At 38.9% G+C, this 59,508-nt stretch overlaps 2 protein-coding genes across 3 annotated transcripts; both read left to right on the top strand.

Moving 5' to 3' along the window:
- The first annotated feature begins 3,282 nt into the window (after window positions 1–3,282).
- LOC127424869 (A disintegrin and metalloproteinase with thrombospondin motifs 8-like) lies at window positions 3,283–20,069 on the top strand. The gene is made up of 9 exons (XM_051670371.1): window positions 3,283–4,304; window positions 8,724–8,963; window positions 10,770–10,902; window positions 11,480–11,647; window positions 13,668–13,966; window positions 15,002–15,188; window positions 15,355–15,527; window positions 16,078–16,253; window positions 17,546–20,069. The coding sequence occupies exons 1-9, from the start codon at window positions 3,585–3,587 to the stop codon at window positions 18,279–18,281; spliced, it is 2,832 nt and encodes a 943-aa protein (XP_051526331.1). The 5' UTR covers window positions 3,283–3,584; the 3' UTR covers window positions 18,282–20,069.
- A 1,759-nt stretch (window positions 20,070–21,828) lies between these two features.
- Window positions 21,829–42,353, top strand: LOC127424884 (zinc finger and BTB domain-containing protein 44-like). 2 transcript variants are annotated; one of them, XM_051670409.1, is made up of 6 exons: window positions 21,829–22,130; window positions 25,326–26,437; window positions 28,526–28,610; window positions 30,119–30,270; window positions 37,199–37,499; window positions 39,269–42,353. In XM_051670409.1, the coding sequence occupies exons 2-6, from the start codon at window positions 25,357–25,359 to the stop codon at window positions 39,594–39,596; spliced, it is 1,947 nt and encodes a 648-aa protein (XP_051526369.1). In that variant the 5' UTR covers window positions 21,829–22,130; window positions 25,326–25,356; the 3' UTR covers window positions 39,597–42,353. The 2 variants fall into 2 exon arrangements, with proteins under 2 accessions (XP_051526369.1, XP_051526378.1); XM_051670418.1 differs by having other exon boundaries at window positions 37,199–37,282; window positions 39,269–39,445.
- Window positions 42,354–59,508: the final 17,155 nt, after the last annotated feature.

Raw genomic sequence — 59,508 nt, 5'->3', positions numbered from 1 at the left:
CAATCAAATTGATTTTGTTTTAAGGATTTTTAGATATTTTTACAGGAAAACAATACAAAAATTATTATCAAGAATACGATTTTGCCCTAATATCAAAGATCTTTCTAGAAAAAAAGAAATTATGATCCAACATTAATTGTTTTGATAAAAGATCGTGGCTGGTAACATGTGCATGTAAAATGGCTAGAAATAGCATTTTAGCTTAGCGTAAAGCTGACAATTTACACAAGGTTTATTTCTATTTATTCTGCTCCAAATTTACTTCAAACGTACTTATCTGTCTGCTCGTATGAATGTAACACATCATAAGAAAGTGTTTCACCGCTGTTCAAATGCACTTTGGATCACATCAAATCAAATCAAATCACTTTTATTGTCACACAACCATATACACAAGTGCAATAGTGGGTGAAAGTCTTGGGTGCAGTTCCAAGTAACATAGCAGTCATGACAGTGATGATTTATATGTATAAATGTTTTCCATCTGAAAGGACTAAATATTAAATGAAACAAATGACAATAAAATGCAAAGTAATCTCTTCAGTAATCAAAATACTTTTTGAATGTAACTGTATTCTAATTACCAATGATTTAAATTGTAACTGTAGTGGAATACAGTTACTTATATTTTGTATTTTAAATTCATAATCCCATTACATGTATTCTGTTACTCCCCAACCCTAATTATTAGTTAGTAGAACAAAAAAAAAAAGAGGGCAACAGTGGCTTTAGCTCTCATGAATGAAATGTATATATAGTGCATTCAGAAAATATTCAGACCCCTTCATTTTTTTCAAAAAATAAAAAATTATTTTGCAGCCTTATGCTAAAATGCTATAAATTATTCTTATTTTTTCACATCAATCAGACACTTAACTCAGTACTTAGTTGAAGTGACTTTGGCAGCGATTACAGCCTTAAGGCTTTTTGTGTATGATGTGACAAGTTTTGCACACCTGGATTTGGGGATTTTCTGCAATTCTTCTCTGCAGATCCTCTCAAGCTCTGTCAGGTTGGATGGGGACCGTTGGTGAACAGCCATTTTCAGGTCTCGAGATGTTCGATTGGGTTCAAGTCAGGGCTCTGGCTGGGCCACTCAAGGACATTCACAGAGTTGTCCCTTAGCCACTCTTGCGTTGTTTTGGCTGTGTGCTTATGGGTCATTGTCCTATTGGAAGGTGAACCTTCGACCCAGTCTGAGGTCCTGAGTGCTCTAGACCAGGTTTTCATTAAGGATATCTCTGTATTTTGCTGCATTCAGCTTTCCTTCAACCCTGACCAGTCTCCTAGTCCTTGCTGCTAAAACAGCATGATGCTACCACCACAATGCTTCACCACTGGGATGGTATTGCGCAGGTGATGAGCGGTGCCTGGTGTCCTCCAGACATGCCACTTGGAATTGAGGCCAAACAGTTCAATCTTCGTTTCTTCAGACCAGAGAATCTTGTTTCTCACAGTCTGAGAGTCCTTTAGGTGCTTTTATTTTTTTTATTTTATTTTTTTTGCAAATTCCAAGCGGGCTTTCATGTGTCTTGCATTGAGGAGAGGCTTCCGTCTGGACACTCTGCCAAAAAGCCAAGATCGGTGGAGTGTTACAGTGATGGTTGTCCTTCTGCAAGTTTCTCCCATCTCCACACAATATTCTCTGGAGCTCAACCAGAGTGACCATCGGGTTCTTGGTCACCTCTCTTACCAAGGCACTTCTCCCCTGATTGCTCAGTTTGGCTTGGCGGCCAGCTCTAGGAAGAGTCCTGGTTGTTCCAAACTTCTTCCATTTGAGAATTATGGAGACCACTGTGCTCTTGGGAACCTTCAATGCAGCAAAAATTGTAGCCTTCCCCAGATCTGTGCCTCGACACAATCCTGTCTCTGAGCTCTACAGGCAGTTCCTTTGACCTCATAGCTTGGGTTTTGCTCTGATATGCATTTTTAGCCATGAGACCTTATATAGACAGGTGTGTGCCTTCCCAAATCATGTCCAATCAATTGAATTAGCCACGAGTGGACTCCAATCAATGTGTAGAAACATCTCAAAGATGATCCAGAGAAATGGGATGCACCTGAACTAAATTTCAAGTGTCATAGCAAAGGGTCTGAATACATATGTCAGTGTGATATTTCAGTTTTTCTTTTTAATAAATTAGCAATGTTATCAAAAATCTGTTTTTTGCTCTGTCATTTTGGGGTATGGAGTGTAGATTGATGTGAATTAAAAATAAAAAAATTTTTTAAGCATTTTAGCATAAGGCTGCAACATAACAAAATGTGAAAAAAATGAAGGGGTCTGAATACACTGTATATAGGCTACGTCAATATACTGAATGTGTTTCTGTCAAGGCTGCTAAAAACAAAAACGGTCCAATAAGTGTCTTTGGTCAGTGCACAGTTATGCACAGATCTAAGAGCGACATCTTGTGGTGAAAAGACAACTTAATTATTAATTTCTGATTTATTTAAAAAACACTCTTTCCGTGGTACACAAACAAATTAGTATAGTGTTGGACATATTTTGTCTTGTTGTTTTTTTTTTGTTTTTGTTTTTTTTTTTACTTTAGAATCCCATACAATGTCTTGTGAAATGGTTGTCTGGTCAGACAAGCCAATGGTTACAGATTAATAAGCCTACTTCAAATGTTACAATGCTGCTTTTCAGCGGTGGTTTTGAGGTAGACTTGAAATCACTCAAATGTTGCACTAGGCCAAGATAATTAATGATCTCTCTGCACCCTGCTGCTTCACTCTGTGTGTTGCACGTAACTTCGAATGTATCCCTCCGGTTAATTTTGTAATTATGTGTTTTTCTGTTTTGTCTTTAGGGGTTTAGAAGCTTGTAGTGTGTAGGCTTTATTGCGTGTGTGTGGAATTTGAAAATCAATGTCACATACAGCCATTTATTCGTAGGTACAACCGCGTTTCTCTCGAGTTCTTTTTTACTATTATTATTTATTTATTTATTTATTTGTTTGTCGATTTTGCACACTCTCTAACATCTACATGGTTGACGCTTAACACATACTTTGAGTGGCCTGCAGCACTCCAGCCGACTATTATAATAATAGCTGTAAGCAAGACCCACTGTAGTGGAAAGGGGGCGTACCGGTAGCCCCGTTGGATCAAACCGATTTTTTTTTTTTTTTTTTTTTTTTTGCTTTGGCGCACGAGCTGGAGGAGGAGAGAAAGAATATCACAAATAAACCGTGTATGCTCATGAAGCCCAAGACTGTATAAATACCAGCGGCACGAGCATTCATCGCTTATACAGTGTGAGCTGGATGGGTATTTTCTCATAGCACTAAGTTTATTCTATTAATTCTCATGACTGTGATAAAAGCCGTTTAATTGTATTTTTTTTACTGTCAGCAGATAAAGATTTGCGTTCGCAATTTTTTCCATTTATTTCCGTTGGAGTATGTTCATTTGTATCTTTGTTGTTTTTTAGTAGAAGTGCGTTCGGTCGCTGAATAAAGTTTTTCAGTTTTCTTATTTTAGAACATATAGGCTAGTGTTGGATTTTTTCCGAATTCAAGAGAAATCTGAATATATCTCGATTCGAATTCCAATACTTGTAATTGCAAACCGTAAAAATGGTATCCATAATTGGTTGTCATACATTTGTCTTAGTGAATCTCCTTATGTCTCAGATTGCTCTGAGCGAGCTAAACGAGGAAGAGGAGACTGTGCCAGTAAACCTTACACTTAGAAGAGGTGTTTTTTGGAGGAGTGGGGAGAGACAGCGTTTTAAGATCAACGCATTTGGTCAAATTTTCCTGCTTGACCTGACACCGGATAGCAGGTTTGTGGCTCCAGTATTAAACGTGCAACGCATTAAAGCACAGAATCTCCCCGCAGTTCTGCACGGCTCCAGGAGCGAAGGTGCTCTCAGGGATGACACTAAGTACGAGGACAGCGGTGCGGATCTCAGAGGCTGTTTCTACACAGGAACAGTCAACTCTGAAAAGGAATCGGTAGTTGCTGTCAGTTTATGTCATGGCATTCAGGGTACTTTCATAACGAAAAGAGACGAGTACTTTATTCGTCCCAAAGCAAGTGGCAAGACCGCTGGGCACTTTCTGCAGGTGCACGTCGTTAAAAGGCGATTTTTTCCCAACAGTCAGACAGCGTCAAAAATGCTCTTTGATCAAGTGAAAGTTGACCAATTGGGGACAAAGAGCAACCTGAACTCTAGTGAAGACTTAGACGGCAAACTGAGACGTACAAAAAGATTCGTGTCAACCGCGAGATACATCGAGACACTGGTGGTTGCTGACGCTTCAATGGCACGATTCTATGGAGACGAGATAAAGGTGGGTCATGAAGTTGCAAATGGCTTTTAGTTATTTTATTTTGTATGAATAACCAAGGCATGCGTAACAATGAATACACCTTAAATTAACCATTAATTGTATACCTCAGGACTTTAGTGACCCAGGACCTCATTCCACCCCTTTACCTCATCCATTTTTTTAGGAGTTATGCCTACACCTCCTCAATCTTTCTCTTATAAATAGTGTAACACACAAAAATTGCAAAAATTGCAAAAATAAAATAAAATAAAATAAAATAAAATGTTTAGGGTAATTAAAGACCCTAGGTATGAAATAATGTGTGTGTGTGTGTGTGTGTGTGTGTGTGTGTGTGTGTGTGTGTGTGGGGGGGGGGGGGGGGGTATTTCATATCTATTTAAGTTTACTATTACAGGATATCTATTTCTTCATTTATTACAAGATAAATGAGTACTATATTCATACAAATATCACGTCAGTTTTCTGTGCAACAATGGTGATTTATTAGTATCCCATATTAATGTACACATACTTAATATACATGCTTATTAAGGGTGGCGTTGTTGTTTCAGTGATTGACTTGATTTACATTTGACATTGCTATTTGATGCAGAAACAACATGGAAGTAAACTATAGCAAGTACAACACATGAACAGTATGATATGACTATTGTCATTTGGGTGTCCTACTGAAATTGTGCATCTATTTAGACTCAATAAGTACCTGAGAAAATACTTGTGTTTAGCTTGTGTGTAGTTTATGTGTAGCTCAGTGTGTTTTTGACAGCCAGCTGCATCTCAGGAAATTTAATTCTGAAAGTATTGAATCCTGTTCTAGATTTGTTCTGATTTGTTGCATTTTATCTTTGATATATAAAAAAATAAAACTTCAAAATATGTCAAAAAGGTATTTTATTAAAAAAAATATCTAAATGCCTTGAAAATATTTGGAACATATTACACTATGTGGGCATTTTGTAGATCCATTTGTGATAGATATAAGTGTCGGGTCTCTAAAGACCCGAATATGTAAGAGTGTTTGATGAAATTCCCATGCATTCCCAAGGGTTAAGGAATGTAAATATAAAAAATAGAATGTAAAATTCAGTCAAGCCACTACTTGATTATTCATATATTGAAGACGTTTCACCACTCAAAGGATTCAACAGATCACAAACAAATGTGTTCAGGAAATGGACATTGGCTTTTGAATCAGTTGTAGCTGACATCAGTTTTAATGGTACCTTATTTGATGATTTAGATTAAAGGAATAGTTCACCCAAAAATGCAAATTCTCTCATCAAATTCCCTCATGCCATCCTGGATGTGTATGACTTTCTTTCTTCAGCAGACCACAAATTTTGGTCCATACAATGCAAGTGAATGGATGCCAACATTTTGAAGCTCCAAAAATCACATAGGTCAGCATAAATGTAATCCATATGACTTTTGGTGATTCACATTCTTCATGCATACACCCCCTACTGGGCAGGGAAAAGAATGTCTAGCAAAAAAGGACTTAAGTACTCTAAATACAGGTGCATCTCAATAAATTAGAATGTTGTGGAAAAGTTCATTTATTTCAGTAATTCAACTCAAATTGTGAAACTCGTGTATTAAATAAATTCAATGCACACAGACTGAAGTAGTTTAAGTCTTTGGTTCTTTTAATTGTGATGATTTTAGCTCACATTTAACAAAAACCCACCAATTCACTATCTCAAAAAATTAGAATATGGTGACATGCCAATCAGCTAATCAACTCAAAACACCTGCAAAGGTTTCCTGAGCCTTCAAAATGGTCTCTCAGTTTGGTTCACTAGGCTACACAATCATGGGGAAGACTGCTGATCTGACAGTTGTCCAGATGACAATCATTGACACCCTTCACAAGGAGGGTAAGCCACAAACATTCATTGCCAAAGAAGCTGGCTGTTCACAGAGTGCTGTATCCAAGCATGTTAACAGAAAGTTGAGTGGAAGGAAAAAGTGTGGAAATAAAAGATGCACAACCAACCAAGAGAACCGCAGCCTTATGATTGTCAAGCAAAATCGATTCAAGAATTTGGGTGAACTTCACAAGGAATGGACTGAGGCTGGGGTCAAGGCATCAAGAGCCACCACACACAGACATGTCAAGGAATTTGGCTGCAGTTGTCGTGTTCCTCTTGTTAAGCCACTCCTGAACCACAGACAACGTCAAAGGCGTCTTACCTGGGCTAAGGAGAAGAAGAACTGGACTGTTGCCCAGTGTTCCAAAGTCCTCTTTTCAGATGAGAGCAAGTTTTGTATTTCATTTGTAAACCAAGGTCCTAGAGTCTGGAGGAAGGGTGGAGAAGCTCATAGCCCAAGTTGCTTGAAGTCCAGTGTTAAGTTTCCACAGTCTGTGATGATTTGGGGTGCAATGTCATCTGCTGGTGTTGGTCCATTGTGTTTTTTGAAAACCAAAGTCACTGCACCCATTTACCAAGAAATTTTGGAGCACTTCAGGCTTCCTTCTGCTGACCAGCTTTTTAAAGATGCTGATTTCATTTTCCAGCAGGATTTGGCACCTGCCCACACTGCCAAAAGCACCAAAAGTTGGTTAAATGACCATGGTGTTGGTGTGCTTGACTGGCCAGTAAACTCACCAGACCTGAACCCCATAGAGAATCTATGGGGTATTGTCAAGAGGAAAATGAGAAACAAGAGACCAAAAAATGCAGATGAGCTGAAGGCCACTGTCAAAGAAACCTGGGCTTCCATACCACCTCCGCAGTGCCACAAACTGATCACCTCCATGCCACGCCAAATTGAGGCAGTAATTAAAGCAAAAGGAGCCCCTACCAAGTATAGAGTACATATACAGTAAATGAACATACTTTCCAGAAGGCCAACAATTCACTAAAAATGTTTTTTTTATTGGTCTTATGATGTATTCTAATTTTTTGAGATAGTGAATTGGTGGGTTTTTGTTAAATGTGAGCCAGAATCATCACAATTAAAAGAACCAAAGACTTAAACTACTTCAGTCTGTGTGCATTGAATTTATTTAATACACGAGTTTCACAATTTGAGTTGAATTACTGAAATAAATGAACTTTTCCACGACATTCTAATTTATTGAGATGCACCTGTATATCTGTTTCTCACCCACACTTACCCACACTTATGATATCACTTCTGAAGATATGGATTTAACCACAGGAATCATATGGATTACTTTTATGCTGCCTTTTTGTGCTTTTTTGGAGCATCAACATTTTGGCCCACTCACTTGCATTGTGAGAACCTACAGAGCTGATATATTTGAATACAATTTTTAATTTGTGTTCTACAGAAGAAAGAAAGCCATACACTTCTGGGATGGCATGAGGGGGAGTAAATAATGAGAGAACTTTCATTTTTGGGTGAACTATTCCTTTAAATAGTTACATATTCAGTGGACTGTGTAGTCTCTCAGCGAGTCGTCCAGGTAACCTCGCATTTCTGCACGTGTCCGGCTTGCACGAGGAAACACCAACGTGCCATCAACATATAAAACTGAACATCATCCAGTCTACCAACGGTCTTTTTAAGCTATAACATTCTAGTCGATAAAGCTTACTGCAGTGTGACTCTATATTTACAAAGTATCCACCGAAAGTACTTAAGAACAGTGAGCCGTCTTCGAATCTGGACCAGTTTTGCTATATTTTTAGCTATTCAACAATCAAACAAACAAACAAAATGACAATGTTGCCCTAAAGGTATATGCTTAAGTAAACAGAGGGCTTGGGGAGTTGTACCACAGACCACACATGACTGCTTCTAGACTCAAAACAACTGTTTTGCCAAAGCTATATATGTAAGACATTATCAAGTATTTCATGACATTTAGGGACTGTGAGTGTCAGTTCACATTTCCATTACAGTCATTTCTTATTCTCATCTACAATTGCAGCTGTATTCACAAGTCCATTTAAGTACCTATTATAGGAAAGGTAATTTTGCATTGATAACTATATTGAAGGTTAGCTCACTATGGTCAGTTGGTGGTTTAAGATATAAACAGAAGCATAAGTCAGGCAAACCACTAAAACTTGTGGTTTGACTTTGACAGTGTTGGTTATACAGACTGTAACAAAATATGAAAACTTGTCTGTGAATCAATATGTGCATGTGTGGGAGAAAAAAAGAAGAGAGGGAGCAAGAGAACCATCTGGAAAAGAAGGCCAGCAATTGTTTTGACCCATTTAATTGATAGAAAAAAGAACCCATGTTTAAAAATGGAGGTCCCACAAGCCTACAGCCACTACCACTCCAAATTTCATAATTAGCATTAAGTCTTTTGTATTTTTAAAGCTTTAATTTTACAGTTCTTTGAGATTTTGGGGGGGGGGACTTCACGTCATGTATTTACAGACTTTATAACTTTTGTTTCATTGCTGGCTTCCTATTTGATCTCTATTCTTTCTGCAGCACTACTTACTGACTGTGATGTCCATAGCAGCACAGATCTATGCGCACCCTAGCCTGAAAAATGCTGTTAGTCTGGTGGTAGTGAAGATGTTGGTTCTGGAGGATGAGGAGATGGGGCCTGAGCTTTCTAGCAATGGCGGTGTTGCCCTGCGAAACTTCTGCATGTGGCAACAACGTTTCAACCCAGGCAGCCAGAGGCATCCAGAACACTATGACACTGCCATCTTGTTCACTAGAGAGGTGAGAAACACAAATAGACATCCTTCTATCAGAATTAAGTAGTCAAACTTTTAATGGCAAAATCAAAATAAAAGGAGGAAGCTTCCCCTTGAGATATTAGCACTTTAACAGTCCAAAGCCCAGACATCAATTCAGAACACAACAATTGGGATTCTCAATATACATGTTTGTTTTAGTAGCTAAGCGGTGAGTTAAAAAGGCAAAGTAGACAAAACCGTAATGTGGTAATCAATAAGATAACAGACACTGCAAACCTAGCCAAGCGGCGATGGCAAATGCTAACCAAGATGCAGTCAACTATTTGTCAAACTCAGAAACACTCAATGAAATCCGAGGTATGAGAAAAAAAATGAAATTTGGGGAATTGGAGAAATCAATTAAGCAAGTAAATGAAGGGATAAACGGACTGAAAAAACAGATGGACGAATCTGAAGAGAGGATCGATATTACTGAGGTCCGAAGAAAATAAATGGAGATTGTGACAAGGTCTCTGACTTTCTTCTCAAGGAGGAAGCGAGGGCCGGGTAAATGTTTAACACAAGTCTTTATTTTCACACACTTTTCAGTGTAACATAAACAGGTTTGCTTTTCAGCTCAATAAATGCACACACACACACAAGAACTCGGCTGTGTGCGTCTCTCTCTCTCTCCTCCGGTAGCCTGGACTGCGCTTTTATCCCCCTCCATCTCTCAATGCAATACAGAACAGCTGTTAGATGTGATTTCCCACAGGTGTCAATCCTTACCGCTCTTCTTCTCCCAGCCTCGCTCTCCACAGACGTCGCTTGGCCATGCCCACATCACCATAGAGATGTTCTAAAAAGATGCTTCTTTCGGCACGTAAGCTCTTCTCATTACCTACAAGTTACCTACAATGGTAACAATCAAACCGATGTTGGGTCAGGATTAGTTTCAGGCTTATTAAATTTATAACAGAATTGGACTTTTAATACAAGATTTGCTTGTAAAATTAGAAATACGTAGGCCATTTAATTCATTTTTCCATTGGGAAAGAAGGCAACTCCAACTCCTCAACATTTCCAGTCCACATCAGAAAACAACAGCACATTTATCACGTTGTACAGACATAATTACCTTCAGCATTTAATTAACTCACTTGGCTACCACTTCTCCAAAACAAGAAATAATTTAATTCTGTCAGTGACAGGGTCATGATCACAATGTTCAACAGGGAAACCCTTACTGTCCAATCTTGGAGACAGCAAGCATGATATTGTTGCTCTTCCAAAACCAGAGGGTTAACACCAGTTAAAGTAGATGTAGGAGAAACAAAACTTTAGCTGGACTTCCCTCTGAGAGCAGTTCAATGGAATGGTGGTATCAGCTCTGCTGGGGCTAGATGGAGAAACAGGTGGTTTTGTTTAGTGGAGGTCTGTGTGTCTCTGGTTGTCTCACACGGCTTACACTGAGGTGTCTTCCCCAGTCAAGGTGATCTCAGCCTGGACAGAGTAGTGCTGGACAGACCCTTGGTCTGGTTTTCTGTGTGGTCCAGCTATCTCACAGTTAATTTTTCCCTCTTGTTTTTTTCTAATATGCAGTCTGCCATGTATTTGCTTCATTTTATGATGGAAACACTGACAAATATGTTTTGCTGGCAAGAGCCTGCTTGGGGAAAAAGTTCTGTCTGGAACTAATGGAGCGTTGTCTGGATATCAGTGTCTCAAATGTGTCCTCCTCTCCTCTCCTCTTTGAATTTTCTATTTCATTTTCCCATCTAATCCTGTCTCACATCTCTCTCTCTCTCTCTCTCTCTCTCTCTCTCTCTCTCTCTCTCTTTGACCTCAGGATATTTGTGGATACCACGATTGTGACACTCTGGGTGTAGCTGATATTGGCACTATGTGTGACCCCAAAAGAAGCTGCTCCGTTATCGAGGACAACGGCCTTCAGGCAGCTTTCACTGTGTCACATGAACTCGGTATGTTCAGACACACACATATCCTTACATATGGCACACACACAAACACGTACATATGACCAGACGCTGTGTCTGTTGTTGGACATCTCACCCTTACTAAATGTCTGGACGGGAGCATGTGCTCCAGACTGAGTCATCAATTAATGTAGACCAGCTGTTTTCAGCAGCCAAAATACACTGAGAGCTTTGCGTTGCTATGTCACCTTGATTTAAAAATTTTCCCAGTCATACTGTACTCTCGGGACTAAGCCATAGATATCATATAGAATGTGCACACACAAATACAGTATGTGTTCAAAATATAGATAAATTGTGTTTTATAGGACAGTTATGGTCTGTCGATTGAATAAGCACAAAGGGCAGTTGCAGTAGTAGTACTGCAGGATTTTGAATATTTGAATACCTGAATATTTGTTACTAATATAAGTACACAGTAAGACGCAGTGATAAACATCAATAAAAGATATATAAAGACCACAGTCATACACTGTACAGATACTATACCTATCTGTTTTTCTCTACTTCTACTTTTTCTTTCTCACTTTGCATCTCCCTCTTTGTTTCTTTCTTTTTTTAGGCCATGTACTCAGCATGCCACATGATGACTCTAAAAACTGTGAAAAATGGTTCGGCCATCTCAATGGACAACATATGATGGCTCCTTTCTTTGTCCACCTCAACAAAACTCTTCCCTGGTCCCCATGCAGTGCTCTGTACATCACAGAGTTCTTCGACAATGGCCACGGTATGGTCCCTCTCTGTTTGTCAGAATACTGCGTTACTCATTTAACTTCTTCAAAATATTTCATGTCAGTGAAAAATAACTCAAAAAACAAACACTAAAAAAGTAGCAGTACCATCTCATGCATTTGTTTTCCCTTGTCTTTCTGTTTTTTTTATTTATATTTACAGCTGTTTTTTTTTTTTTTTTTGGCCAACATAAGGTTTTCAGTTTTTGTTTGGTTTTGGCTTTAGATCAGAATGCTGCATATTTCCCAGAGACCCAGACAAAAACAAAAACCAAAAAATTCAGTCAAGTTTTTGAGACATTTGGCCTGCATTGTCAATCTGTCACTTTGAAGTTAATGGAAACATGTCACAGAGAATCTACTGTATAATTTTGAACTTTTGAGTGTGGTGAAAAACCTCTAATGTGGATGCCTGTGTTTTATGATTTTACTTTTTTCTTTTCTCGATTTTTTTAAACACCTCCTCTATCTTAACTTACTCTCTAACCACTAATAATGGGCTCATTGGACCGCACTGTGTAATTTTGCTGAGCGTGTTAAAACTAACAGTCTTTGCAGAGTAAGCTCTCACTCACTTTATCTGTATGTACAGTATGTATGTATATTTTTCTATCTATGAAGCTGTGGTTTGCCTACCAAATCAGGGTTGTCTTCGTCATGTGGAAGACATCCCAAAGGGGACTTTCTGAAAGAATTGACTCCACTACCAAGGTGGTTGCATTAAGGTTTTTAGGGGGGGTACCTAAAGCCTAATTTGGTTCAAAGAACATAGAACAATTCACACAAAAGATGAGTTCAGATAAGAAAAAGTGACAGCTTAAGAAATATGGTAGACATCTTTTCTTTAATTGTTGATTTATCTCCATTGATATCTTAGTCTATGCTCTCTTATTCCCGCTCTTTCACTGACTCATCTTCAGTGACTCACACATTCCAGGTTTAACAACTGTTTTCCCTCACAGAGACTCTATGTGTAGCCAAGCACATGCTGTCTTTACCATTTGCACTGTTGCCACAGGTAGACTAAGAACCGATTCGGCTTCTAGACTGTTATTTTCCATTGTTGTTAGGACTGTATCCGTTTTAAAAAAAGTCTTTCATTACTGATGTTTAAAGTTTGTAAACAGAAACAGGGTTTTATTACACTGTATTGAAACCCTTCCAAATTCATAATACTTCCGAAATTAAGTATGATGTGTTTTCAACACATACTGTATGCCTAATTAGATTTCACAGTATCAATCTTATAAGAACACAAAGGGAGTTGAAAAGTCTGCATAGTTGTTTCAAGGTGTTATATTGTCTCCATATCCTTTCTGATCCATATGGATAAAACTATGTTTAGGAAGGACTCAGAGTAGACATTCCTTACAGTAAAATGATACTTTTTTTGCTCCCAATTAAATTTTTTGGACTAGAGTGAGCTAACTAAAGCTCTGCAATAATATATTACATAATGGAAATCTCCAGATGGGAGATGATTATGTCTTACGCACTTTAGGATGTGAGAACGCACAGTGAGATCTCTCTGCAATGAAAATAGTCCCCTCAAGCAAGTGTGCACACCTGGTTTAGACTGAGTGAATATAAGTGATTGTTTTAGCTGAAGTAAACATTGAAAGGCTCTGTCAATAGCAACTGGCTGAAAGAGAATATTAATGCAACTTCATAAGCATCATTATAGGAGCAGGAATGAATTCTGAAGCAATCAGTTGAAACATACATTACAGCTAAATAACACATACAAATGAATGAGTGTTGACAATTATCTGCTGTTCAATATGTTATTGCAAAATTTGAGTGTACGATGAGCTATATCCTCAGGGAACCTGACCCCCCATCTCCCTACCCTCTGAGCCATCTTGCTGTTTATCTAACCATCAGTTTAAAAAAAAAACCTGACAAAAAGTATTAGCAAAAAACATGAAATAGATTTAATGATGATATAATAAACAATCACAATTGCACTTGTCCTAAACAATCTATCTGCATGTGCACTCCTCTTCCACTCCTTAGGTGATTGCTTGCTGGATCCACCTGAGAATACCCTCCCTTTACCTGCAGAGCTCCCCGGCCACACATATGGACTAGACCGTCAGTGCCAGCAGGCTTTTGGGGAGGAGTACACCCACTGCCCCAACGCCCCTGAAGATCAAGCCTGTGCACAGCTGTGGTGTCGAGAGGAAGGAAAGATACAGTGCACCACTCGGAATGGAAGCCTGCCCTGGGCTGACGGCACTCCCTGCGGGGAGGACAGGAGATGTCGTGAGGGTTTATGCATGTCAAGTGCACTGGAGGAGGCGGTCAAGGAGAAGGTATGCATGGAGAGCATGATGTGTGTATTTGTGTCATCCTGTTTTATCACATTTTACCTGTCAGGACGTATACAGTACATCTAAAGTGAGAAAAAAATGACTGGAAACGCCCATGCACAGATTTATGGGTACCATAATTATAAAAAAGAATAACTGCCATTTTAGGTGAGCCTTGCTTATGGCCCCTTGTGTATCATCCTACCCTTCCTTTAAACATTGTAAACACATACTGTCTTAATTATCTATTCTGTCTCTCTCAGCTCATTCAAAATTTTAACATATTTTTATTATAGTCTTAGGTCAAGATGACACATTCTTTTCACCATACAGTTTACATGTTTGAAAGAGTCCTCAGAGTCAATCAAAGTTAGATTGTTAATATTTTTCCACCTTCCAGAAATAAAACCCATTCCTCCTTTTGGATCCCAACTGGATCCCCGTCTCTGAGCAGCTTAAAATAATCAATCTACTTAAAATCCAGCTTCTAAATGCCAAAAATAAAGTGAGGGGAGAAACAGCAAGAGATTTAGAGTTTATATAGTGTAAGCCTTTAAAAAGCTCAATTATTTTTGAGCCATCCTTTTAAGATGCAGTTGCAATGTATTCAGCAAAGCCCCTTAAAAAAGTATGATCATATCTGGTGCAGTGTGTTAAAAAAAAAACCAGCTTGTGATCCCAAAAGGTCTGGCTGTGAGAAGGCATCCCTCAGCCAACTCATAAAAAACCCCTGAAATAAATACAGTGTGGTATGCTCACATTCCGTCAGCACGACACTTACTGGAGATGATGTTTAGGAGCCCTTTACATGCACGGTTAGATCAAGATGTGCTATGTGTCATGCATTTGAATTAGAATATTAATTAGAGTTAAATAATGCACAGATATCATTAGGTATTATATAAAATTGATAGGGCCTATATACAATTTGTTATAGAGGAGTTTAAAGTTTGACATTAAACTGCAAGCATTATTGTTGTACTAGGTGCTACATATTAGAGTGAAATGTAAACCTAACAGCCTCTATTTGTGTTCCAGGTGCCAGTCAATGGAGGGTGGGGTGAATGGGGCCCTTGGGGGCCGTGCTCACGGACATGTGATGGGGGTGTGGAGTTTTCTCACCGTGAGTGCACTGCTCCAGTGCCACAGAATGGAGGATCATACTGTGTGGGACAGAGGGTCAAATACCAGTCCTGCAATACTCAGACATGCCCAGAAGACCATGGTAACATTTTATAAATAAACCTCTATATTCTCTCCATACAGACTTTGGGTGGCCTAGGTCACATTATTGATGGCCAGAGAATGATTAAGGTCAAAAGGTGATCTGCTTTTTAAGACCATGCATTTGTTATGATCACTTTATGCATTGTGCCCATATTTATCCACAGGAAAAAGCTTCAGAGAGGAACAATGTGAAAAATACAATAGTGACCGTTACTTGGACATTCAGGGGAATGTAAAGCAATGGATCCCCAAATATTCTGGTGTCTCTCCACGAGACCGCTGCAAGCTCGTCTGCAGAGCCAAAGGGAGCAACGAATTCAAAGTGTTTGAAGCCAAGGTGCACATCCATTGAAAACGTTTTCCAATTCATTTTAAACCAATTTGATGTGCAAAAAATATTTTACTCTTCTCCGTGTATATGCCACGCTCTAAAGCTTTAGTGAGATGTCTGGCATCTTTCTTAGACTTCCCTCTTGCGACAGGCCCATTGATATCTTTACACTCCCTCTAAACTCTCATGCATGAAATATTTTCCCTGTTGTAAAATGTGAAACCTGAGTACGCTAACCCTACAGTCCAGCTACTTGCTTAAGCTCTTGAATGCACCTATCTGAAACTGATATTTCAGATATAGTTGAAATGTAGTTAGTTTTGCGTCATCAGCCCAATGTTTTTGCTATTCCTCTTTATGTGGTTAAACTGTTCAGTTTAACTGTTTTTCCTTTCCTTGAGCTACAACTGCTTACACTTTCCTCTCACTTGAGCACTTAGGCTTCCATTGCAATATAAATCCACATTATTTCTTCATACAAACAAGTTTCAGGTTTCTGGCTAACCTAACCCTTTAACACTGAACCTTTTTATGTGTTTTGCTGGGTGCTGTGCAGGTTGTGGATGGCACCACCTGTGGACCAGACACCACATCTATATGTATTCAGGGACAGTGTATCAAAGCTGGTTGTGACCTGGTGATAGGCTCCAACCAAAGACTGGATAAGTGCGGTGTCTGCGGGGGTGATGGGACAACCTGTAGGAAAATAGGTGGCTCACTAAATGAAGCTACGTAAGTAGTTTGAGTATATTTGTATATTGAGTATATGAAAAGGGATCGTTTACCCCAAAATGAAAATTCTGTCATTATTTACTCATCTTAATGTAGCTCCAAACCCATAAACTGCAGTCTCATTTTCCAGCAAAAATATCTAAACATCCTTAAAACAATAAAACATTTCTTGAGAAGTAGAATGCCACAAGATATTAAATCTTGATTTCAGAGAAATTTAACTAAATTTAGTTAGTTTTTTAAAGCATAAATATTACAAAATTTGTTAGATTTCTCTGAAAACAAAACGAAATGTCATATAAATACTGATCATATAAATACTGATTTTATGCAGTGTATGTCTTTTTATCACTGGAACACAAAAATAATAATTTCTTCATATGTCTTTTTGCAATATCATGAAAGTAAATAGGGACTCTGGGCTGTCAAGCTCCAAAAAGAAAAAAAGAAAAAACACCATAAAACCACAGTAAAGGTAGTGGAACCCACAGAAGTCTTCTGAAGCCATGAGATCACTTTGTGTGATGAAGAGACCAATATTTAAGTCGTTATTCATTCTCAAATCAAATAATTAATCAAATCACCCAAATTGTATATGGCGACTATTGGGGCATTCAAGTCCTCTTGGGAAGTTCGTACCTACAAGGTCGGAAATCGTAAATACGATGTGATGTGCTTTCATGTGATTTTACTTGGAAAGAATGGACCCGTTTTGTAATTTTAATTTTTCTTTCTCTCTTTTTTACTTACTAGCGAATGCAGGAAGCTTTTTTAGTACCAATGCAACAAAATGAAGAGCAAAGGCATGCATTACGTGTGTAATTAATGCTTGATTATATGTGTGGTATCTGTGGTAGCGTTCATGTGCGTTCAACTCGTAAATACGATCATTCTGACATGACTCGAATGCACCATATGGCACAGTTTGGATGTCTATAACATCAAACCTTTTTGGTTCTTGCTCGTCTTGTGACCAAACATTATGTTGTCAAACCTGCTTGACAGCCCAGAATCACTTTTCACTTTCATTATATTGCAAAAAGTGTGAAGAAGAAATAAAGTCATACAGGTTTGTAGAGACATTTGGGTGAGTAAATAATTACAGAATTACAGAGTTTTTGGGTGAACTATTCATTCATACTAAAGAAAATGTCCAAAATCCAATGATAAAATTTTCGAAAATTACAACATAAACACTAGAGAAGGAATAGACTGCTTAAATATAACCAAGATTCTTACATTTTTTATATACTGTTTGTTCTGCGCTCAAATACCTTATAATATTTCCACAGTTTTGGTTACAATGATATTGTTACCATTCCTGCTGGGGCCACTAATATTGACATAAAACAACGCAGCCATCGAGGCATCACACACGATGGTAACTACTTGGCGGTGAAGGCAGAAGACGGAACCTACATCCTGAATGGAAATTTCTCAGTGTCAATGGCAGAACAGGACATCCCAGTGCCTGGAGCAATGCTACGCTACAGTGGCTCTTCAACCAGTTTGGAGCGGCTCCTCAGCTTTAACACGCTTCGGGAGGCCATCACCGTCCAGCTGTTGTCCACAGCAGGAGACGCCTCACCCCCCAGGATCAAGTACACCTTCTTTTTGCAAAGGGATATACCTTTTAGCAAGCCTGGCACAGAGAGCAGGATTTCACCACATGTTCTCTTGCCTTTTGGTGGGGCTGACTGGGTCCTGGGTGAATGGTCTGAGTGCTCCAAGAGCTGTGGTGCTGGATGGTCCAGGAGGAGTGTGGAGTGTAGAGATGGGGAGGGGTCCCTGTCCTTCCTCTGTGATGCTGACCTGCAACCTGCAGACATCCGGCCCTGTGGGGATCTGCCCTGTCCCATGTGGCAGATGGGGCCGTGGTCAGCATGCTCACGGACTTGCGGACCAGGAGAGCGCCACCGTAACGTAGTCTGCATGGACTACACAGGCAAGGTTCTAGAGCATGACAAATGCAACCCAGACAAGAGACCAGAGGTAGGTGTAGGGGAATGCTTTTATCAGGACTGCTAAGGCTGAGAGTGTGTACAGTGTCATAGAATAGGGAGGTGGTGGGATCCATTGTAGTGGATAGTGACTTAGTAAGCCCCAACCATGCTTCAGAAACAAGCAAAAGGAGCTCTTAGGGATAGAGCATTAGATTGGAGATCATTTATTATGCAAAACAAGGGCATTTTATATGAGATATTCCCAATATCATGGATTAACCTACTTCTCTGTGTTGTTTATATTTTAAGTTTAACTACAAAGGTAACCTCCCATGGATAACTACCTCAGTCAATACAAGCTTCATAATGTTCACAGTTGTTTAGAGAGGATTCCTTTGGACAAATAAACAAAAAAACATAAAACCTATGCACAAACCTGCTGAAATTTTGTTAAAACATCTGTCAGATACCTCCATAATACAGTGCAGTTTACTCCACAACTGAATAAAAAATGAGTAAAAATTAAAGAGGTACCTGAAAGGTGGTCATATAAATTGTTCAAGTTAGAGTGTCCAAAACGGACTGCATTTTAGTATCTTTATACATTTTAAATTGTCATCTTATGTTCTGTGTAGCAATGAACCTGTTTCCTATTAATATCTTCTTCTTTGTAATACTGGTATTACCCTCCAAGGCTTTGAGATGTCCATATCACAACACTGGAAGAAATTGTATTTAGAAGTACACTCCTTTACTGACCACACAATAGCTGTGTTTAAACTACATACATTAACATAAACATACTATACTTATCTTTAAAGTGTTTCCTTGATTACAGTTTGGATGTATGATTTTAGTTATTAATGAAAAATCAAAGTTGAATTGCCTTCTCTTACTCTTCTCTCTGATTTTTCGGTACATATACAGCCGTGTTAATAAGCTATCCCAGTCTGAGAGCAACAGTGGAAAGACTGCAAAGTGTGCTTTTAATTAATTTTCTATTCACATCCACTGGTACAGAGTACATAAAAGGGATCATACAATATAACCAATCCAGGCATATGTGAATTCAAAGGAGAAATGTATTTATTGCTAAATGTTCATTTAAAAGTGGATACTTACTGTATATTATTGGACACACGTGCCGATAAGATAATTATGAATATTAATAAGAAACAAAAAAGAGAAAATATGTTTCCTGTGAAAAACATATTTAGATAGATTGCAATATATATTTTTGCAATCTATATTTGTTTATATTTCTTTACTCCTCCAAGCTTTAGTTAACACATACATTTAACGTAAATGTCAAAAATCTAAAACCCACATACCCATTATCGGTTTTCCTTGAATGAAAAGGAAACGTGCTTCGTTATGTGTAATTTTTTTTATGTTATCGAAAATAATATTTCATTCTATGAGATAACCATAGGTCAAGAATTTGATCAAACTCAGTAGTGCTGAGCAGACAAGGCTAATATTACTGAAATTTTCCCTCTAGCAAGACGTAAAGATAATTCTTTATTTTACTAAATGCAAGAGTGATTTCACATATGGTGAAATGCAATTAGAGTAAATTTGATACTTTGTTGCAAAATTAATTAAGCTGTAACTGAATTCAATAGGACCTATAAAATAAAAATATGAGACAAATGATTTGCATTCCATTTTGAGTCAAGTTTTGAAAATGGTACATATTTGAAACTAAAGCATTTTATCCCTTCAGTGAAGGTGTGCACAATGCTTTTGTTATAGCTTCCTTTTACAAGCTATTTATTTTTTCTACCTTCAACACCTAATGTCTTTTTTCTTGATGCTGCTGTCTGTTCTACATGATTGATGTATGAATTTAAATCAATTAAAGATGTGTCTACAATAAATTTGTTTTTGACTCATTTATAAGGCCTCCATCTCAACACATCAAAGAGTAAATATTAATTAGTTTGTGGTCTTAATGTGTGAGATCTTTGGAGAAAGTGTGTAGATAGTACATAATCTGGCTGGCAATAAATAAATAAATAAATAAAATAAAAAAGAACATAAAAGGGTAGAGTGCCCCCTTCAGGTTGGAGATGAGTGTCTGCCCCAGGTGGAGGAGTTAAGTATTTCGGGGTCTTATTCACGAGTGACGGGAGAATGGAGCGTGAGATCGACAGAAGGATCGGTGCAGCATCAGCAGTTATGCAGGCATTGTACTGGTCATTTGTGGTGAAGAGAGAGCTGAGCCTGAAGGCAAGGCTATCGATCTACCAGTCAATCTACGTTCCTACCCTGACCTATGTTCATGAGCTTTGGGAAGTGACCGAAAGGATGAGATAACGGATACAAGTGGCGGAAATAAGTTCACTGCGTAGGGTGTCTGGCCTCAGCCTTAGAGACAGGGTAAGGAGCTCCGACATTCGGGAAGAGCTCAAAGTACCGAAAGGAGCCAGTTGAGGTGGTTCTGACATCTTTCTATGATGCCCCCCGGACGCTTCCCTGTAGAGGTATTCCGGGCATGTCCATCCGGGAGGAGACCCTGGGGCAGACCCAGGACAAGCTGAAGAGATTATATCTCTAGGCTGGCCTGGGAACGCCTCGGTATCCTGCCGGGAGAGCTGGCTAAAGTGGCTGGAGAGAGGAAGGTCTGGGTATCCCTGCTCAGACTGCTGCCCCCGCGACCCCGACCCGGATAAGCGGGAGAAAATGGATGGATGGAATAACATAAAAGATGTCAGCAACAAAAAATGCCAAATTATACAGCTATACACATACATTAAAGGGGTATCATGTAAAGTCCAACCTAAGAACATTTTCCCAAAGCAGACAAAAACCTATATTAATGGTGCACTCAGAAATTATTTTCCCTTGATTAAAATAAAATTACTCCTAAAGAGTAATAAAGACTCCAGTCACATCAGTAACCTTATAAAAACTGTTTTATTCTACATGGAGAGGGTCCCCTCATGGGGGCTGCCATGTTAAGATCATATGACCAGCTAATACTACAACCTTAATTTCAGTAATGACACTTTCACTTATGGATGAAATGATTCATGGCTGACTGTGAATAGTGAATTCCTACAATTACATTGGTAACTGAAAACTATTGCATTTGAATGATGCTGCATCCATGCCCCTAGGTGTTAATGTAAGTCCAAGACAATGTAAACAAAAAATTACTGGGTAGCTAAAGTTACAAACTGTGAACTAAGATGAAACCCCCTAAGGTACCAATAGGAACACAATTATAGTCAGATAGGAAAAGGCTAGTTACTAGAGCATAGGATGAACCAGCTCTATTTCTAGGATGAATGTGCTGCCAATCTGATCTGAATTGTAGTATTTTAAGAAATTAAGACATAAGGTCACAAGTAACATCAAATACGACAAAAGTCAGTGTTAATTCCGACATTTTGTATCTCTTGCTAAGTAAAACTGGGCATTGGTAACAATTTACTTAAAAGTAGAACCAGTAACATTTAATTCGTCATTCTGAATAAAAATGCTAAAATAGCCAACGAGGCACATGCTTTTATTTTGTGTAATTGCGTCATCAAAACACTTGAGGTCATCAGTCAAAATGAAAGGTCAGTCTCAAAAAACAAAAAAACAAAAAAAAAAAAAAAAAAAGCATTCTGGGATACAGCATGTAAACATAAGCCTCAAATTATTAAAATGAGATGCCATGATATTTTATGGGTAGTGCATGCTGAATAGACTTGTTTTTATTTTTTTATTTTTTTATTTTTTTTATTAATTTGTCTTTTAATACAAACAAGGGACACTCGACTTGTCGTTTTATCGGCATGTGATCAATGCTAGCTACAGTATGTGCAAGTGTCAGAATGCTAGCAGCTAGTTAGCTCGCTGTAAAACTGGAGAGCTGGATCACACTCATGCGGTCATAGTTCTTCAGCATTTCAACTGATTTTTCCATTCTCCTTTGCTACTGGTGAGCGAAATTCATCTAACATATCTAACGCTGTGTATGTTGTGTTGACATTGACAAGTTTCAGTCATCCTCGGAGATTAGCGAGCTAGCTGGCCAACCATTGCTTCAGGTTAGCTAGACATTGCACTTGGACGTTTTAAACAATATTACATGTTACTAATCTTAAATGTGTTTTCTGTGTAGGTTGCTGGTAATATCATATTGTTTACTAGTACTAGATATTGTTCTAAATCTTGCTCTTTATTTCACTGCAAACGCTGCACAATAGCCGGCCACATCAAACCTGCCAAAATGCGCATTTTCTGGTGATCAGCAATTCACTGAGCATCCAATGCATAAGTCGAAACATTTGCTTTGGGTGTGGAAAATCGGTAGAGATTACATTGTCACAATTGCTATAGAGAATAAATGCCCGCCAGTTAATACATAAACAAAAGTGACTCACGTGGAAAGCCACGCCCCTTTAACTTTCTCTGTCTATGATTTTGACAGTCATCTGCAGGTTTACACAGCCTTTCCTGAAACAAATTGTCATATTTGGGGGGGGGGGATTTTGTCTGATTATGCTTTATATTATTATTGTCAAGATATCAATGCATCTTCTTACAGTATTTTTTCCCGTGAACTTTCTTTTTACACACACACACACACACACACACACACACACACATATATATATATATATATATATATATATATATATATATATATATATACATTACATTTCAAAAAGTTTTGAAACACTTACTCATTCTTTATTATATATATATTTTTTTTTTCACATTTTAGAATAATAGCAAAGTCATCAAAACTATGGAATAACAAATGGGACTATGGGAATTATGTTGTGACTAAACAAAATCCAAAATAAATCAAAACTGTGTTATATTTTAGCATCTTCAAAGTAGTCACCCTTTGTCTAGAATTTGCAGACATGTACTCTTGACATTTTCTCAACCAACTTCTTGAGGTATCACCCTGGGATGCTTTTTAAACAGTATTAAAGAAGTTCCCATCTATGTTGGGCACTTATTGGCTGCTTTTCTTTATTATTTGGTCCAAGTCATCAATTTCAAAAGCGTAATTTGAATAGACACTGCAGTTGTAAATTTTTTATAATGTAAGTCAAGGCCAAAAATTATCCCTTTCTCTCTAAGCCAAGACAGTCTCATTTGGACATCTGATTTTCTGCCCAAAATGAAGGTGCTTATGAATTTTGGTGGTTTGTAACAGCTAGCCAGCGCAAACTTTCAGGAAAATTTCGTACCTGCTGCTAACACCTTCTTACTGCCATTGGTCCGCGTCATCGGTAGGTGTGACCTGGAGTTCCAACTACTTTTGTGGCCATTCCGGTTATGTTGTTTAGTCACTTAAAACTGAAGTATGTTACTTTTTTAGTGTTAAAATACTTTCTTCTATCCCATCTTAATATGCAGAGACCATTCACAGATTAATTTTCTCGAAAACTGTAAACACTGTGTCTCTGTGGTGCTATGAAAATTCCTCTGTTTGTTTTGAGAGAACTGTTTAGACAGCTTTGAACAACAGCAGATGAGGGGCATATTCAGAAAGCTGTTTTGAAAACATTGTTTATTTTTGCAATTCCATTCAGTGGCGCATGTCGCAAAAATGACATACTTCAGCTTTAAGATCAGTCAACACGAACGCAGCAGCTTGTAGAGTTATTAGCGAGCTGGTGCAAACTTGTGGCCAGAGAAATAACATACTGTGGCCAAAGGAACTACATAGCTTTCATTCGTGTAGAGACATTAAGCGGTGAGCCAGGTGTGGGAGAGATACAGGAAAGCTGCCGTATCTCATCGCATCACCTGAAAACTCGCTTTCATCTGAACCAGTCAGTGTCAGAAGCAAAACCGCACTAGAGAGACCAAGCATGTGCGCAATAGAGACTGAACTGCAGCTAGAGAAAATAATAGTTTTGAGATTTTAAACTTTAGCAAATTAAAGCTGAGCATTCAATTTGTTTTATATCTGTATGTATCGTGTCTAATAACGTATTGGCAATGAAGCCTACACTTAAGTTTATCTTGCCAATAAAGCTTGATATGAATTAAATCAGCTCATTTGATCCTGTTATTTAAAATGTCCACTGGAAAATGGCAGAAGATTTTGTCCAACTTCTGATTACAGCATGTCCATTGATTTTTATGGCATGTATACATATAGTTGTACCAAAGATTTATACCTTTTAAAAATGTGTCTAATTAACCGTATCCACAAAAATCTGAACATTTTAACATGTTTATTTAAATAATTAAAATAAAAGAAGACTTACCATTTTCTTGCAAGTTCTTTGAGTAAATATATAAGTAAATATATTTATGATTATTTTTTAATGTTTGATTTAATGTAGCATGATTAATTGCAATAATCACAGAAAACTGTATGATTAATTAGTTAAAAATTCACTGCCCTAGTTAAGGTTTTAAATGTAGTCTTGTGCGTTCTCATATTTAAATGCTCCTCTTAAAGCCTCCTCCAGTGGCATGGTTAGTGTCTGAAAATTTTTTTATGGCTCTGAGCGAAGAACAAATAAGAACTTCGCAGTGTGTGCAGGGGTCTTAAGTATGTGTTAGTGCTTTGTGTCATAAGGATTACAGTTTAGGTCCAAGTCTTGCATGGGATCACTGGAACCAAAAGTTGCTAAAGGTGTAAAGCTCATGTCTTCTGTCTGTATAAGTAGCTTTGTTACTGCTGTAGATCAGCAGTGAGTGAAAATATTCATTGCCTTCTGTCTGCAGCCAATGATAAAATTGAGCTTGTTAAACTATAACTAGGAAGGACATTTGGAAATGTATTTAGGCATTGTTAAAATAAAAATAATAATAAAATAAAAAATGAATAAAGACTTAATGGAAAAAGTCCAGCCTGAATCCCAGGGTGGCAAATGTTTTTTTTTTTTTTGTGGTGATTCTCTGGAACAAATCATTGGTCCGCTCCAAAGTCCAGGAATGGTATATACAGGAAAAGGCCACAGATCGTTCCAAAGTTTGACCTAAACTCTCTTATTACATGTATGGTTCAGGTCTGCAGGTTCTTTTAATCTAAATCAATATGCAAGCTACATAAAAATATGGAAATATTGAAAAACCTGCTTTTGACTTTGAAAATTCCATAAGTCTTAGCCACTGTCTTTAGCCATTTTGTTAGATTAATTGAGCCTTTTCTCTCTAGGCAACCCAAAATCCTCCACCTACTGTGAAGGATGGGTGTGAAAACCTTCACTCACAACTCGCCCAGCCACAGCCAGGAGCTTTTGGATAAGCTCAACACCCTGCGCAGTGAGGGCCACTTCTGTGACATTACCATTCGTGTACAAGGCCAGCTGTTTTCTGCCCACAAGGTAGTGCTAGCCTGCTGTAGTGACTTCCTTCGAGCAAAGCTGTCTGGGAAGCTAGCTGAAGAAGAGACTGTAATTGTCGGCGATGATAACAAACATGTACTGGATCTTCATCATGTTACAGTTGCCGGTTTCACTCCTCTTCTGGAATATGCATACACTTCCACCCTGTCCATTAGTACAGAGAATATCATCGATGTACTGGCTGCAGCTAGCTACATGCAGATGTTCGCAGTGGCCAACACTTGCTCTGAGTTCATGAAGTCTAGTATTCTGTGGAACTCAGCATCAGGTGGTACCAGTAGCACCCATCCCCCAGGTTTACACAGGCCTCCAGAGACCATTGAAGGCCATGCAAGTTGCACCCTTGCCCCTGTAGATGCTCTCTCACCATCCCCAGTCTCATCAGAATGCAGCGTACCGGAGCGGCCCATGCCAGTGTGCCGCGAGTCTAGGCGTAAGCGCAAAGGCTTTGCTAGCCCGCAGCTAGCAACCTCTACCTCTCCACAAGTCCCCAACCCCTCTCCATCCTCTTCCTCTTTCCCAGAGAGTTCAGCGCAGGCTCTGGAACCATCCCTGGCCTTCTCCTGGACATACCCTTTTGGGATGGACCGGCGATTTACACCAGAAAAATCTAAATTACCAGAAGGTCTCCTGGAACCATCCGGAGCAACAGGGCAGGACTCTAGCGGACGCGCCCTGGTGGAGTATCTCGCTTGCGAGGGCCCACGTGGCCTGGGTGTGGGGGGTGCGGCAGGTGTAGAGGAGGAGGAAGAAGAGGAGGATGTACGGGTGAAGGTGGAGAGGCTGAGTGATGAAGAAGTTCATGAAGAGTCTTCTCAACTCATCAGTGCTCCCCACAGTTCTCTGAGTGACCAGCAGACTGTTCCTGGCAATGAACACACCCAAGAAGATCTACTCATCAGCCCCCAGTCTTCATCCATTGGTAGGACCCTATACAAATGATAACTGTGTAGATATAAAGGTGACAGATGGCCAATATAATGCATATATATATATATATATATATATATATATATATATATATATATATATATATATATATATATATATATATAATGTAGGCAAATATAATTTGATTATAGTAGTCGTTCACATATACAGGTGCTGGTCATATAATTAGAATATCATCAAAAAGTTGATTTATTTCACTAATTCCATTCAAAAAGTGAAACTTGTATATTATATTCATTCATTACACACAGACTGATATATTTCAAATGTTTATTTCTTTTAATTTTGATGATTATAACTGACAACTAAGGAAAATCCCAAATTCAGTATCTCAGAAAATTAGAATATTGTGAAAAGGTTCAATATTGAAGACACCTGGTGCCACACTCTAATCAGCTAATTAACTCAAAACACATGCAAAGGCCTTTAAATGGTCTCTCAGTCTAGTTCTGTACGCTACACAATCATGGGGAAGACTGCCGACTTGACAGTTGTCCAAAAGACGACCATTGACACGTTGCACAAGGAGGGCAAGACACAAAAGGTCATTGCAAAAGAGGCTGGCTGTTCACAGAGCTCTGTGTCCAAGCACATTAATAGAGAGGCGAAGGGAAGGAAAAGATGTGGTAGAAAAAAGTGTACAAGCAATAGGGATAACCGCACCCTGGAGAGGATTGTGAAACAAAACCCATTCAAAAATGTGGGGGAGAACCACTACGCACAGACGTATGCAAGACATGGGTTTCAGCTGTCGCATTCCTTGTGTCAAGCCACTCTTGAACAACAGACAGCGTCTGAAGCGTCTCGCCTGGGCTAAAGACAAAAAGGACTGGACTGCTGCTGAGTGGTCCAAAGTTATGTTCTCTGATGAAAGTAAATTTTGCATTTCCTTTGGAAATCAGGGTCCCAGAGTCTGGAGGAAGAGAGGAGAGGCACACAATCCACGTTGCTTGAGGTCCAGTGTAAAGTTTCCACAGTCAGTGATGGTTTGGGGTGACATGTCATCTGCTGGTGTTGGTCCACTGTGTTTTCTGAGGTCCAAGATCAACGCAGCCGTATACCAGGAAGTTTTAGAGCACTTCATGCTTCCTGCTGCTGACCAACTTTATGGAGATGCAGATTTCATTTTCCATCAGGACTTGGCACCTGCACACAGTGCCAAAGCAACCAGTATCTGGTTTAAGGACCATGGTATCCCTGTTCTTAATTGGCCAGCAAACTCGCCTGACCTTAACCCCATAGAAAATCTATGGGGTATTGTGAAGAGGAAGATGCGATATGCCAGACCCAACAATGCAGAAGAGCTGAAGGCCACTATCAGAGCAACCTGGGCTCTCATAACACTTGAGCAGTGCCACAGACTTATCGACTCCATGCCACGCCGCATTGCTGCAGTAATTCAGGCAAAAGGAGCCCCAACTAAGTATTGAGTGCTGTACATGCTCATACTTTTCATGTTCATACTTTTCAGTTGGCCAAGATTTCTAAAAATCCTTTCTTTGTATTGGTCTTAAGTAATATTCTAATTTTCTGAGATACTGAATTTGGGATTTTCCTTAGTTGTCAGTTATAATCATCAAAATTAAAAGAAATAAACATTTGAAATATATCAGTCTGTGTGTAATGAATGAATATAATATACAAGTTTCACTTTTTGAATGGAATTAGTGAAATAAATCAACTTTTTGATGATATTCTAATTATATGACCAGCACCTGTACACTTTGATGTATACATATGCTGAAATTAAACAAATGTTATGCCATATTTATGCAAAATCATATTTGAAAATATATTTTATATATTTATGCAAACATTTTTTGAAAACAAATGAATTGACTGTTGACATTGGTAATACACCAATATATTGGCAAGGCCAGTCACATTCACCTCATTCAGTTAGATTGTTACTCACACTGGTTATATTATGCATTGCTGACAACTTTTGTCAGTTTTCGAGGCAGCATCTGTCTAGACTAAAGTAGATGCCAAACTGTTAAGCCATGAGACACAGTTTTACGATAAAGGGTTTAAAAAGAATATGTTGCTCTCTCTTCAGGCTCCATGGATGAGGGGGTGACGGAGGGTCTCCAGTCCATTCAGGATACTCCGAACACTACTGGCCACATGGAGGAGGATGAGAGGTAAGACCCCTTTGGGTGTCTGTGTTGTTTTTAAAGAGTATTCTTTTATGATGTCTCACTTTTATGAATTAACTAAAAGGGCCCCCTGAAGAGGGACATAATATTTCATGCTTCTCCTCATCGTCTTTCCTCATGTATACTTGTTTATAAGCAGCAGAGGCTTCTGTGGTATTGTAGTGGCTATTAGGATGAATATTTCTTGCCAAGAGGCCAGAAAAGCATGTTGGCAGGCTTTCTGGAAAGTTCTTGGACCTGAATTTCCCTTTTGGAATACTGGAAGAGTAGTGAAATGGTATGATGCAAAACAAATGGGGTAAAAAAAGACACTGCTGTCCATCTCAGAAGAGGAGTCTGCTTTTATATGACAACTTGATATGCCTGACTAAATATGTTATATGTTTGCCATAAACCATTGTGGGTTGATCTTTGTGGATCTGTAGTGAGAGGAAATGGTAGTGGTAGCACGAATATAAGTCTTCAATGACTAAATTAGCAATCTGGAGACCCAGTTGTTTCACAATATGACACTTCCCTCTATTCCCACTAAAACTTATTTAGCACATAATATTTACCTTTTGTGAAGACAAAAAATGGGTCTGTTGCACCAATATGAAAGAGAGTAATGGCGTGTTTTTGAAATAACACGCGTAACTAGTTTAGACTAAATTGAGAGGGACTTTACACTGAGGCAAGCAGAAATACAATTTTCAGGTACACTACTGGTCAAAAGTTTTGAAACACTTGACTGAAATGTTTCTCATGATCTTAAAAATCTTTTGATCTGAAGGCTTATGCTTAAATGTTTGAAATTAGTTTTGTAGACAAAAATATAATTGTGCCACCATATTAATTTATTTCATTATAAATCTGAAATTTTATAAAAAAAAAATTAAAAAAACGTTTTTGAAATTGATGACTTGGACCAAATAATAAAGGAAAGCAGCCAATAAGTGCCCAACATAGATGGGAACTCCTTCAATACTGTTTAAAAAGCATCCCAGGGTGATACCTCAAGAAGTTGGTGTATATGTCTGCAAATTCTAGGCAAAGGGTGACTACTTTGAAGATGCTAAATTATAACACAGTTTTTATTTATTTTGGATTTTGTTTAGTCACAACATAATTCCCATAGTTCCATTTATGTTATTCCATAGTTTTGATGACTTTACTATTATTCTAAAATGTGAAGAAAAAAAAAATTATAATAAAGAATGAGTGTTTCAAAACTTTTGACTGGTAGTGTATGTTACGTTGATGGAATTTTTCAGTTAAAATAATTACTTTATATATTTAAGAAAAATAAATTGGTTTTATTTGTTATCAGTTTAAAAAGAAATGAAGCTTTTTCTAAGATCTGTGTGTAAACAAAATATTTGGATGGCTGTTGAAAATCTGGAGGTATCAGACATTTAATCTGTTATGTTTTATTTTTTGTAAACACTACCAAGATTTTATATGAAATTAGCTCATCTAATCCATCTTTTCTTCACTTGTCACTCTTCCTATAGGCTGGAGAATGTCCAATACCCATACCACCTGTACATCAGCCCCTCCAATCGTCCAGGAATCAATGGCCCTGAACGGCCCTTCCAGTGCCCTACATGTGGTGTCCGCTTCACCCGAATACAGAACCTTAAACAACACATGCTTATCCACTCTGGTGAGAGAGCCCCTGCTATTATATAAGTTCTTGTTGCAGAACAGTACAACATGATTAACTGATGTGCCTGTTAGTTTATGTAATGATGGTGTTTGTTACATTTTGGCTGTGGTCCATACAGACCTTCTCATCACTCGGGGTTGCACAACAACTGATTTTTAATAGTCCACTAGTCAAGCACATTAGAGGAGTCGAATTCAACTAGTCAAAATTCCACTTCTCTACCCACTGAATTTTACAGTATGCAATAGATAGATCTTAGTCCGCTACTTATATGTAATAAAAAAATATCAACGTACCTACATGTCATCAGACATTAGATAGCTAGCTATGCTTTGCCTGGGGTCCTGTAAGTTGCCCTAGAAATGCACGTCTATAGTTTGACACCTCACTTGAGAGGAAATTATGAGCGATGGTCTGAGTGTTGTTTTGTATGTGAACGGATCAAATTGAATAAACATCAAACATTATGTTATCTCCTCATAAGAACCTTTTTTTTTTAAATGTGCAACAAAAGGTAGGCATACGTCGAGCTGTAATGAAGATTAAAGTTAACATAAGTGTCTGAACATATTTGACTGTATCCTGGACTACCTGTAGCTGCAGCCGCTTGAACAGATGATTATGGGTGGACACGGGATGTGTGCAGGAGATGCATTCTGTCATGACATTGCACTCTAATTTGAAGCGCTTTTCTAACTGTCGCTGAAGTGCTTTCTTGATAGAGCGAACAGCAACCAGGTCAGATGTCCAAAGACACAAAGTTGTGCTAATCAAATCACTAACTGGCGGCAGAGGGTACCTTTTCGAATGATTTATGCATAGCATTAGTATTTGTATTATTTTTGAAGAACACATATTGGAGGTTTCTAGGCATGTCATGATCGACACATAATTTATCAATATATTTTTGAGGCATCAATATATAAACATTAGCCGACATTTAAATTAGAAGCCTAATTTGCTTGCTTTCCAACTCAGTTGGGCTTCTGTTGAATGTCTGGCATAATAGCATTGGGAAACCACAAGAGGGTGATATAACATTTACTGAAGCAGGTCGCAAGGCTCAGGTCTCGCAACATAGGATGGTGGTTTTAGAGCTCCTTGCATCAGACTCATACACACAAAAGTTGCGAAGGTTTTTACACTTCAAGAATGAAAGTTGATGAGTTTGCAGGTTAGTGTATGAAACTGGTGTAACTGTGCAAACAGAATGATTAGAAATTGTGTCATTTCTGTGTATGTATCTTTGAAGATGTTTCATTCAAGCTGTCAAACCACAAAAAGACTTGTAACTGAAAATACATTGTGCAGGTGATATGTAAGATGCATATACACAATGGCCCCGTTTCCAACTGGTATTAAGATGCATTTTGGGTGATTCGATCACATGTGGTCAGCCCTAAATACAAGTCTAAACGGGATCTAAACCGTTTTGTGATCGGATCACAAAAACCACAAATGAATATGGTCAAAAATGCATGTGGCCAGATTGCATTTGAGGTGTAAACACTAATCCGTCCTGAATGCATCCCGGCAGCAGTGAAGCACCACCCCTCACCTGTCAATCAACCGCTTTGCTAAAACGAGATTAAACTTTCCCGGTTTAAAAGGAAATAACCGATTGATGTATGTCGTCATGGGGCCGATGGCATGGCTGAGCGTTCGTCTGGGGATAGAGGAAGTGGTAAGGGTTTTCACCTGAGATGAATTGCTGCTAATTGTGATTTCTATGTTCACAGTGAGAGACGGCGTGATAAAAGGCTGCCCAAAACCCCAGAGAGAGAGAGAGAGAACCCAGCTGACAAATTGTGTGTGTGTGTGTGTGTGTTGGCCACTGTCGGCTGTTTTGAAAGCTTCACCATCACGCTTGAGGTGGATGTGTTTAATTTATAAAATAAAAGTGACATACCTGAATTTGAATCGCCATTTCCTGCTTCCTCATTTCACTGAACCATTACAATGGTGCTGAAACCCGGGAAAAGAGGAAGAAGGATACACTGCCATGGTGTCATCGCTGCTGGAGGAAGTCTTTAGGTCCCTTGCCAGCATCCACCAGGCCCAACACCAGGCCATCGTGGACCCACATGTGGAGCAGCAGCAGCGTTTTGAGGCACTCCTTCGGGCCCAGGAAGTGTGCTGCAGAGCTTAGTAACCCAGGAGGCATCGGCCACCTGCCGGCGGCGGGTGCTGGCCAAGGAAGACAGCGACGCCGATGATGTCATCAGCTTAGTGGTGCTGGAGCAGTTAATCTCCCGGCTGCCAAAGTGTGTCCAGTGCCACCGGCTGGTGTCGCTGGACGAAGCGGTCCAGCTGGCGGAAGACCATCTGACGGCGTATCCGCGGGCCAGCGTGCCCCACGCCCCTTCCTCCCCTGTTGTCTCCTCACCTGTTCTCTCTACCTCCCCTCCTTCCTTCCACCCTGTTCCGTTTCCCTGGAAAAGGGGGAACATTCCCCCAAGACCGGCTCCCCGGTCATGGCAGTTCCCTGCTCTAATAAACACTGTCTCTCCCCTCTCTTCCTCTCAGGTGAAGGAGTCCGTCACCATGAGTGTGGGCGGAAGGCTTGGGCCGGTCTGCTGGGGTTGCGGGGAGCCGGGTCATGTATGAGAGCAGTGCCCTGTATTGCAGATGGGGGGCCTTGATCCGGGTCCCCGACACTCCACAGACCGCCCCTGGTCGAGCAGGGACATATCAAGTACCCGTGAGTATTAAGGGGGGTACATACCAAGCCTTGGTGGATTCAGGTTGTAATCAAACCTCCATTCATCAATGCTTGATTCAAACGGGGCATTGGAAACAAATAATCAGGTGAAGGTGAGGTGTGTGTATGAGGATACTCAGGATTATCCTGTAGTGACTGTCGCAATAATGTTCCACGGACAAAAGCATAATGTTGAGGTGGTGGTTACTTCGCGCCTCACTCATCCGCTAATTTTGGAAACTAATTTGCCAGCTTTTCATTTACTATTGAAGGGACTGTGTGCGGATGGGTCCTGTGAGGAAGTGAATCGTGTGGAATGTGCGAAGCTCTGGCTGGGGAGGCGTGGCCTGGGCCATCTACTTCTGCTCCACATCAGGCTGATGCTGGGGAAGGGGAGGTGTCATCCTCCCCCATCCTTAGGGAATTCCCGTTAGAGTATTTTCCTCTAGAGCAGTCACAAGACGAAACACACGTTTGACCAAGTGATAGTGATTGATGGTCAACGTCTTCAGCTGGACATTGCATTCACATATCCATTTTTTTCAATTATGAAAGATCGGTTGTATAGAGTGACACAGGACACTCACACAGAGGAAAATACAACCCAGTTGTTAGTACCAAAGAGCCGTCGGGAAATGTTATTCCAGGCTGCTCATTATAATCCGATGGCAGTTCACTTGGGACTGGGGAAAACAGTCAGCCATCTCATGGCCTGTTTCTATTGGCCAGGCATTCACGGGGATGTTCGGCGGTGGTGTGCGGCATGCCGTGAATGTCAGCTGGTGAATCCGCCAGCCGCTCCAAAAGTGCCATTGCGCCCCCTTTCGTTGATCGAGATTCCTTCCGAATTAATTGGCATGGACCTTGTCGGGCCATTAGAACGGACAGCACACAGGCATCACTTTGTGTTAGTCCTGGTGGATTACGCAACGTGATATTCAGAAGCAGTGCTTCTGCGTAATATCTCAGCATGTAGTGTTGCGGAGGCACTCTGCAGAATAATCTCCTGAGTGGAGATTCCGAAAGAAATCCTCACTTATCAGGGCACTACTTTCATGTCACATACACTACGTGAGCTTTATGAATTATTGGGTATTAAATCAATTCGGACAAGCCTGTACCATCCACAAATGGATGGCTTGGTTGAACGATTTAGTAAGACCTTAAAAAATATGATAATTTCATGCACACGCTGAGGCGACTATCACAGAAGAATTTGCTACAGGTGCAAAAACGTCAGTCCCGACTGTATAACGGGAGCTCGGATACGGGAGTTGCACCGGGAGAGAAAGTACTTGTATTGCTTCCCACATTGAGCTCGAAATTAGTTGCGAAGTGGCAAGTGCCCTTTGAGTTCACACGGAGAGTTGGGGAAGTCGATTATGAGGTAGTGTGTACGGATAGGGGCGGGGCACATCAGATTTACCACCTCAACCTAATAAAACCATGGAGAGAGGCAGTCCCCGTATTCTTGGCAATGGTAGTTCCGGAGAGGGAGGAGCTCAGTCCAGAGTTGAGTCCAAAAGCCAATCAGTTCACCCCAATCCCTTGTGGAGACCACCTCTCGCCATCACAATGTACGGAGGTTGCAAGATTGCAAAATAATTTCTCTGACGTGTTCTCGCCTCTTCCCGGCCACACTAATCTCATAAAACACCACATCGAGACAACCCCCGGGGTAGTGGTAAGTAGTCGGCCCTACCAGTTACCCGAACACAAAAAAACAGGTAGTACGGGAAGAATTAAAGGCCATGCTCGATATGGGGATAATAGAAGAATCCCACAGCGATCGGGCCAGCCTGGTAGTTCTGGTACCTAAGAGCGATGGCTCGGTCCGGTTCTGTGTGGATTATAGGAAAGTCAACGTGGTGTTGAAATTTGACGCCTATCCAATGTCTCGTTTTGACGAACTGCTCGATTGATTTGGCATGGCTCGCTTTTATTTGACACTGGATTTAGCAAAGGGGTATTGGCAGATCCCCTTAATGCCAATGTCCTGTGAGAAAATGGCCTTCTCCACACTGTTTGGGTTACACCAATTTGTGACCCTTCCGTTTGGATTGTTTCAAAGCGTTCATCTGGGGAGAGAGGAAGTGGTAAGGGTTTTCACCTGAGATGAATTGCTGCTAATTGTGATTTCTGTGTTCACAGTGAGAGGCGGGGTGATAAAAGGCTGCCCAAAACCCCAGAGAGAGAGAGAGAGAGAGAGAGAGAGAGAGAGAGAGAGAGAGAGAGAACCCAGCTGACAAGCTGTGTGTGTGGGTTTATGTGTGTGTGGGCCGCTGTCGGCTGTTTTGAAAGCTTCACTGTCACGCCTGAGGCGGACGTGTTTAATTTATAAAATAAAAGTGACATACCTGAGTTTGAATCACTGTTTCCCACTTCCTTATTTCATTGAACCATTAGAGTTGTCATGAAACAGAGACCCTCCACTCCAAATCTGAACACATGTGGTCACAGGAGACGCATTTAAGTGACCAGGTGTAAACAGCAATGTGTCTCACCCGACCACATGTGTTCGGATCACCCGAGATGTTGACTGTTGTGCAATGGGTAGCCCTATTTATATATGGAAAAAAAACAAATATATATCTATAATCATCGGGAATATCTTCCGATTATTGATGTGTGAAAAAGGCAATGATCCCAAGCCTAGAGGGTACTGTAGCATCTGTGTCATCTTTATCAAAGTACATTTGAGCCACATTTCGCTCTTTTAGTGCAGAGCCACCGGCCTCCACACCTGCTGGCAATTTTCTGAAATGTAGGATGGCAGGGGAAGAGTCATTTATCTTTATGAGTAAAGCGATAACTGATTGGACAATTCAGTGACCACGTTTACATGCACTTAAGAAAAACGCTTTATTCCAGGCCAGAAAGTAGCATTCTGAAATGTCATGTAAACGAGAACACCGATTTCCTTATGCCATTTAAGAGATTAAGAGAAAGAGGTTTAACACGCCCAGGTTTCTCCTGGAGAACGCGGCTTAATGTGGCCATGTTAACACATAAGCGGCATTCTGATGGGTGTTTGAAGAGTGTGCATGTGCGTGAACAGATCGAGTAGCAAACGTCATAGGATGGACCCCAACAACAATTCAACACAGCGGAAATAATTCAACATTTCTGGGAATACAGTAGGAAAAGCACATAGCTGATAAACTATACCCATTTATACACACCAATGTAAAAAATTTAATTTTTTTTACAGTCGCTAATAAATGCGCTCATACACTGGGGGAATCCCAGAGTTTTATGTAAGAGGGCAACCCCACTATTGCAGTGCAATTCCACTTCAGGTCGCGGCAGAAAGTTAAAAAAACAAAACTTGCAATAAGCTGCTCTGGAGCGGGATGTGGTCGTGTGTCTGTCAGTGGGAAGAGAGGAAGCGGTAAGAGCAATCACCTGGTGATTATTGATGCTAACACCTGTGTCTCATTTCAGTGATGGTGGAGACGGGCTTTAAAAAGGCCGGCGGAATGCCAGAGAGACAGAAAGAGTCTGAGCTACACACACACACCCCCACCCTGAAGCTGTATGCTGAAAAGCCATTCATTGACTGATTTCAATTTGTCCTGACTGTTATCCTTGAAGCTGTGTGTGTGCAAAGTAAAGAGACTTGCTGAAAAGCATATTTTGAGTTTTGAGAATAAAAACAGACTTACGTGGACTGCAACCCCAGCTCCCGCTTCCTTCTTGCTGGAACTTCTTACACCTTGTTTCTGGTGTCCATGTAAATGTAGTGAGTAGTATTCACCAGGAAAGCGCTACCTGATTGGTCAGAGAAACTAAAACCCCTTAACCCTAACAAATCAGGTACAGCTTTCTTTAATAATCTGAATGAGTCTTCCATTGCTATCCTACTTTTTGGAAATCATGTGAAAAGTGACTAGTCAACTTCAGGCTTACAGTGTCGATTACATTAGTTATAGAACCCCAACTCATCACATTGACCCACATACTTGAGAAAAGTTAGGGACTGTTGAAAGTGATTGTGTGCAATTTTTTTTATTGTAAAACATATGAAACCTTCACAATAAACATTATAAATTATTAGCATGAGAAGGATAAAAGATCTCAGTGTTGCTCAGGTACCTAATAAAAAAAGCATATACTAGTTGCATTCCTTTCAGCCTCATTCAATGTCATCATCTTCTCTTTTTGCTTATTAATTTCTGTTTTCTGATATGATAGACTTAAATCTGTTGTGTGTTTTCTCTACAGGTATTAAGCCATTCCAATGTGACCGCTGCGGGAAAAAGTTTACGCGGGCTTACTCCCTGAAGATGCACCGGCTGAAGCACGAAGGTAAACGCTGTTTCCGGTGCCAGATCTGTAGCGCCACTTTCACTTCCTTCGGTGAATATAAGCACCACATGAGGGTGTCTCGCCACATCATCCGCAAGCCTCGGATTTACGAGTGCAAAACGTGCGGCGCCATGTTTACCAACTCTGGCAATTTAATCGTACACCTGAGGAGTCTCAACCATGAGGCGTCAGAACTAGCAAACTACTTCCAGACCAGGTGAGGAAGAGCTGAACACTTTAAGAAAATATGTAGAAGTACCAATTTAGTTTTGTACGCTCGGCCGTTCATCCCATTATGAGTTTCACATGCGTTGTCATGGTTGAATTGTAATATTGAATTGAATCAAATTTTGCCAATATGTGTATTGGTGAAACATTGTGTAATTCCAAAGACAGTTGAAGATGGCTGGTTGTTCCATAGTGAATGGTTGAGGTGTTATTGACAAAGTGCCTCCCTCAGATTAAATGTCTTTCCAGTTTTGACAGTTTTGCCCCAGTCCAGGTTAACGCCCAGTTCCATTGTGCTGTATTTGGTGGAGCATTACTTACTGAATAGGGCTTTCAGGAAATCCTTGAAATCTCTTCTATGACTCTGATGATGAGTAGTAGGATAAGTACAAATCATACAAGTCACCACTGTTTATTTGCTTCTGAATAGAATGATTCCTTTTATTCTATGCCTAAAATGGCACGTCATAGAAGCTTGTGTTTCCCTTGAACCAAGTTGAATTGCATAGATACAGTTGTGTATTCCCCTGAGAAAACCGACTGAACAACGTCCCTGTTTAAAAACATGCATTTTCAAATTTAAATAACAGAATAATTGTGGCTTTGATTCCATTTTAGAACTAGTGAGAGTTGGACTGTGTACTAGGAAAAGAATCACCGAAATGTAAACAGTTGGAGTGGACAGGGAAATCAATGCTAACTCAATCAACTAGTTACTGCTATATAGGTTTGAAGTAAAGTTCTCAATTAAGCTCTTTTAAAGAAGAGTGTCAGTGGAATCACTGTCTATAAATTTGAGTAGACTGCAAAAGATTCAAGAAGAGTCTTGTCCTCACAACAATTCTTAATTGAAGCCAAGTGAAGGAAGTCAGGTGCTTTTTGCAGACTGTTATTTAATCCAATTATTTATTTAATATGAGGCCTCTCTTTAGGATCTATGTGGACTATTTGTCTTTGTCAGGCACAAATAAACTGTGTGTATGTAAGCTACAGTGCTGAGAAATGGTTTGGCTCTCTCTTGTACGTATTAAGAGAGGGAGCAGCGGTGTGTCCGGATTCATTTTTATTTGTTGTGATTACAAGAAACATCTGACTTTGCGCCTATGGTTTTAACTCCCCCAGAGACCAATAGTATCTCAACATCTTGTTTAGTGCAGGCCATGGGCAAAGGTTTTTTTACTTCTGATGGTTAGACCATTGCATTGTTGTAATTGTAATATATCCCTTTTTTGCCAAGCAACAATGCCCAGCTTAGTTTTGATGCTTCAGTTCTGACTTTCCTTTAGATAGCTGGAGTGCCTTGCAAGATGACATGTAATCACAGTTCCTTGTTTGACCTGCGCATGCTTGGACTGGCTATTGAGGAAATAACAAAAATAATAAAAACCAAATCTAAAGAATCTACCAAACTTGGAGCACAATCTTGGATGAATCATAAGAGCTTTTTACAAAAAACTTGCATTTTTTTGAACTTGCGACTGATTGGTTTGACATCCTCAGATTGTGGCTTCATAGGTAAGTTTGCCTGAGAAAGACTGAAAGAATTAACATCTTAATAACCCATCTTTGCATTTTTTTTTTTGCAAACCTGCATGTCTTTTGTAAAGACTTCTAAACGTACAGTGCTAAAAATCAGACAAGTGATATTTCAGGCCAATGAAAGTACCTAAAGATGATTGAATTTATTGCATGTTTAAGGAAATATTGATGGCAAAGATGGTCTTCTGAATCTCAGACTTTCTTTCCCATTGTTCCTAGTGAGTTCCTCCTCCCAGACTACCTGAGCAACATGCAAGAGGAAGAGGGGCTGGGACACTTTGAGATGAGTGAGCAGACCTTTGAAGCTGCCTCCTCCTCTTCCTCAGTCCAAACACCTGTTATCTCCCAAGTCTCCTCTTCCATGAACTATGAGAGCCACCCTCCCGCACCTCCACCCCAAACCCCAAACCTCAGATCAGGGCAAGGAAGGGAGCCAGGGGACCACCCAAAGACTGCTGTTACCTCTCTGCAAGACCTGGAGGAAGACAAGGGAGGGGAGAGAGAGGGAAGAAAGAAGAAAGCACTTGTGTCAATTACAATTGAGTGAAACATTTCCACACCTAAACATGTATAATAACAATGTTTTGCAATCCTGTTGCACACACTGGAAATGCAACTCAGTTCATCTGTTGTCAACAGCTTGTTTTGAATTACATTTTAACAGCTTAAGATTCTATGTTTCATTATGAAAAGGTGTGATTCGGTTTGATTTTTGTTCATTCTGATTTGTTGGGGTTATTTTAAAATTGTTGTAAAATTTTATCACATTTTATATGAATTTATGTGCAGATCTTTCTGAAAGACGATTACAGTTCTAAACTTTGAAAAAAATTATATAATGTCATGTTTTTATTAGTAACCCATGAATTTCTCAGATTTGTACTGAATTTGTTCTTCGGAGCACATTTTCCTTATTTAAATATGTCTTATCCTATTAATACCTCAATTTTTTTTTTTTTGTTTTTTTTTTTTTTTTTTTATAAATAACCTTTGTGGTAATTTGTGAAAGTATAAAATAATCAAAAGTTGAAGACAAGCTGATTTTCTTGAATGTTTTTTTTTTTTTTTTAGTTGGTCATAGGACTGTGATTCCTTTTATTGTGCAATTGCCTTCTTTCTTTTTTTTCTCCTACTCCATGCCTGTTTAATCTTAATGTTGTGCACCTTAATCATACTGCCATACAAAGGCAAAATGCAGTAACTGTCAATTGGAAGTAAAAAACGCCTTTTTTTTTTTTTTCAGTGTGTATTTTGTAGTTCCTGCAAATTTCACTCTCCATTTTCTCTAAAGCTGAGCATAATTAAGCCAAACCCATCTATCACACGACCAATCATTGTCTAAGAGACCCAATTTCTGTCATGAATCAATTTTGACAAAATGTTACTGCATTTTTCCATTTCACGGCAGCATAGCATACTGCCCCTTCCAACTCTAAACAAATCTATTATAAATTACAAAGCTGCCACCCTCTAAGGACCGGTCCTGAAAATGTGAAAGACAGTGTTACTACTACCATGTGTTTTCAGAGCGGAAACAAAACAGACTGCTGTCAAGTATGGTTACCTTTAAAACCTGCCTGGCACAAAACAACAGTAAAAACCTGTTAATGTATTGGTGCGCATTGAAAGCGACTAATCTTAGGAATTTTAAATTTTGAATATGTACATGTGATTAGAGCTGTTTTCATTCCTTCCCCCACCCCTTTTTTCTGCTGTATGTCTTAATGCTGCTAAAGTTTGTAAACTGTGCCTCTTACCCAGCTCTCAGAACCACTCTTTAATTTTATCTAAAGAGCTGTACATGAATTCTTTTGGATTAACATTCTCCTTTGATTGCGACATTTGGAAGAAAGGTTTAATGGGTAACATTTTAATTGAGTGGAGAAAAGATTATATTTTCATAGCATTTCCATTTTATTGCTGTTGGAATTATATTATGGATTTTTTCTCTGTAACTTGATGCCATAATTGTATCTGCATAACAGTCTCCCAACAAAGTTTATGAATATCTTGGGACTTAAGCATGAGCCTTGATTGAAGATAAAAGTTGCGAATGTGGAAAATGTAGCATTTGTTTTGTTTGGTGGTTTTATTGATCGAATATCTCTCATGTAGGACTTGTGTGAATTGTTTTCTCGATGTGATATTGCACATGGCAATCTGTGAATTTAGAAGCTTCTCCATTCCAACATGATTTTCTCAAAATGTAGGGAACAAAAAAATAATATGCTTTGTGCAATATGGTTTTGTAAGTTTCACTTGTTCCAAAGCAAAATAATGTGAATTGAAACCTTTTATACTACAGTGGACAATGAACTATATGACTGAAGATAAAGAAATACAGGAGGGGGTGAGAATAAGCTTTAAAAAAAAATAAAAAATTTTGTGACCTTTTATAGACAATTCATCGGTTTTGTTGATGTGCATAAATATAAAAAAGTTGCATTGTCTTTAGTGTTACAAAAACTAGGGTGCAATATCATTCTCTGATGTCATTTCCCTTGAGACAGTCTGCTCATCTCACGCTCTACATTTTTGCGACTGCGGCTATTGCTCAAGCTCAGTTATTTCATAGTCTGAGAGTTTGTAGTGACGCATTCTCCATAAAACAATATTGGCCATCTGTCCCAGATTGCTCCTTGTGCTGCTTGCATGTTTTCCTGTGCAAAAGAAATATGGAAAATCAATATAGCATGGGTTGATTTGTTTGTTGGATGTTTTTTCAGATATGTGCAACTACCATTTTGTACATAATATTCAATCTTTGATGTTCAATTGTTTGAGCAAAGAGAAACGTTATTTCAGTAGTCATAATGCCTTTTTCAGATTCTGTATTGATAACAGTTACCTTGAAATGTGTCAATTTGTACATTTGTAATATCAAAATAAGTTACTTTACTTGAGGCTTGTAGTTTTCGCATTTGTGACAGTGTCTTATTGGTATATACTCTATATTTGTTTCCTTTTTTTTTTTTTTTTTTAAGCCTAGTTTTGGTTGTATCTTGTGCCTTTGGATATTGGATCTGTATTGTATTGGCAAAATATGTATTGATATGAATTCATGATGTTTTGTAGACAGAATGCTGGTAGACTTCAAATGTAGCTCAAAACGAAAAATATGTTTCAAGTGCTATTCGACACATGGTTTAAACTGTTTTGTGTTTATTTTCATAAAGACAAATGTATTAGTTGTTTTGTATCTCTTCAGTGGTTCTTATCAGTTCCTGTGCCATTTCAGATTTATTGAATGATGTTTTGTAAAAACAGTACATTCAATTTTAAAGTAAATGTTTACAGCTTGTCATTCCATGTTTTGTGTAAGTCTTTTCATGTTTCCATTCTAATCGCTACATAGTCATTCTAGTTTCCTTAATTGCCAAAAGATAAGTTGCAATATGGTGGAACAATAATTCCTACACTCCACACAGTAAACCCTGTGTAGTCCCATGTATGTGCATATACTTAAATAGGGAAATACATTAAAGTAAAGATTAAATCCGGTTTGTGAGTATGGCACAATGTTCGTAAACTGCTGAGGAAGAAGTTTTGCAGAGCTATTGAAATATAATTAACATTGTACATGGCACAAGAGCTGTTATATTTTGTGTGGCAGTATAAGGGGGTTTCTACTCCAGGACAAGCTACAAGGTCGTAAGAAAGTTCTTGGCAACCAGGTGCATGAAGACATGCTAAAAGAAATAATGAGAGGCCTTTAATTTTGCCTTGGCCTGCTAGATAATGTTTATGTGACACAGCATAGCATTTGCAGACTCCAAGCACCTGATTGTGCTTTTTGACCCATGACCCTGGAGGAGGGATGGTTAAAGAAAAATTTAGCCATTCTCTAAAATTAGTCAGATAGCATGTTGGCAAAATTAATGGTTTTGATTTACTTTATCTGATCTGCTGTCTTAAAATGTCAAACCCAGTTCTGCACCTATTTTTATAATTATAACATTGACCAATTTTAGTCTTTTGGCCACATCAGTAGTTCAAACAATATGCTTATGACATAACATCCCTATAATTTTTTTTTTTTTTTTTTTTTTTGCCAAACGTTTTGCCTCCTACACCTGCAAACATTCGACAGATGGAGTTTTATAACTCAAGACAAAAGTTTGATGCCATTTTGTTGTGATGGTCTGGAGTTGTTCAAAAAAGCTTCATGACCCATCTATTAAAACGCATCTGTACAGAATATACAGCATATATAGAACAATGTATTTCTACATAAACTTTGTTCCACACTCCTCAAGTTCTAGAGCATGAAATTCAATATTCTGATGTTCTAAAATTCTATCTTAAAATTTCTTTTATTTTTTTCCATAGTCTTTACTGATGCTAATTGTGGGTTACACATGGCAGCCACTTTCTAAATAGTTTTCCCTTTCTGATCTGGTTGTCATGTTAAAAAGTGGATTTATCTAAGAAGAACTAATTGAGTATTAAGACATTCAAAATGTGTTTAGAGTAAAGAGCCCACAGACTGTGAGGCCTGTAGTGTGGTTCTACTTATTTACAGGCCCGAATGCATTTTGTTCCATGCTGGTAATTGACGACATGGAGAGCTCTACTGTCACCACTGTTATGAAATGCCCAATCCTAATACAACAACTGTCAAATGTTTTAACAGATTATTTTAAAGCTCCTGATCAAAACCTTGATCAATTTAATTATCTTGTTTGCCAAAGCCACCAGAGGCAAACTCTTAGTCTGGTAGAAGCATTTAAGAAAAGTTCCAGTGCCAGTAAAATCATATATGATAGATCTATCAAACATAGTCCTAATAAACCAAGTAGACTTACAGACAGATCTATGCAAAAAGTGTTCCCCTGAACACTACTTAAAAGCATCCTGTAAAACATTAGGAGTATTAGTTTGACCTTTTTATCATTTCTTCTTGACTAGGAAAACATAAAGGAATAGTTCACCCAAAAATTATAATTCTCTCATCATTTATTCACTCTTATGCCGAGTTATGACTTTCTTCGCGGAATGCAAAGATATTTTCATAGATGTATGATGTGTTTATATCCGTACAATGCAAGTCAATGGGGTCCAAAACTTCCAAGTTATGAAAAGGAGATAAAGGCAAAATAAAGGTAATCCATACGATGTGTTTTAATCCACGTCTTCTAAAGCGGTATGATCGTTTTGGGTGAGAACAGACCAAAATGTATCTCCTTTTTCACTCAAAATGTGCTCTGCCCATGCGTTGACAGCCATTAAGTGTAATCAAGCTTCAAATCATGATCGAGTGTAGGTAAATTAAAGTTGGGTCTGTTCTCACTCTGAACAAAACTGATCGTATCGCTTTAGAAGACATATGGATTAAACCATTTGAGTTACCATGATTATGTAACCAAATGGATTACCTTCATGCTGCCTTCATGTCTTTTCTGGGGCTTGAAAGTTTTGGACCCCATTGACTTGCACTGTATGAACAAAAACACCTCGTATCTCCATCAAAATAACTGTGTTCCACAGATGAAAGAAAGTCACATGAGTTTGAGACAGAATAAAGGTGAGTAAATTATGAGACAGTAAACAGTACATTTTTGGGTGAACTATTCCTTTAAGTAAAACATAACACAGTCTCCCCTACCCCTTCATTATTTGAATAACCTTTGTAAAAGCAGTGTTAAAGAGATAGTTTTTCTTAACATTCATCACATTATGTATACATTTGTCCAAATTTATTGATGCTCCATCTTAACATCTGGCTCTCATTTGATTTATGCAGCAGATTTGTCAAAAGTCCTCCGTTTTTCTAAACACTAGCAAGTAGCATTAGGCTGCTCTTTTAAATGTGGACAGCACTTCATAATCAGATCTTTGATACCTATGCAGCCTACTTTGATCTACCAATAGTCAGTATGGCTTTCTTTTTCAAACTCTGGTTGAGATTTGTAAGGCATTAGTAATAATTGTAACACTGCCTGCCACTGAACAAGTCTATTGATTGAGCTTTACTCAAAATGAAGACTGTAACACTATACGCTCTCATTTTCTTCTATAATACATGTATCTCCAACAGTTTAGTCTATGATCATATCTCTTTTTAGAGGCGATTTTGCCAGTGTCCACCTGTGCTGGATTAGGCCTTTCTGCAAAGGTTCTTGTTGTGTTAAAGCAACTAGGAAGCCTAAAATCAAGAAGTAAATATGATGGAAAAAGAATCCAAAAATAAGCCTTTTGGTCAAATCTAAACTTTTCTTAAGATAAGAACTACAAAGAGATTTGCTTGGCACTAAAATTTTGTTTTGACTATCAAATATGCAGTAATTTAATTTTGTGTGTGACTGTAGTAAGAAACATGAAAAGTTGCCAGCAACTTGCATAACACAAATGGGCAAGAAACTGAGGTCAAGTTAAGTTTTTCTGAAATGTTTGACATGAATATTTTAGCTTCATTTTAAAAAAAAGACTGTTTTATAACTTATCAATTGTTGTGCAATGGAGAGATTTATGTTTGTCCAACAATTCGAATTCTGGGATAAAGAGTGAGAACAAATTTTATAAGAGGAGAATGTATGGAAGGGGAGAACTAACTAGGAAATAACAGTTCAGTATCTATGAGACAGGATAAAATGCAGTGTTCGGAAAGTTACTCAAAAACAGTAATCCACTACAAATTGCTTATTACTTATCTAAAAAAATTGATCAGACTACACTTCTCATTATTTCATGGAAAAATCACATAAACAATTGCTTTACTTTTAAGTTACATTCTAAAACACTTTTCAGAGAAATGTTTTTTGTTTTCTGCTCAATGGATTCAAAATAACGTCTATTGACTTTTGGAAGTTAAAGACATTTAGCAGCACGTCTCTCTTACAATAACTCGTGAAGGGCCACACGCCCTTCAGTGCTCACAAAAACACAAACAGACGTACATATGAACATTTGTTTTAAATGGATAATAAATATTCATTTTCACACATTTCTCAATACTGAGAATGCATTTTCAAAACTCTTCACGCAGTCATCTTTACCAACATTTATACTAGCACAACAGTTAATCTTTCATCCAAAACACCCTACAACCATCACAACAGTTCATACATCTCTCAAAATCAATTAATTTCACTGAAACACTGGCAAACTGTTTCTCCCAATAGAAATACTTTGTCAAAAAAACACATGATCTAATAAACACAAACAACAGGAATCATTACAAGATGTTTAATTTTGGCTTAAGGTATGCTTGATTTTTTTTACATATGTAAACCAATATTCTGTTACAAAGCAAGAGAGGCACTTCACTGTGAAGAATGTACTCCTTTCTACACTAACAGTATGGAGTTAATCTCAAATGTTGCAATTTTCTTCAGTGTGCTTTATTGTATTTTCACATATATGTGCATGTGGCACAATAATTCCAAAATAACAAAAAAGCTCAAAATGAAAAAAAGTTACAAAGTTACAGTCAGAAAAATACATGCAAGTAGTTCTGCAATCTCAATTTACAGTACTTTATACTGTCCACTGTAATGTAAGTCAGTAAGGTTTACTTGCAGAATGCATATTTTACCTGTTTGTTTGTTGAAATATTTGCACAATGGATGCCATGGTCAAGCGTGGGAGATTTGGCCGCAGTCTCAGGCCAGCCTCTCTCAAAGATAGACCATGGTTTATCACATGATCGATAATAGTAGCCCTTATCTCATCAGAGACTACAGTTCTTGGTCTTCCCCTCATTGGTCTTCTACCACACATTTGCACTCCTCTCCTTCTCCTATCAACTCATCTTTCTCTATTACCTACTTGTTGATCCATGCTTGCAAAAGGAACCATTCTAAAAATGTACTTTTGTAGAGATGGTAATGGCATAGAAACAGCTGGGTAAGTCTTCAGCTAAAATGGGAATCAGCTGTTTTTTTATTTATTTATTTATCTTGATTGTGAATATATTTAAGTATAGCCTACTATTATTATAGAAATATAGTACATTCTGTCAAATTTAGTTTTGTATGAGGTTTTGAACTGACGTTTTAACAGTATTGAAAACAGGATGCAAAAAAGTGCAAAAAAGGCTACTTTTACATAAAGTTTTGCTGGATGTTGAGAGTTAGTGACAAAAGATTTTTGATAGATGTGGTTTTTGCATTAAAGCAATGAAAACTGATCCACAGTGTAGTCCATAAAGACTGATGTTGTGCTGATTGTATGAAGAGTTTTGAAAATGCATTTTCAGTATTGAGAAATGTGTGAAAATGATTGTAAAAAAAACTTATTATAGAAATGCCTTACCCCTTTCAAAGCAAGTCAGTCCACTTGGCAGCCATCTTGGGAATCCATCCATCCACTTGTCCTATGTAGGGTCGCGTGTAGCGCTTCAGCCTATCCCAGCTGTCTCGGGCCGAAGACAGGTGGCCAGTCCATCACAGGACTAACACACACACAGTCATACACATTCACACTAATGGGCAATTTATAGTTTCCAATTCACTTGACCTGCATGTTTTTGGACTGTGGGGGAAACTGGAGCACCTGGAAACATGCAGAAAGGCCCTGGGTGAGCCAGGACTCAAACCGGGGACCTTCTTGCTGTGAGGCAACAGTGCCACCCACTGAGCCTCCGTGCTATCTTGGGAACCCTCCAAGACTATTTCCTAAAACCGGCATCTCACTAGCTGATTTTTCCAATGATTTTCAGGTATTAGCTTCATTAACAATCACTGGAGCACGCATTAGCATCTCTCAGTGGGAGCTGTTAATCACTTGAATGTCGGGATTCCCTGCTGAGTCAATGGCTTGAAGAACTGAAAAAAAAAAAAAAAAAAAACACAAAAACAAAATATATCCGGCTTGCTTGAAATTATCACTGGCTGTGGTTGGTGCAGTTACACGTCAGCAAGGCAGTGACCACTGTGTGCAGTTCGTGAATAAAAGAACATTTTTCCTGGAGGACAGGATTGATTTTTTTTTTTATGCAGAAAAAACATGGCGTCAGGAAAGTACACACGAAAGGCACATTTGGAGGAGAAGCTTATTGCTCTTAGGAGTAAAAAGTGTACACTACCAGTCAAAAGTTTTGAAACACTCATTCTTTATTATACATTTTTTTTCACATTTTAGAATAATAGTAAAGTCATCAAAACTATGGAATAACATAAATGGAACTATGGGAATTATGTTGTGACTAAACAAAATCCAAAATAAATCAAAACTGTGTTATATTTCAGCATCTTCAAAGTAGTCACCCTTTGTCTAGAATTTGCAGACATGTACTCTTGACATTTTCTCAACCAACTTCTTGAGGTATCACCCTGGGATGCTTTTTAAACAGTACTGAAGGAGTTCACATCTATGTTGGGCACTTATTGGCTGCTTTTCTTTATTATTTGGTCCAAGTCATCAAATTCTCAAAAAACTTTTTTTTTTTTTAAATAAAATTTTAGTTTTATAATAAAATAAATTAATATGGTGGTACAATTACATTTTTGGCTACAAAACTAATTTCAAACATTTAAGCATATGCCTTCAAATCAAAAGATTTTTAAGATCATGAGAAACATTTCAGTCAAGTGTTTCAAAACTTTTGACCGGTAGTGTATGTTTGTACAGACTATTAAAAGAGAAAACATTTCTGCTGCCCAGGTCTTTGCACAGGTTTACAATAAATGTGTAAAACCATTTACATTTAGTACTTTGGTCTTATGTTATTTTATTTAAACTTAGGCTTTATATTTGTATACAGCAAATGGTGCATGACAGTGAAGCATTGAGAAAAGTGAAAGGCAGTCGTTAAGTGTGACACCTTCCCTTTGTTTTAACCCATAATTGTGACAGGGTCACTGACTAGGAGGGAAAGATCAGCAACAGTCACTAAGTGTGACACCCCCACCCAAATCGAGTTGTTCTGAGTCTGCTAGTGTGACGCCAACTGGAATAAAAGCGGAATAAAAGTACAGCTCCTATCTACTTGAATTGTGAATAGGGACCAGAGCTTTCAAGCTTAAAAAAATGCACAAAAGTACCACAAAAGTAATCCATACGACTTGTGTTCTATACACCGATAAGCCAAAACATTACGTAACATTGCCTAAAATGCTGTTGGTCCTCCGCCTGCCAAAAAAACAGCACCAATCCAGTGAGGCATGGACTCTACAAGACCCCTGAAGGTGTCCTGTGGTATCTGGCACCAAGACATTAGCAGCAGATCCTTCAAGTCCTATAAGTTTGGAGGTGGAATTGGACTTGTTGGTCCAGCACATCCCACAGATGCTCAGTCGGATTGAGATCTGGGTAATTTGGAGGCCAGGGCAACACCTTGAACTCCTCAAACCATTCCCAAACAATGTGTGCAGTGTGGCAGGGCGCATTATCCTGCTGAAAGAGGCCACTGCCATCAGGGAATAACATTACCATGAAGGGGTGTACCTGGGCTGCAACGATGTTTAGGTAGGCGGCACTTATCAAATTAACAACCACATGAATGGCTGGACCCAGGGTTTCCCAGCAGAACATTGCACAGAGCATCACACTCCCTCCACCGGCTTGTTGTCTTCCCACAGTGCATCCTGGTGCCATCACTTCCCCAGGTCCATGTGATGTAAAAGAAAACGGGACTCATCGGATCAGGTGACCTTCATCCACTGCTCCAAGGTCCAGTTCCGATGCTCGTGTGCCTACTGTAGGCGCTTTCGACGGTAGACAGGGGTCATCATGGGCAATCTGTCCGCTCTGCATCTACACAGCCCCATACGCAGCAGGGTGCAATGCACTGTGTGTTGTGACACATTTCTCCTGTAGCCATCATTAAAATGTTCTGTGACTTGTGCCACAGTAGACCTTCTGTCAGTTCAGACTAGACTGGATAGCCTTCATTGCCCTCGTGCATTGATGAGCCTTGGGCGGCCAACACCCTGTCGCCGGTTTGTGATTTGTCCCTCTTCGGACCACTGTCGGAAGGAACTCACTACTGCTGACCAGGAGCACTCCATAAGCCTTGGCATTTCAGAGATGCTGTGACCCAGTCATCTGGCCATAACAATTTTGCCAATTCAACATGTTGACTATGAGAATTGATTGTTTGCTTACCATCTAATCTACCCAGACCTTGACATGTGGCCTTTTTAGGAGATTATCAACATTATTTGCTTCACCTGTGAGTGGTCATAATGTTTTGGATCGTCAGTGTATAGAAGTTTACTATAAGTCTTCTGAACCATATAAGATCATTGTGTGAGAAACAGACCAAAATTTAAGTTGTTAACTGCTGCAAATGGATAATGGAGTAAGTGAGTTGAACTTGAGAACTGAATCAGTCTGATTTGTGAAAAAATCATTTATATCCCTATTTATGAGCAAGATCTGACTCTATGTTTTGTTTAAGAATCAGACCTGGCTAATTCTCTCGTGAATTAACACGCCAAAGAGTGCTAGGATGGATTTCATAAATAATGACAACTAAACAACTAAAAACTTCAAATAAAAACTAATCAGTTCAACACAACGCTATTATTTGGCTTCAGAATATTGGAATATAGTGCACAAGTCTTATGGACAAATTTTATGATATTTTGTTGGTGCTTTTGTGTACTAGTCCCCATTCATTGTAATGCATTGTAACTGTTTATGCGTATTTTTCTCAGGCATTCTGGAAGAACAGCCTGTGATTATCTCTTCATCTTGTTTACAAACTTTATAAACCAAACCTTTACATGGAAAGCCAATGTGTCACATACAGATTTGATCTGTTGCATTCTTCTATATCTGGATGTCAGATAATAAACAAGATATGTATTTAGGGAAGAAACTCTTTTAAATGGAAATAGGGGATGCAATCTGCAATTTGTTACTCATGGTTATTGACTTCTTCCTATCATCTAGCGAATACAATTGGACTTAGCTTCTATTCTTCTCCATTTTGCTATATCCTAACACTTTCCCCCTTGCGCACAGCTCATGAGTGTAAAAGTGAGAGTTCCTCCAACACTTAGTCTTATATAAAGGTCAGTCAGTCTGTGGGTGGACTAAGGCTGGGTTCTTCTGTCTGTGAAAGCAATCACAGTGGCTTTAAGCAACTAGGGAGGAAGTGAACACATGCTAGTGTCATCAGTCCCTCCTCCTGATGCCTTAAGTGAGGCCTTTCTTTCTTCTCAAACGTTTTTCTTATTTATGATGGACCACACTTGGCTGGACGCTGTTTCGCTCCTCTCTTTTTTTTTTTTTTTTTTTTTTTTTTTTGAGGGGCAGACTGATTCACTTCCTATCGTGATGCTCCAGACAGTTTAGGCCAGTGATGGTTATCACAGGGCAACAGTGGAAAGCAGGCCTGAGACCATTTGCAAAGACAGAAAACAATAAATGTATCTATTAAGATGATCATTTGTCCTCCTCTCTAAATCACTAATTTAAATGGAAGTATTTCTAGATTTTGCCACAAAACAATCATAATTATGAAACCATCTTTTCAGAATATGAACAACTCTATGACATGATCTACTGAATGGAATATTTCAGTTTGGTGGGAAAGATGTCTCTTTAGCATTGAGGAATGCTCCACTAGCTGTCTCAGAGCAGCGTTTGGCTGCCATGGTAACAAACATATCCTTGGAAGGGAAGAGAGATTCCCGGTTGTGTCAAACCTGCTGGATCGCACAGTACAATTTCTGCTCTTATTGAAGTGACTCAGCGTAAGTGCTGGAGCTGTTAATGCATAGTGACAGCTGTTCTGCAAAGTTTACTTTATTTGAAATACAGAATATATTTTAGGCTCCAAGTCATTCTACACATTGTTTTAAACATTACTGCAGTAGTGCTTTGGACCAGAAAAATAAACAGATTTTTTAATCTCTTTGAAAATCTGTAGATTGGCTTCTATTTAGTGTCAATTAAGGCAATACAGAGGTGAAGGATTATTATATATCATATTATATCTCATATTAAATATGAAATCATATTATATCACTTCTGGTTTTCTGTGGCATCTTTTTCCATTTTATCTCCTCAATAATTATCCGTACATAAACAGTGGACTGCATCAGGCATCCACTCAGTAGGAGCTCTTCTCTACAGAGTATCAAAAATCCATGTGCCATAGAGATGTCGTGCCTCTATTCACAACAGCTGCTATTATGTTTATATGGGGAAACACTGGTCCAGCATGAAGAAACAGAGTGCAGTTCAGAGTGCCAAAATTTTTTTTTTTTTTTTTTTTTTTTTTTTTTAATAAACACAACAACAACGAAATGTCAAAAGACTGCCTACAAAAAAATTTAGATATTTTTAATTTCAAAGGTTAAAGAGGAGTTCCCTCCATTAGCTGCTTCATATCTGTTTGTCTCACATGGAAGCTGTTTTCCCCCCATCTTCTACACTCCTAAATCTGCCCTTCTGGAAAAAATCACTCTTATCGTGATATGTTTGAAACTTTTTGTCATTTGCACTAGATTGAGTTTTCCATCTGTTTTCCAACATGCAATGGAAAACTACAATGGAAAAAACTGGACCCATTCTCTGAAATAATAGGACAAAAAGCGTGAAAAGAAAAAAGCAGACTATCACTTAAAGGTGAAGTGTATAATTTCTATGCCAACTGAGCAAAACTGGCATATGTGGGAGTGTTTAAAACTTGGAAAATAGTGAAATTATACACTTCACCTTCAGTTTTATAACATTCAGCTGTGGATTAGTAACTCTAGGCAGTTTAGCCACTTTTATTAGGCCCAAACAAACCATGATGCCCAAGTGAGGTCACTGAACATTTGTTCTATTGTATTGGTACAAAGTGAGCAAGACAACAGTATAAAAGTCCCATGTGTATTAAATGGAGAAATTATGAAAGCCAAAGTTTACTTTGGCAGCGTTTGTATTAATCTTAAAACAGTCTTTGAGCACAATTACATAGTTTTCCTGGGGCAAATCCTATATTAAATTCCTATATTAAGTTTTAAGTAAAGATCTGACAAGATACTATGCCATGTGTAACGGGAGCCAGCTGGTACGTGATAGCCGTGCGGTATGTGTAAATCTCACTCCCCTGGCCTCAAGAGGCACACTAGTGACTGACGGTAGAGGCTGTAGCCTTTAGCCTCCTTGTTATCGCCCGCCTCCCATGCCAGCTGACGCCGGTTCGAATCCCACTCAGAGTGGGTCAAGCAGGACTGGTTACACATTGTTGCTAAATAAATAAGATAGGATAGGATACTAGAGTTAGGATGTTTCTCTAATATGTCCCAAGTTCTGAACTTGTATGTGGCCTAAACTTGACAAAAAGGGACAGTTCTTCCGAACTTGGCACATCTACAGTATGTGGGATTATCTCTGTATATTGTATGAAGACAGAATCAGATCATCATTTGTTATGATAGAAGGAGAGGAAAAGGATCAGCACTCTTCATCATTTCATCTGTGGGTTGCTCTAGTCCTCTTTACCTACAGTGACATGAAGGAGATGAAGTCCTGCTTCTAGACTCTTTCCACTCACTCCAAAACAGAGCTACGTGGACTGTCTCCTAGGCAACAGCACCAAACATCAGATGACAGTATGTCTGAGTGTATATTACAGTACAATAATGTGCCAAGAAACTGTTCTGTTGAGGCAATGCATACGTTATCTCTTTACGCCTATTCCTTGGAATGTTAAGTTCTGTCACGTAATGTGTTTGATATTAGCTGCAATCGTTATTGTGGATCAGGTAGAGATGTGTTTATCTTCAAAAGAAAAGTGACTACACTTTTCCAGACTCAGACAGAGTGAGAAGAAATAACTAAACAGTGCTCAGTGTGATCATGACCTACCTTTCATTACACCCCATTCATTCTCAGGTTGTCCGTAATTGTATCTGAATAGTTATATCAACTTCTTGGCTTATTGAATGCTACAGCCTGCCTGGTCTTGAAGTTTGATTTGTTGGCACTCATCTCAGTAGCATAGTATTAGTCTCCCTGACAGTGTGCTTTTAACCAGCCACTTCATATCCACACACAGTATGAACAGAAATGGAGGGCTTTTGTGATCTATCTATCTATCTATCTATCTATCTATCTATATATCTATATCTATATATATATATCTATCTATCTATATATATATATATATATATATATATATATATATATATATATATATATATAAAAAAGAAATGCCAAAAAGTACCAATGTTACTCAAAGGTTTACATATTAGAAAACTTTTTCTCTCTACTACATTTCAATGGTCAGTATTGTATGCTATTTAAAAAGTGGCTCAAATAAAACATGCTTGAACTTGTACATCTACTGTATCTTGTTCAAAAAGCGAACAACAACATTGTGCAATACAACATCCTCCACCCCTCTTGTTTGGGCTGTAACAATGGCAGAAGAAGTTGCCAGTGTAAGTGTTGATTTTAAGAGCAGCCAGGAGAGATTGACACCATAGAATGATTCCAGGCATTCAAGGTAATATGTATAAAATAAGAAATTATGTAATTAATGAGAGAAAATGTAAAGTGACAATTATTTCACATTTCCTAAGTGCAGGAAGATATTATTACTAAACTCAAAATATAATTTGTTAATTATGTTAGCTTGACAAAGCAGACATACAGTTATTCTAGAGACTTGGTTAGAGTTTTTTCAAAATCCCGAAACCAAGATAAAAATGATAAAATGTAACTCCTCCAAGAGCTTTCCAGCTACATCCACCAAACTCAGCACAGACCTTCAGACTGTTCTGACTTAGTGTGCTATGCCTTTTCTAACTGATCAGACATTTTTCCCTTAGCGGTCAATCAATTTCCAAAAAATCCCACAGACTTAGTTTGACGGAATGTTTAAATGAGCCAACAGAATATTGGTGAATTCAAACTCTAACTGTCAAAAAATATTCAAATGTAAACAAACCCACATTACAATACATGCAGAGATGGGTCACTTCTATCCACCTTTTCCTGAACACGGAAATGTTCCACGGTTCACCTGTTTTCAATTTCCAGTTTCCAGTATTTTTACCCACATCAGCGTTTATTCTTAGCGGGTAAAGTATTACATTTGTAGAAGTTGTAGAACATGTGAATCTATAGCGCCGATACTTCACAGAGTTGAGATTTTTTTTTTTTTTTTTGACAGCGCAGAGTTGATGAAATGAAGCAATGGTCCAAGGTTAGTTACTTTGAGTTGTTATGACAGCCAACAGCTCCACAAGCTGAGCGTAAAATTAATTTTTACTCCAAATAATACTTAAATAGTTGTTGTTCTCCATCTGGATCAGCATTACATTGCGTCTCGAGACCAGAAACAGAAAACAGGCAATTAGAATCATCATGGCGTAACTTCGACGACTGCCCAAAAACCAGAAAACGTGGTCTATAGCCAGTGCTCGCATTTTCAGTTGTATTATAAGCAAAAACTACTTCTGGTAAATATTCTACCCATCTTCTTTTCTTGGATGGTGAGAGAGTCCTTAACAAATTATGCAGGGACCTCTTGCACTGGCCATTGCCCTGTGGGTGATAGGGGGTAGTTCGACTCTGCCTAATCCCATACATTTTACATACGTTTTGAACCACCTCTGCCTCAAAACATTTCCTCTGATTCGAATTAATTTGTTGGGGAACTCCATATTTGTGAATCCACTCCCTAACAAAAGATTTTGTCACAGTCACTGCTTTTTAGTCCCGGGTAGGTACTGCAACCACAGATTTTGAGAACACATCAGTAAAAATTAATACATTCTCCTTACCATCACTAGAAGGCTCTAGAATGGTAAAATCCATAGCTACTACATCAAATGGTCTTCTAGCTGACAAACTACCCATTTCAGTTACTAGCTTTGGCACTGGGGCTTTTGCCACAATACATCTCTCGCATTGCCTACAATAAGTTTCAATATCTTGAAACATTCCTGGCCAATAACATCTAGCCCTGACTAGCTTAAAAGTGCATTCAACGCCCTGATGCCCATGTTCGTCATGTAGCCCACAAAGGACTTCCTCCTTCAAACTCTGAGGTAGGAGCACCTGTTTAATTTGGCCTTTTCTAGTATCCACAAATTGCCGATACAAAACTCCTCCCTCCTCTACCAACTTCTCCCACTGATGCAGGAGTTCCAAGGTCTTACCATCCTCTTTAGCCATCACCAATCTGCCAGGTTTAACTCGCTGACTCCAATACACAAGAAACCTTGCAATAATGGGGTCGGCCTGCTGTTGGGTTGCCCACACCTTAGGTGAGAACACAAGGAAGCTACATGTGGTTGTCTGCTCATTAACCATTAATGTATGATCCTTCTCTTGAATCTGATTAAATATGCTTCCCCCAAACACATGTTTAGCTACTAACTGGGTCTGCCATGACAACGCATCTGCACCCACATTTTGATGCCCTGGCCTATAATGAATTTCAAAATCAAATCTAGCCAGCTCTGAAACCCATCTCTGCTCAACGGCTCCAAACTTGGCAGTCTGCAGATGGCTCAAAGGGTTATTATCCGTAAACAGAATACATTTGTGACCTACCAAATAGTCATGAAAATGATCTGTGACTGCCCATTTCAGTGCCAACAGCTCTAACTTCATATCACTATAATTCTCCATATTTCACTCAGATGGTCTCAACCCACGACTTGCATATGCAATTGGTCTTCTTCCCCCCTTCCCCTCTTGGGACAAAATTGCCCCTAAGCCATGATGACTAGCATCAATTTCTAAATAAATGGGCTTTGTAAAGTCTGCATATCCAAGTACCGGAGCAGTAACTAACTTTTAATACCTGGAAAGCAGACTCACACTCAGAACCCCACAGTTCAGAAAGGGATACTCTAGTGGTCTTTGCTTTACCTGCCTTCGGTGTAGCCAATGCTGACAGGGCATGTAGGGGTGCTGCCAACTGAGAATTTTTTTTCACAAATCACCTATAATATCCTGCAAAACCCAAAAAGGATTTAAGTTCTGTTACTGTCCCTGGTCGTGGCCAATGGGTCACCACCCGGGTCTTCTCAAGATCTGTTGCAACCCCCTCAGCAGATATTACATGTCCAAGATAAGACACTTGGTGCTGAAAGACTGAACATTTACTCCATTTTACTTTTAGGCCACACTCCTGAAAACATGAGAGCACTAACCTAAGATGACTAAGATGTTGTTCAAAAGATGACGAGAACACAACCATGTCATCTAAATATAAAAGCAAAGACTGAAAATGTTGATCACCTAAAATCCTTTCCATAAGTCGCTGAAATGTTCCAGGGGCGTTGCAAAGCCCAAAAGGCACACGATTAAACTGATACAGACCAAATGGAGTACAAAAAGCAGTCTTTTGTCTGTCTTTCTCAGCAACCTCCACTTGATTATAACCACTAGCGAGGTCCAAGGTCGAAAACCACTGGGCCCCGCTAAGGGCATCAAGCGGCAACTCTATCCTAGGGAGCGGATTAGCATCTTTTCTTGTCTTTAAATTTAACTGTCTATAGTCAATACACATATGCATATTGCCATCTTTTTTCTTGACAATAACCAAAGGTGAGGAATAAGGGCTACAGCTCTCACTAATAATATCCTGCTCCAAAAGCTGTCTAATATGATGCTTCACCTCTTCATATTGGTTTGGAGGGAGACAGTGATAACACTGATGAACTGAAACATCATCAGTGACTGGTATCTCATACTGTATAATTGCAGTGCACCCTAAATCATTATCACTGAAAGCAAACACATCAGCATAATCATTCAGTAATGCTTTAACCTGAGCTAACTGTTGACTTCCCAAAAAGGGACATTCAAAATGAAAATCATATGAAAAAGTAGATCCAGCCTCGTGACTAAAAACCAGAGCCTCTTCTGAACATAATGAGATCTGAACCTCCCCAGGGCCTATGTTTCGAAAAGAAATGGACTTTGAACTTCCTGCTACTACCTCAGCTACATGCAAGCATGCCAGCCATGTATGAGGGGCCAAGCTGATATCTAGAGCACCAGAATTTACAATAAGAACAGCTAGCTGGCCACTTTGAACCCTTACCAAACCTGGAGACACAATAAGGGCCCCAGGTAAAATCCCTTCATCCACCTCTAACCCCTCTACCAAAGCAATATAATCTGATTCATAAGTGCTCTGAAAACCCATAGCAGGGACCAAACACATAGAACTTGCAGGTACCAATACAGGTGAGGGGGCCATCACTTTTGCAAAACCCTGATACATTTGAGCACATTGTCCTGGTGGCATTACATTAAAAGGACCAGACAAAATTTCATTGCAATCTTTTATTATGTTCATGCCCACCAACCCTGGAACAATTTTCCTTTTCAATTTTGTTACAGGATCTGTTGGATCCTTCACCACCAGAACACCACACTGTGGCAAGACCTTACCCATAATTTTAACATTGAGTTCTAAATAACCCAAATATGGTATAGAAAGGCCATTTACTACCTTTAAAGTCAGCCACCCACATTCTTTTAGGACATCCTCTCCTTTACACTCAAAATGTTCCCTAAAAAAACTCTCTGTTATAATAGTGACCATAGAGCCTGTATCAATCATAGATGGAACACATACTCCCCACATATACATATCCATAACCGGAGCTGGCCCTATAAGTGCACTGAGTACTTTTTCCCATGAAATGGTAGAATTGCCTGAGCCCAACTGTTCCCCTCCCGTAGTCTGGCTCTTAACTACAGAGGGAATTCGTTTCCCTGTTGCATATTATCTGGAAAGGCTGTCCTAGCCAACTCAGATCATGTTGCCTGACGGCCATTGACATTAACAATATTCATATCTGAACAAAATCTTGCAATATGTCCTACTCCCTGACATCTAAAACAAATAGGTCTTCCTGTTGAATCATACCTGGGCTCCTGTCTTGGCCTACACCCCCATCTCCCTTCAGAAACTTGCAGTCGTGTTACCTGTTGTGCAAGACCCTCTAATTTCTCCTCCTGTTTCCTCATAGCCTCTCTAAGCTCAAGAAGAAGAGAATCAATGTCAACAGGGATATTTGTAGTAATAATGCCAGAACATTCAACTGCTGCACCTTGTGGTGCTAAACTGTAGGGAGCTCTATCAGGCACATTATCTTCTTCCCAAAATAGCATAGCTTCTCTCTGCAAGGCTGATAATTTTATATTTGAATCTTGACTAATTAATTGTTTTAATTCTCTACGAAATGAAGGATCTCTTAAATTTTCTGCAAACTGATTTCTTATTGTCTGTTCCCCACACAGCTCCACTCCTCTATTACAACAATTTATGTCCCCTGCCAGGGATAACAATGAATGAGAAAATTCCCGCAACCCCTCACCTGCCTTCTGTTTTCTGTCAAAAAAATGCTCGAGAAGCAGTCAGAGAATAAGGATGGCCATACGCCTCCTTTAAAACATCTAGAATCAATGCAGGGCTCCTGCGTACCTCAGATGTACTATATATTATCTCTTGTTTAGCTCCCCCCTCCAAATGATCATAGAGAAACGCTGCCTGTTCTCTTTCTCTGTATTGACGATAACTCATAGAATTCTGCACTTCATCA

This window comes from Myxocyprinus asiaticus, chromosome 3, assembly GCF_019703515.2.
Source record: "Myxocyprinus asiaticus isolate MX2 ecotype Aquarium Trade chromosome 3, UBuf_Myxa_2, whole genome shotgun sequence".
In the NCBI taxonomy this organism is placed as follows: domain Eukaryota; kingdom Metazoa; phylum Chordata; class Actinopteri; order Cypriniformes; family Catostomidae; genus Myxocyprinus; species Myxocyprinus asiaticus.
This window is presented reverse-complemented; position numbering and strand designations above follow the sequence as displayed.

What these genes read in the sequence shown, in the direction of transcription:
- LOC127424884 (XM_051670409.1), top strand. Translation starts at nt 25,357, where the DNA reads ATGGGTGTGAAAACCTTCACTCACAACTCGCCCAGCCACAGCCAGGAG. An exon ending in CCCCCAGTCTTCATCCATTG is followed by an intron (nt 26,438 to 28,525) that starts GTAGGACCCTAT and finishes CTCTCTCTTCAG; the next exon opens with GCTCCATGGATGAGGGGGTG. An exon ending in GCAAACTACTTCCAGACCAG is followed by an intron (nt 37,500 to 39,268) that starts GTGAGGAAGAGC and finishes CATTGTTCCTAG; the next exon opens with TGAGTTCCTCCTCCCAGACT.
- LOC127424869 (XM_051670371.1), top strand. Translation starts at nt 3,585, where the DNA reads ATGGTATCCATAATTGGTTGTCATACATTTGTCTTAGTGAATCTCCTT. An exon ending in TCTATGGAGACGAGATAAAG is followed by an intron (nt 4,305 to 8,723) that starts GTGGGTCATGAA and finishes TTCTTTCTGCAG; the next exon opens with CACTACTTACTGACTGTGAT. An exon ending in CACTGTGTCACATGAACTCG is followed by an intron (nt 10,903 to 11,479) that starts GTATGTTCAGAC and finishes TTCTTTTTTTAG; the next exon opens with GCCATGTACTCAGCATGCCA.